General features: G+C 38.5%; 1 protein-coding gene across 2 annotated transcripts; it reads right to left on the bottom strand.

Moving 5' to 3' along the window:
* Nucleotides 1-24,221: 24,221 nt before the first annotated feature.
* TFEC (transcription factor EC) lies at nucleotides 24,222-59,296 on the bottom strand. Of its 2 annotated transcripts, none has more exons than XM_060777679.2 (8): nucleotides 59,174-59,296; nucleotides 58,162-58,407; nucleotides 56,691-56,786; nucleotides 44,127-44,241; nucleotides 39,069-39,125; nucleotides 36,823-36,898; nucleotides 31,861-32,008; nucleotides 24,222-27,433 (listed from the first exon to the last, which is right to left on the bottom strand). In XM_060777679.2, exons 1-8 carry the CDS (start codon nucleotides 59,234-59,236, stop codon nucleotides 27,056-27,058), a joined length of 1,179 nt encoding a protein of 392 aa, XP_060633662.2. In that variant the 5' UTR covers nucleotides 59,237-59,296; the 3' UTR covers nucleotides 24,222-27,055. The 2 variants fall into 2 exon arrangements, with proteins under 2 accessions (XP_060633662.2, XP_060633663.2); XM_060777680.2 differs by having other exon boundaries at nucleotides 39,069-39,119.
* Nucleotides 59,297-72,089: the final 12,793 nt, after the last annotated feature.

Genomic DNA, 72,089 nt, shown 5'->3' with positions numbered 1-72,089 from the left:
GCACTTTCTGGAGTGGGTGTCCAGATGTTCTGCTGGGACCGTCCCAGCACAACATCTGGAGACCCTCCCCCCTCCCTTTTAAAAGTAAAATAAACTTACCTGGTCTCCATTATAGTCTTGCCAGAGCTCTCCCAGTGTGTAGAAATGATGCACTACAAAGGCAGGGGGGGGGGGGTTCGGGGTCATTTCAGTCCAGACACTGGAAGTAGTGGGTTTACTCCAAGAAGGCGTGGAATAAATCCACTATCTAATTAATTCACCACAAACCAGGGTTTTCCTGGTATGTGGAGAATTAATTGCAGGTTGGCCAGAACGTCATCTGGACAGCCTCTTTTTTATTGTGAAAGTTTCTGCAATAAAGGGGCTACTGGATGGGCCCCCAGACTGCAACTCCTAAACTAAGGCCCCTTCTACATTGTCATATAATCCATATTATCAAAGCAAATAATCCACATTATCTGCTTTGAACAGGATTATATGAGTCTACAATGCCATATAATCCAGTTCAAAGCAGATAATCTGGATTTTTATGGCAGTGTAGAAGGTGCTAAAAAGGTATTCCTTAGAGATAATGAAGACTGGGGCATATTGGAAGTTCAAAACAAGTTTCTGGGTTTTGCCCTTTTTAATGCCCTGATTGGGGACAGAAAGCGTTGTTTCCGCACAGTAAACTTCAACACAAACCATCCACGTCTCACAACAAATTGTTCGTCCTTTTTCATGTTTTTTTAAAAAATATTTTAAAGTACTTTGACAATTCTTTTAAAGAAGCACAAAGGAAAAGGGGAAAAATCATAAGAATTTGGATTTTAAAGGAATCATTCCTATTGGTGATTTCATAAGCATGGAAATATTTATGAAGTTTATCTGTCTCTGGTGACTTGTAGACCAGGACAAGGCCATCACTGTGAAATGGTAAGGAATTAGTCTTCCATGCTTTTTCTTTACTCTTTATTCCTTTAGTTTGTGGCCCTTAAAACATCCCCTTTCCTTATTTGCCATGTCTTTGAATTGTAAAACAAAAAGTAGTGAGTCTTCAGATATACTGTATTTTAAGCCTTATCTTTGCCTGAAAACATTCGAGAATCAGATTGCAATACCAGTACCATTCCAGAAAGAGAAAACAAACCGCCATAATAAAAGACCATAACTGGGATTTGTGTTCTGAGCCTCTGAATTCTATGAATGCTTAACATTTGATTACTGTGATTTTAAATCAGAGTGGTAGGAAAACATGATGGTTGGATTAATTGGTTTATATGTTTCTAATACGCTGACTAATGAATGTTTTACTGAGCAACCAGTAAGCCACAATATCTATTTCACAGAATACCACAAACATACATCCTATAAACAATGCTTTCCCCAGGATTTGTTGTGAATGTTTCCTCAAATAAGTGGCTGTCTAAATGGGCCAACAGATGTTTGCTCCTAATTGTTCAGTTCCTTAAAAAAAGATGACACTTGAGTAGAAGGCAAAAACTTTTTGTGGCAGATACTTCATGAAATGTCTGGAGGGCACAGTTTCTCGGGCCAGGACAAAGAACTGAACGTTTGCAGTGATCCACTGCTGTGATTCTCTGCATATCCAAATCTTGAGGGTTTTTAAAGAAAAAATGCTGAGGTTTCCAGAGGAAGTCCCACAGCAGCCATCTTGGGAGCCTCTAAATCTCACAAAAAAGCATCAAGTCTGGATAATGGAGGTGGAAATCCCAGGACCAACAGGTCTGTATGTGGACCTCTTCTAAAGTCCTGTGATTTTTGCCACTTTTTAAAACCCATGATTTAGTGCTATCTGGAAGTGCCCTGAATGACCAGGAGCACCTCTGTCTTGTCTGGATTAAATTTCACTTTGTTTGCCCTCATCCAGTCCATTACTGATGACAAGGACTGGTTGAGGACTAGGACAATTTTCTTGGCTTTAGATGGAAAGGAGTAATAGAGTTGGATGTTATCTGTATGCAGATGGCACCAAACTCCAAAACTCCAGATGATCTCTCCTAGTGGTTTCATGTACATTTTAAATAGCATAATGGACAAAATGGAGCCCTGAAGGACTCCATAGGTCAACAACCAGGGCTTCAAACAGAAATTGTCCAGGAAGGAACAGAGCCATTGTAAAATAATGCCTCCAAGTCCCATCTGAGCAAAGCAACTCATAAAGATACCATGGTTGATAGTATCTGAAGCCTTCAAGAGATCCAGGAGAACCAACAGGCAAACATTCCCCCTGTCCAGTTCTCTTTGTAGATTATCCCTCAAAGTGGCTAAAGTTCCATAACAACACCTAAAACCAGATTGAAATGGATCTTGAAGTTAAAATGGTATCAAAGTGCTATAATTGTGCAGAGGAGGCCCTCATCTCTTACTTTTACTGTAGTGGTTGCCTTATAAGATTTTAAGCTATCTAGCATCTAGGTGACATTGTACACAGGCTAATAGAGCAAAGGCACAGTGAAAAGGCATAAAATAGGTGGAACTAAATATTACAGAGGTGTAGGTGAAATGTGACAAAGTTCTACCATTTTAACAGAATTTTATTTTATTTGTAAGATGTAGTTTGACTCTTGGGCCCAAAACATTCACTCCTCTTGTGAAGGTTTCAACAATCACTGTGGGGATCAAGAGGGAGCCAATATTGTTATTTACAGCTTCTGTTGTATTAATCCTATCATTGTAGTTTTCCTCTTTTACATTAATTAAATGCTTCTCTGGCCCAGTGCCACTGTGCAATTCACAAGGTCCTTTCAGTTGGAAAGGTTTTCACAGTCATTATCACTGCAGATACTAGTGAAGAAGAATTTTCTGATTCATCCCAGGTCAGATGTTATGATTTCAAAGACGAACCATCACACATTTCTACTATCAGCAAATTATTTGTTAAATAACCACTGTGGAGTACAGCTTATTGCAGCATGAAGCCATTTTTTTCTGTCTTTGGGTAGTAATGGGACATATTGGTTACAGCTAATTGTGGCTGGATAAATTTTGGGTAACTGTCTCCTTTCCAAGATCTAAATGTTTTTTTTACCATTTCTGTTTGAGTTTGCAATTTTTTTAAAAAGTCCAGATAAAATTTTGTCCAGATTTTCTTGTACCTGATACAACTTTTTGCCTAATATAAGTTTTTTTGAAAAATAGTTTTTATAACAAAATGTTACAATTGAAATATGCTGTTGTCTCTCATATACAGCTTTTTGCCATATTTTATGAATTTTGTATATCTCTTTAATTATACACATTCATTGCAGTAGTCAGAATGTATGCATATAAAATGTAACTATATTTCTATGCATGTTGGTTCAAGAGGTATGAAAGAGGTAAATTCTCATTAACATGCAAATTGTCTGATTTTTCTCTCATCTGTAATCCTGACTTTGGAATTCCAGGAACGATCAGTTGGCAGTCAGTGTCATGTCTTTGCAGTACAAGGTGAAGAGCTTTTTAAATTCCCTTGGTCATTTTTCATACTTTTTAGTAATTTTGTCAATTTCAGTTCGTATGTTGTTTCATCTGCTATTACTGTGATGTGATTCTTCTGGGCTCCTCTCTTAAGGTTTCTGTTTGCTTCATGTTTGTTTATGAGATGCTCTATGAAACATTTGGATAGAATAATCAGAATACAAATAAAGTAGAAAAAGAGGGTTTTTTTTATCGGAAATAGAAATTGTATTTAAAATGATTCGCAAATGGTCAAAATGCATGTTTCACAAGTGTTAGGAACCCAAGATGAGGAGAACTCTGGACTAAGAAGAATGTGTGCAGTTTTAGATTTGTTCTGTGCAAAAATCACACATTATATTTTTTACACAGAAAATAGCATTTTGTATGCCAAAAAAGTACTGCACATGAATTTTGTCCCAATTTGCAAAAAAAAAAAAACAACTTCAAAAATAAGTCCCAAATTGCAAATTAGTTTTGAAAACTGAAGTATTCAAATACTATTCTACTGAAAACTGCTAAAATTACTCATTGTTTGCTTTGAGGACAAATTATGAAAGGGCTGCATCCCTTACTGCTGTGCCAAATATCAGTTAAATTCTATATCCAACTGGGAAATTTAGCAGCTGGATCCCAAAGAGCAATCTTTTCTATCATTTTAATTTTATGTACAGAGAATGTTTTTGGATTGTAAGTGCACCCTGAATCAACAGCTACTTTGATTTGTTTGGGAAGGGGTGTTGTTTTTTTCATGGTTCCAAGACATTTTAATTTTTTAACAATTATAATGCAGAAATTGCCATTTTAATCAAGATCAAATACAAATCATTGATATGATTGCTTCCTTCTCTCCCCGCTCCAAAAATCTACACATGCATGTATACATAAAACACATATACTTCAGAGCAGTGTCTACAATAATTGTTCCCCTTCATCTCTCCCGTTGCAGTGACCTCCAGTCCTTTGTGTTGAAGACATTCATATAATTATTATTATTAATAATAATAATAATAATAATAATAATAATAATAATAATCTTTATTTATACCCCTCCACCATCTCCCCAGTGGGGACTCAGAGCAGCTTACATGGGGCCAAGCCCGGACAACATATTACAGCAAAAATAAAACCAAAACAATAAACAACAAGCAACATCATCAAAGTTGCATAGGAACATTTCAATAAACACAGTCACGATAACAATGGGCGAGCCACATGTACAGGATAAAATGATTAAAAAACTCTAATTATATAAAAATAGGAGCAGGGTTATATGCAGGGAGCTCATAAAAACAAACAAAATTGTGAAACTAAACTTCCCATTTGGAGTATATACAACCTTATCCTTGCTTCCCAGTAAATCATTCACCCATTCTTCCTTCTAACACAAGAAACATCATCTAAAAATTACAAGCAAAAATTCTAAAAAAGACCAAGTTATGGAGTCTATTCTAAAATGACTTCCCTTCTCTTCACAAAGTTCAAAGATAGTTCCCCATTCCTGAACCAACAGTTACACTGAAGACACATTTCACAAATAAGAGAAATGCCTAGTGCATGTGTGGTATTCCAATATTGCCACTTAGTTCTCATTAGCATTGCAGTTTGATAACATATGGTCTAGAAATCTAGGTCAATAAATTTCACATACTAGAACAATGTAGTGTTACTGGGAGTAACTGGGTGGAAGTGCACTTTAAATGGGGATTTGCATTCAATTGGTAGTCCAACAGTTGGCCCACTGAGTACTCTGATCTTCCTGCTATGAATTCACCACATTGGGTCAAGCCACTGAGAATCTAAATTTCCAAGTTTTGGTTGCCCATGCTCTGACTATGGAAGAATAAGAAAAGCATCCATGCACAATTCCCTCATGCAAGACTCAAAACCTTATCACACACACCATGAAAAATAGCTTTTAAATAGACAACCCATGGTTTAATAAGGTTCGATGAGGACTGGATATATATACTCAAACTGTTAGACTCTGGTTCCCTCTTTTACATATCTAATAAAATATTGTGCATCTGATTTATCACACGGCTAATAGATAATGTCCTCCTATGTTACTGTTGTCCCTTTTAAAAAAAATGTTTTGACCGATCATGCACAACTTCATTCTTTTGGGCCAATGGAGAAATGTTACAACATTTTTGTTTCTACGGAACTGCAGAATTTGTGTCACCAATTTTGGCACAGGAAAATCAAAGGGGAGGAAAAGACCACCTCTCAAAATATACCCCAAAAGATACATCGCTGACACAGACAATGACCTGCAGATGATCCGCATATGGGAGTATAATCACACACAAAAACGGCCTTTGGTGAATGTGGAGAAAACAGAGACAAGTGAAGTAGACTTCCACCCATTTTACAAAGGGTACATGCAGCAGAGACTTTGCCTATGGATCATGTGATAACTTTATGCACTGTTATACTTATGTCATTGTATTTATACTTATGTATTGTTGTCTGCATGTGCACTTGGAGTGCTTCTGTGAACCACCCCGAGTCCCTTTGGGGAGATGGTGGTGGGGTACAAATAAAGATTATTATTATTATTATTATTATTATTATTATTATTATTATTTTCAGACGGAGTTTTGGAGCACAATACTCCTGACCTCACAATCATGTTAAAAAACAAAGTATGAATTGTCGATGTTGCAATCCCAGATGACAGCAGGATTGAAGAGAAACAACTGGAAAAGCTGGCACGATATGAGGATTTAAAGATCAAACTGCAAAGATTATTATTATTATTATTATTATTATTATTATTATATAATACACAAGTAGAAACAGGATGTATGACTGTGTGATAAAGTCCTCAGCTTCTGTCACACATAATTCTTCCCTACTCCCTTCCTATCCCTTTGTTAATATGCATTGTTGCTTAATTGTAAGCTTGAGGACAGAGACAATCAAATTATTTCAGAGGAAGGAACTGGCAAAAGCAGCTCTGCTCTTTGCCTAAGCCAATCCTATGAAATTGGCCATCTGTCAGGGGTACTTTGATTGTGTTTTTCCTGCATGGTAGATGTTGGACTAGATGGCCAATGTGGTCTCTTCCAACTCTATTTTTCTGTGGTTCTATGATTCTATAAAATTCATGGGGTTACAATAATTCAGCAGGCAGCTTGAAGGCACATACACCTGGAAGCATTTGGAGAGATATCATTGCTGAGGAGAGGTTTACACACACACACATCCTATGGATGCAAATTCTTCATTTTTTTATTCTCACATGTAAGAGCAAATCATTACTGTACTTTTCTCACACTGTGAGAGAAAATGAATTTCTCTCTGCAGTTTTCCCCCTATATTTGAACATCCTGAAATATAATTCTAAGGTGAATTTTTGCACACACATAAAAGGTGTCCTGCGAGAAACCATTTTTTAAAACAAAGAAATCAATTGTTGTGTAATTCTACCCCAACTATGTGTATTTTTCTGCACAATAACTCCTCTACAATTTCTTGAGACATTTGAATACAAAGGAAAACTACCTCAAAGTCTGGCTGCTTTATTATGCTCCTTGGTAAAATTTTGTGACTGTCAAGAGTCCTTTTGTCTCAGCCTCATTCTTCAAATCATTTTTATATCTCAAACAGAAAAAAACTTGTGTGCAGAGTTCATCCATTGGTGCATGTTTTGATGAGTAAGAAGCACGAAAGAAATAACAATAATCCATTGAAAATAGAAAAAACAAATCAGTGGTATTAGCTTCAAAAGAAATAGCTCTCTCCACATCAAATCCTGTGAATTCTATCATCTTAACACAGTCATCTTAAAGGTTTATGAGGCAAGTTAATCCAGAATGAGTTTCTGAGGATGCTATTTTCTGACTTTTAGGGGTTATTAATAATCATTATTTTTAAGTGACAGAAAATTGAAGATCCACAGTTCGTTGTTAGTGCTTTTCACTTGAACTGACCTTCTCATATGTTTGGACAGTAGATAGAAACTCTATTTATTATACAATCAGGTTGCTTTTGATGGCTTTTTATATATTTTAAACTATAAGCAGAGTTCCATACAAGTGGAGAGTCTGAGTAAACACTCATTGACTTGCGTTTTGCCCATCAGCATATTCAGCAACTAATCATGTCTTTGCTCATTTTCAGATATATATATATATATATATATATATATATATATATATATATACACACACACACACACACACACACACACACATTCCAATCTCTTTTTGGCACAGCAACATTTTTCTCCATTATCTTATAGATCTTACAATTTACTGACACCATATTATCCTCACTAAATGCAAAGGCACAGAAAAGTTTAGCTTTATGGATTTCTTATTCAAAAAGTTGGGGAGTCTGTGAATAGCATGTTGGATATGTTTGTTTCTTGCAATCTTTATATATATGGGGAGAGACGACCTTTACCCAAGATTTAGGTTGGCTTTTATGGTTGGATAGGTTTGCTAGGGTGGCATAATTTGGAAAAAAATGGATGTTTTTGCCTTCTGAAGGGACTTCCACCACATTTCCATGAAGCTGGAGTCCCCTATAGTTTCAGCTTGCCTTGCACCTTTGATTTCAATGATGTGGAAGTGAGTTGGAACTATGATGAAGAGTTTTTAATGCAACTAAGCCTGCTTGGAGGTGAAGCCTAAGATGCTTGCCTCCCAGCCAATCAGGGGTTACATTTTGGGGAATTGAGGGGCTTGCAACATCCAGCAGCCATTGCTGTATATAAACCCAAGCACATGATTCATTCCAGCCAGGGAAGGAAGAGGGGAGGTTTGGACCATTGTTACTGCTTGCTGCTGTTGGGTGTGGGATGAAAGAAAAAGTTTGAAGCAAGAGGAAAGGAGGTTTGGAAAATGGAGGAAAGCAAAGCAGAAGGGATAAGGGAAGTTGTAGAGAGAGGAAGGATTTGGAGCCAGAGAAAAGAGAGAAAGCAGAAGGAAAGGTTTGGGAGGGAAGGAGAGGGCGAAATTTACAAGGTCATTTGTGGAAACTTCTTTTTTGCTCACTAAAGTTTTGCTATTTTTATTGGTGTCTCTCCCTTTTTTCTGGGGTCTATATTTTGAATATGTCCTAACAGTCCTGTTCCAAAGAAGGTTTTGTCTAAAAATGAGGGAGGGAGAAGGTCCAAGAGTTTCCCCAGAGCCAGTGCTGTTTTCCACATATTGTGCAATCGTATTAACCATTAATGAATCAATTCAGAAGTTTCAGAAGTTTTGGAAACTTCTTTTTTTAATAAAAAAAAATAGGAAGTGACTTTGGAATTGAACTACCAGCACCCCCTACATCTGAAATGAGTTTTGAACTTTTTATCAACCAAGCTGATTGCATTTAAAGGAGCTATCCAAAATGGTGGACCTATGTTGAGTTCAGTATCTTAGCTTTTTAAGGTTTTCTGCATTTATTTAATATCTTCATTCTAAGGCTGCTGATTTCCCACTTCAGTAGTACAGGAAACCCCATTTTTCTCCATAGGCATCTTATCTGCTCACATATTGTGATGCAGCTCCCTAAATTAGTCAGAATCTGAACTCTATTCAAAGGGAAATGTTGGGGATGGACTGATGAAGTTAATTCAATCTAGTGAGCTCCTACTCTTATCCAGATAAATACACAGAAACAGTAGATTCATGGAACACTTTAAAATCTGCCTTTGGGAATTATTACTTGTTTCCCAATTCTTAAACCATAAGTGAATAATTTGATCATGTGCCTCTAAGGCTCTCAAAATGCGTATCTGGAAACTGGGACCACTCCATTCCCCTAACATGGCAGGTAGAATAAACTTATTGGCAATGCAATTCTCAGAATGTCTATTCAGAAGGAAGTCCTATTAAAAGTGTGTATCAGAATACTACATTTGTTATCGTGGAAGTTTACGCAACATTTCCATTTTTAAAAAATCCAAGGTAGGAGACATAATGATATATTTTTTTTAAAATCCCAAACTGGTATTTTCAGATTTTACCCTGACCTTCAATATGTTAGTCAGTGGAAGTATAAAAGGAACAGTCAGGGGAAATGAGCAAAGCATCTCAAATAATGGTTTCTATTTTTGTTATGTAAAATGTCATGTAAAACATAACAAAAATGGTGAAATCCACCGCAGACTAAGAAAAGGTAGTTTCAAAAGGATAGAACGGATAAACAAGGGTTCATGCAAACTTTTTTTAAAAGTGGATTTTATGTCACTATGGTGCTGAATACCTCCTAGGGTTTAATCCATTGAAAGGAGCTGCCCAAAGTCTTGAACTCCACCTAAAAAAAATAACTTCAGCACCTTAGATAACATTCATTTTAAAACAGAAAAAAAAATATTATCTATGTATTGTCACTAGTAGTTACCATTACCTGGATAATTTTAGAAGAGGATAGAATTATGATAAACCAGATATCACAATTGAAAATACTTTTTCATGTGGTGTTAAGTAGATCATTTCCTGCAATTATCAATAGATGGATGAGAGCAGCATTTCTCTGGTGATCCCTCTGAAACCTCCTTACAACCCAACTAAGAGTCCCAATCCCCAGTGTTCACATTTGGGCATATTGAGTATTTGTGCCAAGTTTGGTCCCAATTCATCATTGTTTGAGTCTACAGTGCTCTCTGGATTTAGGTGAGCTACAACTCCAAAATTCAAGATCAATGCCCACCAAACCCTTCAAGTATTTTCTGTTGGTCATGGGAGTTCTGTGTGCCAAGTTTGGTTCAATTCCATCATTGGTGGAGTTCAGAATGCTCTTTGATTGTAGATGAACAACAAATCCCAACAACTACAACTCCCAAATGACAAAATCAATTCCCCCCCACCTCCAACTCCATCAGTTTTCAAATTTGGGCATATTAGGTATTTGTGCCAAATTTGGTGCAGTGAGTGAAAATACATCCTGCATATCAGATATTTACATTACGATTTATAACAGTAGCAAAATTACAGTTATGAAATTGCAACAAAAATAATTTTATGGTTGGGAATCACCACAACATGAGGAACTGTATTAAGGGGTCACAGCATTAGGAAGGTTGGGAAACACTGGACAAGGGTGTACAACAAAGGATGGTCCTTATTGTTTCCCAACCCCTAGGCCTTAATATGTCAGATGCATGTAATTCTCATGATGGGGAGAGACAGAACCCTATTGACTGCATGCAAACTAAGAACATTTTCCTTTCAGACTCAATCAAGAATATTTAAAGTAGGGGTCCCCAAACTACGGCCCGCGGGCCACATGCGGCCCACCAAGGGCCTTTCTCCGGCCCGCGCGGCCTGTCCTGGCCGCGCACAAAGCCCCTCGCCACTTGCGTCAGCGGCGTTTCTCTCTCCCTCCCTCCGGAGCGGCAGAGCAGACCCCATTGCTCTGCAACAGAAGATCCCTGATGGCGAGGAAGGGGTCTGCGAATGTTGGAGGCGGCGCCGGGTGGGAAGCAAGCATCTCTTGGCCACGCCCACCCGCCGCCGCCGCCACCATTCATAGACACCTTCCTCGCCGTCAGCAATCTTCTGTTGCAGAGCAATGGCATCCGCTCTGCTGCGCTTCTCCCTCCACAGGCTTCTCCCTCCGGAGAAGCCTGTGAAGGGAGAAACACTCTCTGCTCTCCCACGGAAGAGCCGAAGGCAAGGGAGGCGGGGATCCAGGCGCACGCAGCGTGAGAGGGAGGGGGTAGGAAGGGAGGGGGAGGAGGAGGCACGCGCGGCGGCGGCGGCACTGACGGGACTCAGGCTGCGGAAGCCAGATATTTCCTCCCCTCCCCTTCTTCTCTCTCTCTCTCTCTCTTACCCTCTTTCTCTTCCTGGCTGTCAGTCAGGAGGGAAACAGGCCAAGGAAGGAAGAGAAAGAGGGTAAGAGAAAGAGAGAAAGAGAGAGAGAGAGAAGAAGGTGAGGGGAGGAAACTTCTGGCTTCTGCAGCCTGGGTCCCGTCAGTGCCGCCGCCGCGTGGGCCTCCTCCTCCCCCTCCCTTTCTACCCCCTCCCTCTCACGCTGCGTGCGCCTGGATCCCCACCTCCCTCGCCTTCGGCTGTTGCTGCTGCTGCTCGGAGGGGGGGAGGCGCCGTTGAGAGCGCACGGGAGGGGCCACCCCACTCCACAGTTTCCCCCTCCCCTCCCAGAGGTCCCGCGCGCACTCACTCCCTCTCTTGCTGCGGGCGCAAGGAAGGAGGGCAGCAGCCAGGACGCCGTGGGGTCCTTCTGGAGAGACACCTTCCTCGCCTTCCAGTATTTTCTATTGTTCATGTGAGTTTTGTGTACCAAGACTGGTTCAATTCCATCATTGGTGGAGCTTAGAATGCTCTTTGATTGCAGGTGAACTATAAATCCCAGCAAACACAACCTCCAAACACCACCAGTGTTCACATTTGGGCATATTGAGTATCAGTGTCAAGTTTGGTCCAGATCCATCATTGTTTGAGTCCACAGTGATCTCTGGATGTAGGTGAACTACAACTCTAAAACCAAAGGACACTGCCCACCAAACCCTTCCAGTATTTTCTGTTGGTCATGGGAGAACTCTATGTCAAGTTTGGTTCAATTCCATTGTTGATGGGGTTCAGAATGTTCTTTGATTATAGGAAAACTATAAATCCCAGCAACTACAACTCCCAAATGACAAAATCAATTTTTTTTTGAGTGAAGGACATACATTGTTAGGTGTCCAGTGGTTTTTGAGTTCTGTTAATCCCACAAACAAACATTACATTTTTATTTATATACATTTATTTCCTATATTTATCCCCTGCCCTTCTCCCCCTGAAAGGGGACTCATGCTTACATATTCCAAAAACCACTTTCAAAAAGACAGAAAATAGAATGTTTTCATCATTTTAATTGGAACTATTTTATCTTAAAAAATGCTAAAACTATGCTTTATGTTCAGATTGTAACAATAAAAATACATCCTGCATATCAGATATTTACATTACGATTCATAACAGTAGTAAAATAGGACATGTGCAGTGTGCATAGGAATTTGGTCATTGTTTTTTTTTAAAAAAAAAAAAACTATAGTCCGGCCCTCCAATGGTCTGGGGGACAGTAATCCGGCCCCCCGTTTAAAAGGTTTGAGGACCCCTGGTTTAAAGGGTTATTGTTGATAGTAAGTTGTAAAACACAGCGATCTCTCACATACTAACATTTTAAATGACTTCTATATTTCATGTTTTAAATGTAGTTACCTGGCTATGACTAAATGTTGAAAGTTTAATATACTTACTGCCAGTTAGTTTCAGCTTTACCATGGTAAACATATGAAGCTGTCTTGTATTGGCCCATTGCTCTGTTTAGCCCATTATTGTATTTATTATGTGTTCTTTCCTTTCTGGCTTTGTTACCCCAGCTTCTTTAAAAAGCTGATATGGTGAATTGGGCCTGGAATATTTTATATATAAAGTTGCTGCCCTGTTGTAGAGCAACAGTTCTTCCCATGCTACTCATGAATGGATGAGGTTCTGCGCCCAAATTAAAAAAAATAGTCTAGCCCACTGCCTACTTGTCTGAGGTAATAGAGTGAGTTCATTATATCCTGCTGCCTGAGAGAGATGTCAAAATCACATTTTCTCCCCTTTAAATATGCTGACAGTTTAAGAAATGGCTTAACTGAGGAAGCAGACCTATTTGGGAACTCAGCACAGGTAATGTGAACAGACCACAAAGTAACAGTTTAGTTACCTTGTTTAGATGCTGTATGACAGCTTCACGTAAACAGAAGAACAAAGTTCAGGAAAACAGTTCCTACCTTAAATGCTTGCTTCGCTCTGCCCAAAAGCTCTTGAGCTGCCATCAACTGTCATCACAGTGACTACTACTGCTCCCCCCAGGGCCAAGAGTTGTCCTTTGCTACTATCACTGCTGGGACCTGCTCCCATTTGCCACCAACACTTTGGCCACTATTCATCATTCTGATAAATTAGCCAGCATTTACCAACATTGCTGTCTACCCCAGGGGTCACTCTACATCTTTGGCTGGTTTGGGGCTTAATTTTTGACATTCTGAGAGATGCTTTTATCTTATTGAATCCATTGATTATAAGACCTAACGGTCACGGGCCAGGAGCCATTGTGCTGCCATTGTTATTGAAATTACACTGATAAGGCTTTATGAAAAACTCTCTGGCGTCCTGACATCGGCACCGGTGACTCCAGGGGTTTTATTCCATCCCATAGGCTGCCACATCATTGCTGCCGCCACCTTGGAGATCGCCACCACCGCCGCTGATATTAGAGGCTTCATTATTACCGGAGGCTTCCCGCATGCCTCAGTTAACATGGTCAGTTAACGTCTGCTATTGCTGTTTATGCTCTTGGCTGTGATTATGCCTGTCTGCTCCATCACCCCAGTGCTTGATTGCTCAGATGCCCTCTTGCCACTCTTGTGAATTTCTATCATGGTGTGTGGAGGGTGATTCTTTCAGAGGCTTATCGACATCTACCATTGTTGCCAGGTTCCCTATAGCCACTTTACACCTACCTCTTGGCCATACTATCACCACTGGCTGTATTCGGAACTGTCTCCTTTGCGGCTCCCTCAACACCCGCCATCTTTGATCACAACTTTGGAAGACTTGTCATGTCCTGGGCTACTTTGGGAGTGGGAGGGGTGCCTTCACCTTGCACTTATTTATATTTACTACCAATCTAATAAATTGTGCAAATAACTTGTAAGCCACCCTGAGACCTCTTCGCAGTGAGAAGGATGGCATATAAATGTCGTAAATAAATAAATAAAAGTAAGACCAGCTCCAAAAGAAGGTAATTTTAATGTATACATTGAGTCTCCCTGATCCAAAAATCCAAAATATTCCAAAAACTTATTTTTTTTTCCTGTCAGTTACCATGACTTTCATTGCGGAAAGGGGGCTAGTCACATGCCATTCCCCACTGAGTTTTTTCTCAAGGAGCCCTGATGGGAAACAGAGAAGAGGAGGAGGACTCTACTTACACAATACTCCTTTTAAAAAAAAAAAAAAAAGGCAGACACTCCAGATGCTTCCTTACATGCCTTCTGCCTGGCCAGTGTCAGCAAGCGGTGGGGTAGGGGTCCTAGAAACGGCTGCAAGAGCAAGTACAGAGCAATCCCATTGGCTACCACCTATATACAACCCAGATAAATACTCACACTGGTGCAGGGGGAGATTTTTCCTTTCCCTCCCAGCTCTTTTCATAAATGGGCATAAAGTATGAAAGCTGGGAAAGGATCTCAGACATCTGCTATTTACAGGAGCGTTGTATTATACTATGTCCTGAGCATGATAATTCAAGAAGGATACTGACAAGCCAGAACAAGGCCAGAGAAAGCACACCAAAATGAATACAATTTTGGAAGCAAGTCATATAAGGAGTATATTAGGGAAGCTGGATATGTTTAGCTTGGAGAAAAGAAGTTTGAGAGGGAACACTGAAAAAATGTCACATTGAGGAGGGCAACAATATTTTTTTCTGCTGCTCTAGGGCATGGAGAAATGGATTTAAATTGCAGGAAAAGAGATTCCACCTAAACATTAGGAAGACATTCTTGATGGTAAAAGCTATTTGACTATGGAATATGTTGCCTTGGAGAGTGATGGGGTTTCCTTCTCTGGAAGTTTTTAAGCAGAGGCTGGACAGCCATATGTTGGGAATGCTTTGATTGTATTTTTCTTCACAGTGTGCCTCCCCAGAATAAGGAAAACTCTTAGCAATATGTCCTCAAATGCACTTTAATATTGATTTAGGATTGTCTGTGTGCCCTCATCTTTCCTTAAAAACCCTATCCTAGTTTACCCTACTTTGTTCTTGCCCAGCATTTTAAATTTTAAATTTTAATTATTACATTTGGCCTGGCCATAGGTTTTTAAATGCTGGATGTTATTGTTATTGTTTATTGCTTATTGTGTTTTTTTTTGTTTTGAGTTTTATTTTAACTGTTCTGTATTGATTATTGTTATTGCTTTTGTTTATTGATGTGCTGTGGGCTTGGCCTCATGTAAGCCACACCGAGTCCCTTGGGGAGATGGTAGTGGGGTACAAATAAAGTATTAGTATTATTATTATTATTATTATTATTATTATTATGGCAGAAGTTTGGATTGGATGGCCCTTGGGATCTCTTCCAATTCTATGATTCTCTTATTTTCTTTCCCCCATTAAGATTCCTTAAGGAAAAAAATTCAGTGGGTGCTGGATTTGTTACTAGTCATCCCCCCACCTTCTCTCTCTCTTTTTCTACACACACACACATGCGCGCACACACATACAATGTTTTAAAAAGTCCAAAATCTGAAATTTAAAAAATTTGGCCCCAAGCATTTCAGACTCAATCAGTATCTGAAATAGAAAACTGTATAACCAAAGATGTATTTTTTTAAAAAAAAACCTCTTTATCAACAGCATCTAAAATAAATTTTGTGATATATAAATATTAAACACGTAATCTGTCTTAAAATATTTTAAAAGAACTTCTACAACACAAGTTAACATCTATAAATGCTCAGCAAGAGAGCTTCCAGTTCTGCCCCAGGATATTGATACTGCTTGTTAAACTGCAGAAAACTACTTCCAATCTTCCACTTTTTTTCTTCATGCCCCAGCCCACAACAGCAGTTATTAAACATATTTAAGATACTCATGAACTGTTTTGGCAGATACTTATTGATGCATTTTAAACCTTTTGTTAGCTATAGTCTTCAGTCATTTCAGTAGGCTGCAAAGTAATCTTCAAGTCTGCCAGTCCCATTTTGCATTACAAATCATTTGTAGTTTTATAACTGTCATTCCAAGGACATCTGGAAAAGATGGATTTATGAAAGGTTATCGTGCATTCTAAGGAGGCCGGGAATTAGCATGACTTTGTAAAGGTTCTTGTAAATTGAGCAGCAGCCATAACTGGCAATAAGCTGTTTTCTGCTCTAGTCAAGTATCTTTATTTAAATATTAAGGGAGAGGTGTGACCCTTGACCTCAAAGATCACTGGGATACAGCAATAGTGCAATCTATTAACTGTCAATGAAGCACCATGGCCCCGGATCTCTCAAGATACCTATTTGTGGACACTGCTATAATAATCCTTCCATTAGGCATCCCCAAGGCAAATAACCTTGGCTTTAACAGAGTCAGTTTAAAATTCCTTGGAGTAAAATTAAGAGAATATCTGGGTTTTGTCAGTTTAGGATGGACTGCCCGCATTAGCGTCATTCTGTAAATTATAAGTAGCTGCCATTTTAACAGAAATATTTCACACATGCCCACAGGTAAATATTAAATGCAAAGGGTGTCAAAGAGCCATTGAAATGATTTTCTGTTTCCTAATCCGAATATTTATAGGTTGACACATTTCCTTCTGTATACATTTTGTTTCATTTGTCAAAGGAAGACAATAAAAGCAAGGTAAGAAAACCTGTGAAAGAAAAAAAATGTCCAGAGAATATAATAAAAGACAGCTGTTTAAAAAACCTATACACCGTGAGATATATTGTTTTTACCCACATAGAGGCTACAGAATTACCACATAGAAGCTACAGAATTGGCTTTTTTAATTCAAAATACTAGTGACCAGAAGTATTTTGGATTTTGGGGGAATTGTTTACCTGTATGTGATCCATAATGAGATACTCTGGAGAGAGAATCCAAGTCTAAATATGAGATCATTTATGTTTTATATACATCTTATACAATAGCATATTTGTATAAATATTTGGAATTATTTCCTGCATGAAACAAAGTTTGCACACCATCAGAAAGCAAAAGTGACACTATTTTAGTCACCTGTGTGGACAATTTTAGAGTATTTTGGATTATAGATAAGATATATTTGCCCAAAGTTTGTCCAAAGTTTGTAACATCCTAAGGGATGTTAAATCCTCCTGATGAGTATAGTCAAGGGACAGTTATCACTTCACTTACTACCTCCATGAACCACTTTGGAACAGTACTTCAACCCTGGAATGTTTTTTTTTTTACATTGTAATAGTATCTCTTTAACTTAAGCAAACCTGTATTTAGTTTGCTTAAGTTAAAGAGATATTATTACAAAGTAATTTTTCCCAATTTTGCTAATGTTTGTGTCAATTCTTTTAGGTATTTATTAGGCCTGTCGGTTTTGTTTCGTTAATTCGTTATTTCATATTTAAATCGTTGTTTTTTTGCATATCCGACGCGATATCAAAACATATTTTCAAACCCGGAAGGGTTTGAAAATATCGAAACAGCAGCCCCATTTTTTTTACGAGCTTCAGCTCGTCTCGTAAATGGAATGGCGGCTGCTGTGCTGACTTCAGTGCTGTGGTCATGTGCTGGTGCCTGGGAGCCAATCCGGCGCTCCCAAGCACCCCAGCAGTGAGTGCACCGTGGCAGGAGCCGATTGGATGGCGCGCGCGCGCGCTCACCCGCACGCCATCCAATCGGCTCGGGCTCCTGCGCCCCCTCCTCCTCCTCCTCCTCCCAGCTGTGTTGCAGGAAGTGCTAGGAGGAGGAGGAGGAGGGTGCAGGAGCCCGAGCCGGATGGCGCACGGGGCTAACAGCAGGAGCGGAGGCCGGTTGTAAAGGTGAGCGGAGCGCGCGCGCGCGCCATCCGGCTGGGGCTCCTGCGCCCTCCTCCTCCTCCTCCTAGCACTTCCTGCAACACAGCTGGGAGGAGGAGGAGGAGGGCGCAGGAGCCCGAGCCGGATGGCGCGCGCGCGCGCTCCGCTCACCTTTACAACCGGCCTCCGCTCCTGCTGTTAGCCCCGCGCGCCATCCGGCTCGGGCTCCTGCGCCCTCCTCCTCCTCCTACCAGCTGTGTTGCAGGAAGTGCTAGGAGGAGGAGGAGGAGGAGGAGGAGGAGGAGGAGGGCGCAGGAGCCTGAGCCGGATGGCGCGCGGGGCTAACAGCAGGAGCAGAGGCCGGTTGTAAAGGTGAGCGGAGCGCGCGCGCGCGCCATCCGGCTCAGGCTCCTGCGCCCTCCTCCTCCTCCTCCTCCTAGCACTTCCTGCAACACAGCTGGTAGGAGGAGGAGGAGGAGGGCGCAGGAGCCCGAGCCGGATGGCGCGGGAGGCCGGTTGTGTGAGTTTACTTTTCAGGGCTGTATGTATGACCAATCCAGAAGCATTCTCTCCTGACATTTTGCCCACATCTATGGCAGGCATCCTCAGAGGTCTGTTGGAAACTAGGCCTGTTTGATCAAGAAAAAATTTCGATATTTAAAATACTAGGCAAATGGAGTTTAAAAAATGTTTTGTAAATATTTACGAAATTTCGTAAATAACAAAACATTTTTTTGGAAAGTTTTGTAAATATTTTAAATATCGAAACAAAAAAACACCCCAATTACAAAACGATTTTAGAAACAAATTTTTTCTTGATCAAACAGGCCTAGATTTATTGCATCAAAAGCTAACCAAGGGTACAGTTGTAACGTATTTAAAAAAACAAAAAAAACCCAACCCAATTTTTTTAAAAACTTGGCATTATACTAAATGTCCTTTGACCAGTAGCTGGTCACTTGGAGTGCCTCTGGTGTTGCTGTAAGAAGGTCCTCCACTGCGCATGTGGCAGGACTCAGACTGCATTGTAATAGGTGATCAAAGGTTTGCTCTTCTCCACACTTGCATGTCATGGACTCCACTTTGTGGCCCCATCTCTTCAGGTTGGCTCTGCATCTCGTGGTGCCAGAGTGCAGTCTGTTCAGTATTTTCCAAGTCACCCAGTCTTCTGTGTGCCCAGGGGGAGTCTCCCAATTGGTATCAGCCATGGCTTGAGGTTCCTGGTTTTAGCCTGCCACTTTTGGTCTCTCACTTGCTGAGGTGTTCCTGCGAGTATCTCTGTAGGTCTTAAAAAACTATTTATTGATTTAAGGCATTGGCATGCTTGCTGACATCTGAACAAGGGATGGCAGTGACTTATAATTTACAGAATGACGCTAATGGAAGTAGTACATCCTAAACTGATACGTGACCAGAAGTGATTTTTTTTAGGTACCTACACATTTATTTATTTATTTGTTTGTTTATTTATTTTAAAATGATGCTTGCATAAGAGTTTTTGTGCTGCATTATATTTTCATGGTTTTCTCTATGAGCATGGGTGTCTTTTTAGTGTAATTTGGTTTTTAGCATAAATGGTAAAACTTCCTTTTCATCTCTATATTTTCTCCATATTTAATACTTTGCCTATTTTAATATTTTAACAAATTGACTTAAGGAAATTAATTTGTAACCACTAAAATTGTTAAGCATAGGTTGTACTAACTAGTCCTCCTAGTCAAAAGTTTTGGAACCACATTTTGAATTTTCATCAGCCAAAGGAATCAGAATAGGAAGAATATTAAATAATTTTAACAAACCAATGATATAACAAAATAGAAGCAACAAAATAAACAAATAATATGAAACATCCTCTAGACAATGAAATAGTAAAACTCAAAAGCAGAAATAATCAATAACTCAAGTCTTACTGAGATTTTTTTATAGTTCCCAAAGTTCTTGTTTCTTGGAATGAAAGGGTGGTAACCAAAATGAAGATGTCCAAAATGAAGACAAAATGTATACATGTATTTATATGTGTAAGGGTAGGGGTGATTCTGTTTCTCATATTCTCATCTCATCTTTTTAAAGTAATTTTTGAAAGGAGTCTTTTGAAGGCCCAAATAAAGGAAGCCAGACAGTGCTTTGGTGGGATTGACTGATTTAAGTCCATCCCCCACGTGTGACAAAGGGTGGAGAAACTTATAAATAGTGCCTGCCCTCACAATGTCCTCCTTTTTCAACTTGCATGGGTGAGTTTCTGGAATGGTCACTCTAGCTTGGCAGGTTGGGAAAGCCTCCCCCCCCCCACCAGGTTAGAATGGGGGTTTCTCACTCTGGTAATACCTGTGATCTGGGAAGGAGCACCAACAGAATTGCATTCCAGCTGGGGCAAACAATCAAAATAGTTTGGATTACCCTCAAGTTTGAGGTGCTGGTCTAAAGTGGTCTGTGAAAGTAGTAAGTGAAGACACTTGTCCCTTGACTATACCTATCAGGTGGATTTAACATCCCTTTTTCCTGCAGGAAAATAAATAAATAAATAAATAAATAAATAGGTCAAATAATGGCCCCTTTATACCATTTGTTTGTTGTCTGGCCTTTAATTTTGTGGTGGGGGTTCAAAAATGCCAATGCAACACATCACAGTGATATTCCTATGCAGAAAACTAGCAAAACTTGAGATTACGTTGCATAGGATAGAGTTGTAGTGACTAAAACAGTTTACATCTTACACCCAAATCAGCACCCAAATCACAGAAAATGAAATAGGAAAGGGATGATTTATGGAATATGCAGAAGCAGAAAGACTTGAACATTCTGCTCTTCCTAGGCCCGCACCTTCTGCTACCTGTATGGCCTCCTAAGTCTGACAGATTCCACCAAACATCTTATAAAGGTGCTGTTTTTGTGAGGATGAAGCAAACACTCTTAAATAATGGATGAGTCTCAAAGAGAGTCATGATTTGAGATGGCAGATGAGGCAGGTGTGAAATAATTTTAAAATATGAACAAATGTTTCAAAAATATTCCCAACAACTCTAGGAAAGCTTTGGTAAAACCAGACATTATGCCTAGAAGTTAGAGCTGTAAACAACAAAACGGTAATTCCTTTCTCCCAATAGTATATGGATATCCAGTAAGGGTGGGGTGGGGGGGGAGGGTCCCAATTTTTTTCTCCTTCATGTTGTGACCTTGACAAAATTCAGATACAGCTCTCTCCCATGGCAACTATTATCAACAAAAATGAGGACATAGCAGTTCCACTTTCTCATGTATTTCGTCCTAGGACCAAATATTACAGTAGTGTACATCACACTTAAAGATTAGTGGAATGCTACCTACAGGCTCTATGCCCATTCGGAATTAGGCTAACCTAGACATGGGCAAACTTTGGCCTTCCAGGTGTTTTGGACTTCAACTCCCACAATTTCTAACAGTCGGTAAGCTGGCTGGATTTCTGGGAGTTGAAGTCTAAAACACCTGGAGGTCCAAAGTTTACTCATGCTAGGAATAATCTTATGAAAAGCCCTGTGCAAGTACTGCATATATGAACTGTAGATTCTGTCTCTGTAATCACAAACAAATTTTATTCTCAGTTGTTTTGGTACAAACCGGGCCAACTGTTTGTATTCGTGTTGATCCTCACAAACATTATGCTGAACATCCATGAAGACCATTTATATGATCTCATTTCTAGGTACAGTCAGCCCCCCCCCCCCAAAAAAAATCATGGTTAGGGCATAGGATTCCTATGAAAGCAGAAAGAAACATTAATATCTCTAAGTTCCCCAAACCTTAGCTCTTCATACTATTGACCACATTTAACAAAAAAAAGTACAGCACATATCATTTTATGTATGTATGACTTCCCAAACATTTTAGTTTTCTTTATATTTTCTAGTATACACATGTCATCTGCAATTTTCTATAGGACACTGCAAAATCCCCATATAATTATTGGTGGTAAATTCAAAAATAACCCACAAAAGTGAAACCTATGAAATTTGAGGTGCATCTAGTGAGAGTATGTCTCGTGAGAGAATTTTAATGTAACATATGTAACCTAACCTACCTTTTATGTACAGTCATCTCCCCCTATATGTGAGATATGGAAATCTCGAATTAGACTAAGCATGATATTAAGTAAGCCATAGCTATGGTCCCACAGTAACAGCATGCTTAGTTTTGTTGCAATGTATAATTTAAAGAAAGTGAGCTTAATCTGTACACAGTTTGGACGTGGTCACAGATGAAGTGGTCAATGGCTCACTCACAGAGTTCCCTGGAGTCAGCTTCTGCCACTCTTATCATTAAGAACCTCTGAAAAAAAAGGCAATTTTTAAGTGAGAGCCTTATGAAGAAATTGACCCACAACCATTAGCCCATCTGTAATATCCAGTATAGTCCCTGAGCCACAGTAACTGATAACATAAGAGGAGATATTCATATTATCCCTCTCCAGCTTCTGAAATTTATTCATCCCCAGCTATATGGACAGGTGTGATGTGAATTTAGGAAGATTTGCAGTGGGTGCTAAGAATAACATTGCAGGACATTCTGTACTTGAATTAATAATGCTCATTGGGTAAAAAATTCTCCTTAAATTTCAGACATAAATTAATATCTTTATATTATCTTAATAATGACACACCAGTGTCACATATGACCTCAATAAGAGCAATTGTCATTTTTAATGAAATCTGGAGGAAAAATCGAGTTCTTGTGCAATATGAAGTATGTCCCTATCTCCTACTGTATATGCCTTCCCCATGAATCCTTAATGTTCACTATACAATTGTTTTTCAGCACTCTTTTCCTCTGTAACCTAGCCTCTTATTCAATTATAATGCTTGGATGAGTCACATGCAATATTTCCAGTCCACTTTTCCTAGCTCATGAAACTTTTTAACGAAATGTTAGCATTTGCAGACACCAGATGTTTTGACATAAGGAGAAGCAATATGCAAATTTTAATCCATGCTGGGAACAATAGCCTGCAGGCACCTTTTTCTTATTACATGAATCATATACTTAACCACAATGTGGTGGATTTTATCAGAATCATCACCATCCTGAGCATTCTACACTTGTCGTGTAGTTGCCAATTAATGAAACTGATATAGATTTAAGTTGATAGGTATCCGTGATTTAACCAATACCAGTTGGCAGACTTCACTACTAGAGCATTCTTGATTAGATTCATAGCCATGACACTAATTAGCCTCTAAACTTCCCAGGTTTGTCTCTAATCAGCATTTCCTGTCAATACAAACTTCGTTGACGTCAGATCTGATTGCCAGGGTTTTTTTTATTAATGTCATTGTTTCTAATCAGATAGGCAGCAAATAATGTTTTCTTAATGTGTACATTGCCATTTTATTGCTTCATGCTGTTTAACATTTAAGGCCCCAGTTCTCCTATGTGATGATCATTCATTGCATTCAAACACACTAAAAGACTTTGCAGATTCTACTCCCAAGTGTGTTGCCATGTGCCAGAGCCCAATTTTGTTTTCTAGTTCATCAGACTCCAAATTAACTGCAAAAGTGCTAATTAACCTCCACTGTTTGCAACACAATAATTAAAAGAGTTATAATGAAATAATTCTAAAGCAAATAAAGCTGATGTATAACTCTCTGATGTCTTCTTAAAAATTTAGTCTTTTAAAATATGCAGAGAGACTACAAAGCTAAATTGCTAAATTGTATTCCTATTTAATTACTGCTCAGCATTCCATCGTAGACACAAGGAAGTAAACATATTCTCTAAAAAGGCATCACTTAGGATTAGGAACTTTAAACACTGACGCTCAAATCCTTGCTTAAATTCATTAAACATGGGTATCTCTCTGAGTGCCAAAGTGTTGTCTAATTATCCACTTTCTCAAATGTTTTACATCCTAAAGTACAATATTCTGTTTATCCTAGATTGTCTGGGGGAAAATCTCGTACATTGAAACAGTTTTGTAGAGTTTCTTCTTGAATTAACTGATAGCATCTGCCTCCTAGCAATTTTGGAACGCTTTGAAAACATTTCCTATAAATCAAAGCCTTTACAGCAGAAATAAACAGCAAGGGGGAGACAGTGTTAAATATATGATGGGAGACTACTGGATCAGGAAGTCTTATAATGGATTCAATGTCTAGCAGTTGTTCAGAGTTGTCTCTGCTATGTATTCTGTCAAATGTGCTTACCTGGTGTTACTATATTGTCTCACTGGATCAGTGTCAGCTTGAATAAAACAACTTCATGCTAACCATATCAAGATTTACTTTACTTCACAGTGGATAATTGTATTCCTATTATAATAAACATAAATATGAGCCCATATTAAAAGTGGTTTAATAAAAGATTGCATAAAGATTTGTAATAAAGCATACTTTGTTGCGTACAGTTACTTAGAAAACAAGCAATTGTATTAACAGTGAAAAATAGCAATTACTATAAAAATGACTCTACAGCCTCACAACAGCAATGTAAATGTCTTCACTGATCTAAAAGGCATAACATAATTTTAAATTACAATAATTTTACATTCCCTGTTTTATATACAGCCCTGTAACAGTCAAATGCATCATAATAACAGTGTTCTTGTTAAGATTAAGTGACTGAATTAGTCTCAGTCCTTTGCAATATAAAGCAACGGCATTCTTCTTTTTTCAGTGTTTTCACTTATTTGAACATTTCATATCTACACTGCAGACCATAAACTACTTGAAGGTTTGGGTCTTTTTTATGTGTCCAAGGAGCATCTATATTCATTTCATAAATTAAATTGCAATATTTCAATTCCTCTTCTTTTTATATAATGATGAGTTTACTGCTTCAGGTATATGGGAGGAAGACGGTGAGTCCTGAACTATTAGAGGAAAAGGGGGGGGGGTATCTATCCTTCCTGCTCCAATGAATATTATAGTGATAAGTTCCTATGGCCTTGCCATATGAAGAGCACATGCCTATTATAAGACTTGATTAAAGCTGCATTGGAAGCCTTTTGGACATATTTCCTATAAATGACACTTGTAGCATACACTCAAATATTAATCCAGTCTACCTTCTTTTCCCATTCATGGAAATGTTCCATGAACTAAGATGGAAAACTCCATCTCTGCTATAAAAAGCTCAATATGAGATCTCCCAGGGCTTGATCATGTGAGGTGCTGATTGTCAGTGAAATAACAAAATCCTGTAGCCAAAGGCACTATACAGATACTTAACGCAATTTGCACTGCAATTATTTTTGAGATTGGTGTCAAACATGAGTATGACCAAACATTATTAGGGTTTTCCATCTGCATTGGATAGCTGCCCTGCCAAATGGTTACCACATAATTCCAAAGTCAGTAGGATAGCATTTCATAATGGAAGTCCTTTACAAAAAATGCAAATGAGCATTCAAAACATTGACGAAAGCACACTGTACTGTCTTGTTTCAGAAATGCAAGCAAATTTGAGTTTTTCTTGAAAAAGTCAAGAGCATTCAAAGTAATAATCAAGCACCTCCACAGAAATGGAAAGAGAAAAACATGTAACTGGTTCATATTTAATTTATATCTCTCCATTAAGAACTTGTCCACTGGTGTTTAAAAATAGATTTCCATGCAAAGTTAGTTTAAAGCTGTCTGGGTCTAACTCTGTATCTTTATTTCTATCTCTGCCATGCACTCTCTTTCTCTGTTCTTTTTAAACATCACTTAACTTTTCTTTGAGGAAAGTTGGGGGAAATGTGTGCCAGCACCTTCCCTGACATATGATAGTATTTGAAGTACAATTATTCTATTTGTTCACTCCAGGAACCCACAATACTTTCCAGAACCTTATGAGATACAAAAAATGATGTGAGTAACCCATGCCCTCTTACTGCTAAATCTCAATTACTTCATCAATCTATATGTTTTGTGAACCTCCATTACAAGTGTATTACCCCCATAAAGCATATAGTTACCCTAATAATCCACTGCAATTCCAAGGTCAACTGACTTTACCTTTCAGATAGTAAATCTAGATTAATAAAATATCAAAAGAAAGATTCTCTTTTATACACTGGAATTGTCCCTCATCCTTGCTGCTGGTATATTGTCAGTACAGCATAAAGTTTTAGCAACGGTGACAGATTTTGTACCATTCCAAATACTCAGGCAGTATATAAGAAAGTATAAGATAGCAAAGTTTACAAACTATATTTCTAACATACTATTTCCCTGAAATTATCATCATGGAAAGGAAAGGGTTTTGTAATCCCATTTTTTCTGCCACTAATGATTAGAAGAAGGGCTTCTGCATTAAATTTACTGCTTTTTGCACCCTTAAAAGATGTAGAACACATAATCTTGAAACTGCAGGGATTCATTATTGCATACTTTCTTCTGGTCTCTTTAATCCTTATAACTACCTCTCTTTGATTTTCTTTATATCTAATCCCATCTGAAATTATGAAAGAAGGATTTTTTTTCCTATACTGAAAAACAGAGTTTTTAGCATTGTAATTTGATCAGAAATTCCACAAAATTCCTGCTGGCAAACACCACACCTGATAGAAGGATAATTTGTCTATGTCCCAATATGCATGCCTATAAACCCTTCAGCATTGAAGTAAGCCAATAGTGAACTCCTCTTAAAATGGGAAAGCTATTTGTAGATGCCAGTAGGACAGCAGTGCTCTTTCCAAGATAGTAATAACTGGTTTATTCCCTTGGCACCACTGGAATAATGTTTATATAAACACTTTATATGTTTATATAACTAATTCATCAAGAATGGCAATTATAAAATGTTTATTTAAAAAAACACTGCTTCGGAAGAACACCATATACTAAAAAGATGTTGTTTTTTGGGCTATATAAAGTAATAAGTTGAATATTTTCCTCCACATTTTAAGTAACGATTTCACAGCTCTATATGAAAAACCCTATTTCAGTCTGCTAAGTAAGGAATTTCTCCAAGCTCAGTTTTGTATTCCAGCTTTCCTTTTCCTATGATGTATGCACCACTTTAAAGTGCACATTACAGAACTGGTTCTATTGACAATCTCTTACTGTTTCTTTAATTGAACTGAGCAGCAACACTATTCCAGCACCAAGGAAGTAAAAGCAAAAAACGATAAACAATGGCAACAACAACAATGTAACTATGGAGTCTTTCCTGTGTTATACATCATCTCCATCATCTGAACTAAAGCTGCTCCTTCGGCTGCTCCCCTTAGACACTGCAGGAGATACAGAAGATAAGAGTGGATCTGTCCCAAAAGGCGATATGGTGTCATCTAGCAATATTTTGTCCAATCTTTGTTCTTTCAAAGCTGCACTAAAAGACAAATCTGTGAAGTGTGAGAGTGGGTCAGAAAAGGCGGCAGCAGTGTCACCGAGGTCAGAGTGCAGCTCGTGGGCCACGGGAAGATGTTGAGAGTAGTCAACTGAATTCTCTTCTGGATATGCTGGCTGTTTCATAACATGAGATGTCAAGTCTACAGTGCTGATAGAAGACATGATCGGCAGGCCATGGGCTCGGGCTTGTATTTCTAGCTCCTGTGATGTGAGAGAAGAACAATCAAAAATCACCCTCAAATATTAGTTCTACAATGCACAAGATTAGGGCAGAAGTAAAACCAAGACCGTGGAAGGAATGGGTTACAAATAACACATCACTTCTGACAATTTCAAATACAATTGTAATTTAACAAGGAGCAACAAGGGGTAACATTTAAACTTTTGAAGTTGCTTGTGTAATTACAGTCGTGTGGTTTCTTCAAGTTATCAGTAAGACATAGCCTATAGTTCAAGCCCTATTTATTGCTGTATATTGCTCTGTTTTTCTTTTAAATTATGATTTGAGTTGCTTTTACAAACAGGAAATGAACGTTGTCATTTTTGTTTAAAATAACTATACCTTAACTTGGAGGCTTTGAAATTTTAACTGTAACAAATACTTATTAAACTTACTTTTCACGTTCTACACCTGATACAGTTTTGAGATATATTTTGGCTGTCTAATTTATCTTTAATGTATCTATATGTGAGGAAGTGCTTTGTATTTTTTTAACAAGAGGAAATACACTAGCTGCCCTCAGATGTAATTGATAAAATATGCTTCATTGTTATTAATATTTCTAGGTCACCTAGTTGGGTTGCAAGGAGAAGATCAGACAGTTCTATTTTAATTGATTACTAGGCATGTGCAAAAAAATTGGAAGTTTTGGAAATAGTAAGAAAATTGTAAACCGGAAGCAATATTTGAAGGGTTTGCATGGCCCACACCAAATATGTTAGAATTAAAACTTACCCCATATTGTTTTGTTATAGTTTTATAAATCTCGGAAGGCTCCCAAAGTCAGTTTCATATTCAATACAAGGCAAGGAAGTAAAGCCAAAGGTTGCCCTAGTGCCTTGCCATTCCTCTGTGAAATAAATAAATGCTGTCTCTCAGCATTAGCAGTGGGCACAGCTCTCCGGGAAATGTAGTTTGGGAAGGGAAGAGCCCTACACCAGAGAATTCAAAAGGCCCTGCCCTAAACTGCATATCCAAGACTGCATCAGCATCAGAAAGCACCAATCAGTTCATTACTTTCAAGGTAAAGACCACAGAATTAAACAGGAAATAACACTTTCAAAGTAGGAACCTATTTTCTTTATTATTAAAGATGTGTTTATAAAAACTGAAAATTTGCCAAAAATCTATGGATAGGTGAAATGTTCTGAAATTTGGTGGTCTAACAGTGGTAAATGTATTCTATTATTGCAGCATGTTTCACCTCAATAGCTTTAAAAATGAGAGAGATGGGAGCTACTGAACTTTCCCCAATTATAGTCATTTAATTATGCACAGTGACTGCAATGAAATAGTGATGAAATTTCATTATTTTCATTATGGAAACACTTTACTTTAGAAACACTTTCATAATGAAGGAACAGTGCCCCACATTTTTATAATGACTTTTGAACCATTGTTTATGGATCACATATCTCTATTTACTAGACCATAATGTTGAGTTCTAAGCTGAACAAAATGTTAGTTTAAAGGAAGATGACTTCAAATGTTTGTATATGATTCCAACTTGTTTCCATAAACTGTAGTTAGACTAATCTCAATCAGAGTTTAGACATGCAACTAGACAGCAACTAAATTTTAAGTGTCTGGCATAGTTTCAATTGTCTAAGTCAGGGGTCCTCAAACTTTTTAAACGGGGGGCCGGATTACTGTCCCCCAGACCGTTGGAGGGCCGGACTATAGTTTTTTTTTAAAAAAATGACCAAATTCCTATGCACGCTGCACATGTCATATTTTACTACTGTTATGAATCGTAATGTAAATATCTGATATGCAGGATGTATTTTTATTGTTACAATCTGAACATAAAGCATAGTTTTAGCATTTCTGGAGATAAAATAGTTCCAATTAAAATGAGGAAAACATTCTATTTTCTGTCTTTTTGAAAGTGGTTTTTGGAATATGTAAGCATGAATCCCCTTTCAGGGGGAGAAGGGCAGGGTATAAGTATAGGAAATAAATCTATATAAATAAAAATGTAATGTTTGTTTGTGGGATTAACAGAAATCAAAAACCACTGGACACCTAACAATGTATGTCCTTCACTCAAAAAAAAAAGATTTTGTCATTTGGGAGTTGTAGTTGCTGAGATTTATAGTTTACCTATAATCAAAGAACATTCTGAACCCCATCAACGATGGAATTGAACCAAACTTGACATAGAGTTCTCCCATGACCAACAGAAAATACTGGAAGGGTTTGGTGGGCAGTGTCCTTTGGTTTTAGAGTTGTAGTTCACCTACATCCAGAGATCACTGTGGACTCAAACAATGATGGATCTGGATCAAACTTGGCACTGATACTCAATATGCCCAAATGTGAACACTGGTGGCTTTTGGGGGGTTGTTTTTGCTGGGATTTATAGTTCACCTGCAATCAAAGAGCATTCTAAGCTCCACCAATGATGGAATTGAACCAGTCTTGGTACACAAAACTCACATGAACAATAGAAAATACTGGAAGGTGCCTCTCCAGAAGGGCCCCACGGCGTCCTGGCTGCTGCCCTCCCTCCTTGCGCGCGGGAGTGAGTGAGGGAGTGAGTGCGCGCGGGACCTCTGGGAGGGGAGGGGGGAAACTGTGGAGTGGGGTGGCCCCTCCCGCGCGCTCTCAGCGGCGCCTCCCCCCCTCCCTCCGAGCAGCAGCAACAACAGCCGAAGGCGAGGGAGGTGGGGAGCCAGGCGCATGCAGCATGAGAGGGAGGGGGTAGGAAGGGAGGGGGGGAGGAGGCACGCGCGGCAGCGGCACAGACGGGACCCAGGCTGCGGAAGCCAGAAGTTTCCTCCCCTCCCCTTCTTCTCTCTCTCTCTCTCTCTCCACCCTCTTTCTCTTCCTTCCCTGGCCCGTTTCCCTCCTGACTGACAGCCAGGAAGAGAAAGAGGGTAAGAGAGAGAGAGAGAGAGAGAAGAAGGGGAGGGGAGGAAAGCCTGGGTCCCGTCTGTGCCACTGCCGCCGCGCATGCCTCCTCCTCCCCCTCCCTTCCTACCCCCTCCCTCTCACGCTGTGTGCGCCTGGATCCCCGCCTCCCTTGCCTTCGGCTCTTCCGCGGAGAGCAGAGAGTGCTTCTCCCTCCACAGGCCTCTCCGGAGGGAGAAGCCTGTGGAGGGAGAAGCGCAGCAGAGCGGAAGATTGCTGATGGCGAGGAAGGTGTCCGTGAATGGTGGCGGCGGCGCCGGGTGGGCGTGGCCAAGCGATGCTTGCTTCCCACCCGGCGCCGCCTCCAACATTCGCAGACCCCTTTCCTCACCATCAGGGATCTTCTGTTGCAGAGCAATGGGGTCTGCTCTGCCGCTCCGGAGGGAGGGAGGGAGAAACGCCGCTGACGCAAGTGGAGAGAGGCTTTGTGCGCGGCCAGGAGAGGCCACGCGGGCCGTACAAAGGCCCTTGGCGGGCCGCATGTGGCCCGCGGGCCGTAGTTTGGGGACCCCTGGTCTAAGTGTTTCTGCATGAACTTCTGCCGCTATTTACAATAGGCATTTCTGTATACATTAGCATGTGATCAAACCAAAATTGAACACCCTCAAAGCATATTTCATATATATGGTATCATGCTATACATATGTACAAGAGAATAAATTCTATTGAATTCAATGGACTGCATAGACATGAACCTAATTATAGCACACTCCTATGCTAGATTATACAAAACTAAGCCTATTCCAAGTAAATAAGTATAACATTGTGGGCTTAGTCCCGTATTTAAATAGGTTATGCACATGAGTCAGCCAAAATTATGCCATTTGGAGTCACATTGATTTTAATGAGAGAGTTAAGCACATGCTTAATATCTTCCATTGTAATAAGCAACACTCCAAAATTCTTAAATTTAGATGGATTGTGCTTTGCATTAAGTCCTTAGAAGTGATGAGAAAATCCTGCTGGCATTTCCACTTGCTAATTATCTACCCAAATTCAAGAATGCTATCTAGAAGCCAGCCAGATACCTTCGCCAATTAAATATGTTGTAAATCATGTGCTCAGCAATAGAAAGCCACAGGAAGATGATGTGAGACTTAATTTAATGTGGCTCAACATACCCCAAGGTAACACAATGTCATGGACATTTTTCAAATTATAAAGCACTATATTGGAGTCTTGAGTACTTAAAAATGATTTTAAATAAACAAGCTATGTTCTCCCCCCCCCCCCCCACTAATATAAGTGAAAAATGTACACAATGACAATATATTATCATGCTATTATTATTTTCTTGTTACAGAAAGTATTGCTGGCAAAACTAGTCTTCTAAAATTAAGAATCGTAGTCTGAAATGCTTGTGACTATGTAACACTATTCTGGATGAAGTATTTAGACTAAGAGGAAAGATGATGCTAGAAGAAATTTGAAGCAGAAGAGGTACATGAGAGGATAAAAAATTCTTAGCTGTGAATAAGTGCATTCTAATACAAACCTGAATTCGAAGCAAAAGTCGCCTGTTAGCCTGTTCTAATTTCTTCTGTCTATGTTCTAATTCTCTGGCTCTTTGTTGTTCTTTTTGTAACCACTTGATATACTCCACTGATGCTTTTAAAATAGTTCCTTTGTTCCAGCGCATATCACTGTAGAAAGTAGAGATAACCTTTTCACAATTGTGCATGTCAGCAAAATTCATAAGAACGTACAAAATCTTTTACATTAATATGAAATAATGATTTACATGACCATTATTCACTCTTAGATATTATTGCTTCTGAATGGAAATTTTAATAGAATAGTTAAGAAGCCTTATATAGTAAAATTAATCCCAGAATGAAAATAAGTGTCAAAAGGAAGTAATAAAGTGACTTTTTTGTGGGAGAGCTAAATGCAATATCATGATTCTACCATTACAGTTTTTATATTTTTAGTGAAAATTGCTTTTAATATTAACTTTAAGATGAAAATCTATGTGAAATATTTCTGTATTCATGAGGTGGGAAATGTACATTACTGAGAATTTAAGCAAAAATTTTGGAAGATCCTTTCAAATATACTATTCTTTTTGCTTCATTTTCTAATTATGTTGCTTTTATGCATACTTAAATAAAAACTCTCATCTAATTTTGGTTCTCACCACTGACAATACATAGTGCACATATTATATGATATGCATAAATAATGCAACCCAGATCTATTGGTAATATACACTTGTGTGCATTGTACATTGCTCCTTAAAAAGTTCTTGAGTATGCTTCTCTTAAGTTATATCACCATTTGTACAATACTAGTGTTATAAGAATCTATGAAATAACATTTGCTCACATTGTAATATACTGTCGCAAACAAGGCTGAGCATATGTACCTAGATAATATTAAAGGGACAACAGGAACAGGCTAGGAAAATATTATGGATTTTCACATATGCTGTGTTCATGTGTGCTATTCTGCATACTTACATAACAGTGTAGATATTTGGGATAAAAATCCTGATAGCATAGTGAATTATCAAATTATAAATATCTGCTTCTTGTAAGAAAACTGGTAAAACAGGATAAAAAGTGGGAGTTGGTGAGAACATCTGAATCTTCTACACTCTAGGAGATTTAATCAAGAAGTTTGGAAGATTTAAATTTGAAGTGAAATTCGTTTACTTAGGACCAGTTCAAATCCTAGCTTATGCTGTGAAGGATTTTCCATTGACATGGTTCAATCAGAATCTGATATTCTGGAAGGATGTATTTTTATTATTCCCTTATACCACTTTCCCACTCCAGTGCGCAAAATACAAATCTAGGTATTGTTAAATCTGGAAAAGGGCTTAAAAGTGTAATTTTTGCGTGACAGCTACCAGCATCTTCCAGATGGCAGAGAGATTCTGAAGGCTATAGTCCAAAAAACTACACTCCTATATTTTGATCTGGACTAAATTAACAACAATAAAGTAATCCCAGTGTATCGTACACATAAACTTGCATTGCTTTCCAGACTGTATCATAGGGGTGTGCAAAGCTTCAAAAATTTTCCCCATTGCTGCTAATGGAACAAATCTTAACAAAGCAGTTATGAAGCTTTGGAGATTCAGGTTACGAATCAAAACTGGACCTCTCCAAATTTCTACTAATCAAAGCAGGGGCTATCAGGCTCTCCTAAATGGGTTACTAATTTGTTTTCTACTATATAATATAACAAAACAAACCTTCAAGATTTAAATATGATTCTCATGTTACATGAAGAGACAACTGAGGAAATATAACATTTACCTTCTCTCTGCCTAAGGGCTTGTCTACACTGACTTTATATCCTAGCTTTGACAAGAAATTACGCATGGATGTCAAGATGACATCCAGGGACCTTTCATCAGTAATACAGGATGAAACCAGTTAATCCAGTTTTATCCTGCATTAGAAGAATCTGATTAATGTTCTGGGAGTTTTGGCAAAACTCCAAGCCAGCCTTGCAAACAAGGGTTAGTGTGGACATCTGGACCATCGCTTATTTGAACTGGCCTGACATTATGTAACTCCACACAGCCTGACATTATATAGTACAAGGAAAAGCAGACATCTTGGAGCCATATCATTTCTCGTGCTGCAGAAACTGGCCACATATCTCTGGAGTGCTCCCAGCCATTGCGTGTGACCAGGGAAAAAGAGGGGGCAGTCCCTTCTCCTTGGTCACGTGGATGCCTTTGCGGATGTCATAGGTGCCAGCAATGGCTAGGAGTTCTCTGGAGATCTCTGCGAGTTGTGGTGACAGTGCAGGTAAGAGTGAGGGTGACTTCCCTGAAAAGTTGAACTGTGTCCTGCCCAGCCGATTGGTCTGGGCTTGACTCCCATGTAGATTAGCCCTAAGAAAGGAACTGGTGGCTTTACAAAAACACAGTGGCATTATGGATACAAAAATGAGTTGGTTTATTGCTGCTAAAGGGGTGAATTTTTACTTCCCTTTGTCTCAAACCCAACATAGCCCAAAAGGTGTTAGTGGCCTTTGTTTACATAAAATCAATCATAAAATCAATCCTAGAACAGAAATAAAATTTAAGACAAAATGTAAGCCTGTGATTCCAACAATGTAATTTTTCTTATTTTTAACATCTTTGGTGGATTGTGGTTTTCTTTTGTTCTGTTGAATAGCCAATAGACAACACTGCTGTTATTGTTGTATGCCTTCAAGTCATTTCCAGTTTAGGGTAATCTTAAGGCAAATGTCACTCTATTGGTGAGACCACATGACTTACACAAACTACTATATTTTCTCGAGTCTAAAGCACACCTTTTTTGGCTAAAACATATGGCCAAAAGTAGGATGCACATTAATATTGAGTATTAGGATAATTTAAGAGCTGAGGCAATGCAGAAGGGATAGTTCCTTTAGAAAAGGGGGGAAAGACACAAGATAAGGAAGCTACTTGCTTTAAAAAGATTTTCTGCCTCCTTTTTCCAAGATTAGACCACTTCTGAAACCAAACCGAGGCAGCTACAGGATTGAAAGAGGGTGAAATCTACAAATCCTATTGGGGTATTTTCAATTTCTGGGAAAACTTTATGTCCTAACATTTTGGTTTTCAAAGAAGCAGTTCTAAGCACGTAACAATGGTAATGCACATATTTTTGACTAAATTTCAAAGAGTGCTTTTTGTAGTTGTGCATTACATTTGCCAACAGATATGTTTCTTGGTTTCTGTGTTTTGAAAATTGAGGTGCACATTACATTTGATGGCACTGTAGATTCGACTAAATACGGTAACACAGTGAGTTTCCATGGCCAAACCCTGGTCTCTAGAGTTGCAGTAGAACACTCAAATCACTGCCCCACATCACCTCTGGCAAAAGCAACCTCCCTCTGAATAACTGTTGTCAAGACACCACTGTAATAGGGTTGCTTAGCTCTGCATAAGTCTGAAATGACTTGAAGGCACAAAACAACATCACTAACACTCTGTCATTTTGCTCAATTTAGGCTGGTAGAAAGGCAAAGTTTAGGGGGAGGGATCCTTAGGAGGCCTATAATTGTATTAAGTTTGTCACTAGTGAGTACGTTCAAAATAGCTTGTCATGCCAAGCTTGTACTTATGTTAGCCTCATACAGCTTTATATTGTTATCAAAATCCATAATTTAATCAAATGTTTCTCAGCTTGGAGGGGAGAAAAGGCTTAAGTGTCAACAGACATTACATTCAACATATCATGCAGGATTGTACAGAGGAGGAAATGAAAGGCATAATGTTTGTGTGTGTAACCACATGGGCATCACAATCATTTAGGCTCAGTTAAGCAGCTTTAGAAATCTGCAGATGAAAGCAGAGGCAGTAAATAATAAACTGAGTAGTTAATGTGAAAGCTGCTTTAGGCATTTAAGCCACACTATTTACAACTCTATTTCCCAGTTCTATTGCAAGAGATACAAATATATCATTCACTTAAGTTTAATTGTATTGGTACCTTAAAAGATTTGCATGGTAGAAGTGGATAGAGGTGCCCATTTCACTTTCTGACTGTTTTCACCCCAACCCCTTTTTTAAGATTAAGTTTATTCCATCTTGTTTCCACATTTTTTTGCATTTTTTAAAAGTCTGCCTGTAAATCCATTTGCAATTACATCTACCTATTTCTACATACAAACATATACTTAAAACAATTTAAAGAAATGTGAAATCAAAACTTAATTTAATTCTTGTTTTTGCATTAACTGAGAAAGAGAGTTGCTTCATATTCATAAGTAAACCAACAGAATTCCACTGCAATGTTGTAAGATTATATAAGATGGCTTTTGTAAGTGCATACACATAGAAAAACAGCCATACATAATTGAAAAAGGGTCGGAATGTGTTTCTCAAGTGATAATAAATGTTAAGGAAAATTCTGGACTGATGAGAAACTGGTTTTGGGGCTTATCCTGTAAAAAATTGCACATGGACTTTTGTACAGAAAACAGAATTTTCTGCACAGGCAGCAGCATTTTCTGTGCAGAAAATAAAATAATTTAAAATATGGCATTCATTATTCTGTGATCACGATCCAGCATATTCTTAGCTCATAACTCATGAGTACTGGTTACCTTGTACAAAAGTAGACCAATAAAGACCACCAGTTGTTCTGATGTTTGCCAAAGATTCTTATTCCATCATACATTTCCTGGTGATGCAATACTGAGCAATGCTGGAATTAGGTCAAGTGGCTACAGCTCTAAATGGCATTAACAATATAGTAAGTTCTCCACCTTTCACCTACAATGTTAAGCTGTCTTACCCAGTAGATTGTGAATAGATCACCAATAGAGTTTTCAAAAGACACAAACTCACAGACAATAGTCTCCCGATGCCTGGCAGGAGAAAAATAGTAGGGAAGCTAACTATCCAGGTTAACTCTGACATCTAGCAACTCTATTTTACTCTTTGCTCCATTTTTTGCATTTAAGATGTAGAAACAATGACAGAAATGACAGCTGAACTCACGGATCATTAGACTTTGGGATAAGTGTGCCAAGCTCCTTGATCCGGTAATTAATGTTGTACCTTCTTCTTCTTTCAACTAGGAAAACAAGAGATGTAATGATAGCAGAATATAACAAAATGGATATATTTTATTAGTAGACTGTGAAATAGTTATGTTCGTATTCAATGCTGTACGTTTCAAAATATCACAGTCACAACAAACACACCCACAACCTCTTGCACTTCTTGAAAATACTTGACTACATGCTTACAACAAAATGACTATTGTGCATTGGACAGGCCCAACCAAGTAGGTCTTCAGAATTTTTTTCCAGCATCTCTTGAATTAGGTCTTGGATCATAGCAAGATAAAAGCAAATAACAGGATTTACTTAAAGGAAATGAATGATTAAAATTGATAAAGTTATATAGTGAATAAGAGACATACTGAAGACTTATAAAACACAAAGTATTTCTAACACTGAGAAATACTAAAACCATATTAATGACAAAATGACTAGTACTAGAAAAAATAGACCCAATCAAGAAGTTTTCAGAACTTTTTTCAGGCAGAATATATTCTTGTGTTCGCTCTTATAAATTAAAAATACTCTCCCATAAATAAACCTTAGCAAAGACACAGGTAGGACATAAACTAAACTTGCAGTGTTTGGCACACTGTGGAAAAATGCTTGGAATTTATAGCTGTGCTCAATTTTGTTTTAAGAAACTCATACACCATGAACTCATGTATAAACCAAGACTTAATCCCATTAAAACCAGTGGGAGTAATGCACAACCCAATTAAATTAATATCATAAGATCAATCCATGCATCATCTCAGTACACTAGCCTCAAATAAAGCAAGAAGCATTTAGAGACATAGAATTTAGCAGATGGAACACACTACAAGCCAAGCCAGTTTGAGTTCAACCCTTGGATATTTTTCAGATGCACTGTTGTCAAGCCATGTGTTTACATTTCATTTTCCTACCTAAATAATGAATGTTAAAAATCATTATATTAGTTTGGACTAGCTCTCCAATCTGTCAATCTATTGGAAAATGATTTTAACAGGACAACACTGGTGATTATATGTTTTTAATGGTTTTCTATATGTTTTTATATTGTTATGCTGATTGTTTTTAATTGTATTTTTTATGAATATATGGCATCGAATTGTTGCCAATCTGTGGCCACTTTGAGTTGCCTTAGGGCTGAGAAAGGCGAACTAGAAATACTGTAAATAAATAAATAAATTTTGAATCCTAATTCTCTCCTCTAAGCTATGAGTTCCCTGACCCCTAGTTGGTGTCATCCGCAAATTCAGTAAGGCTGTTCTCTACTTCATCATACAGGCCCAGACAGAACATTCTGTCATCCACTGGTCACATCTCTTCAATATTGAATGGTCCCTCAATCAATTACAAACCAACCTAACATCAGGACAGTTTAGTTCATATTTTACCAGTTTATTGGAGGAACACATACCTTAGAGCAGTGATTCTCAACCTGTGGGTCCCCAGATGTTTTGGCCTTCAACTCCCAGAAACCTAACAGCTGCTAAACTGGCTGGGATTTCTGGGAGATGTAGGCCAAAACACCTGGGGACCCACAGGTTGAGAACCACTGCCTTAGAGGAAAGAATCAGAATTGAATATGATTGTGACAGATTGAAGAGCCAGTGTTTAGCAATGAAATCAAGATAAACCACATCTATGGCTTAAATCCATTGCTGTGTATACTAGACTCTGGAGCAGCATAAAACAAATTTCACCATGTCACATCTCGGCCTTTTTTTCTCCAAGCTAAACATACCCAGCTCCCTTAACCTTTCCTCATAGGACTTGGCTTCCTAACCTTTGGTCATTTTAGTCTCCCTTCTCTGGGCATGTTCCAGCTTGTCAATATCCTTCTTGAAATGTGGTACTCAGAACTGGACACAGTATTCCAGGTAAGGTCTGACCAAAGCAGAACAGAGAGGCACCATTACTTCCGTCATTCGAAACACTATACTCCCTATTGATGCAGCATAGAATCGCAAATAGAATATATTTTATTTCAGTGGGTCTATACTAAACCTGATAAACTCCATATCCAATCCAATGTATTACTGTTGGTGTCAAGGCAAGAACTGTGGATTCTTATGTATTGTGCTTTATCACCAAATAGTCTTTTAACTATTCTCTTTGCCTCTATAAAAACCAAATTTTATGCATTGATCATAAATTAACAATTAATGTTTGGAAAGTATGATGCATACTCACTGAGATTGTGGTTATCCTTTTTTTGTCTCTCCTTTGCCATTGCTCGTGTATCTGTTTCTGACAGAAAGCAAAAACCATTTAGTCTTACAGCGTTAACCCCAGAGATGTCTCCAGGTTAGAATGGGCCTTTTTCATTGCACAATGTCTCAAACAAATTTTCAGTCAATTTATGAATTTTTCAATTTACAAAACATGATTTTGCCACATCCTGCATTTCCCTATTTGCTGTTTACAGCTTGTCCTTCCAAGCCATGTGCCCTTTAAAAATGGCATCATTCAGTTTTAATTTTCAGAAACTAAAAAGGAGAACATCATATTTAGCAATTTTCTAATTTGCTGTTCTTTACATTGGGAATGAGGAAAACTTTAGACAACAGTCTAAAGTGAAATTGAGTTCTCCTTCCCATCATGCAAGAGATAATCAGATTTCAAAATACGCATGTAGGGGGCAGGGAGGAGAGAAAACTCTTTCTTTGTTCCTTTTGCATAGCATTGATAAATGGTACATGGTTGTTAGCATTCTTTGGATTAATTGAATGTAACTTTTAAAGTTGTTAATCCATTAATACGGATTTTCAATGAATAGATGCATTGTGAACCTTTGAGAGAGTCATTTGTGGCAACCTGGAACAAATTTAATGGATGATAATTTATTTATGTCATTGGTCAGAAGCCAAAATGTGTGCAAATCTGCTATGTTTCCTACAGTAATTAGGTTTGTTAGCAGCATAATGTCCAGAAAAACTGCCAGTTATAAGATGTCCAGTTACATAGTACTTCCTCATCATTTACAGCATCACTCACTGCAAGAAGGCAGGGCAAGACCCTGAAAATACAAGTGAGAAAACTATATGTTTGGGGACATCTCTGAAAAACAATAAGATAACAATAAGATGTAAAATATTTACAGTAGAGTCTTGCCTATCCAACCTTCACTCATCCAACATACTATATTATCCAATGCAGTCTGCCTCCTGCCCAGATCCACAGCTGTTTCAATATATTGCGATGTTTTGGTGCTAAATTTGTAAATACAGTAATTACTACATAACATTACCGTGTATTAAACTGCTTTTTCTGTCGATTTGTTATAAAACATTATGTGTGGCTGCTTAATTTGTAAAATCATAAAGTAATTTGTCATTTAAAAGGCTTTTCTTTAATACCTCCTTATTATCCAACATTTTCGCTTATCCAACGTTCTGCTAGCCCGTTTATGTTACATAAGCTAGACTCTACTGAATTTGTTTTCTCCTCTGCCTTTCTCTTCAAAATCAAAATGATTTTATAGGGACCTGAGAACAGATGGATAACATTCTTTCATCTTCTTAGCCAGATATTATATGCTGTTTTATCTCCAATGAACTGAAAGCAATGTACATGGTTCTCCTGCCCCCCCCCCCACCTTCCTCCTCCCAACACCCCTGCAAGGGAGAGAGAATAGAATTGGCCCAAGATCTTCCTGTGGATTTCATGGGCCAGTCCCAATTGTACACCCTAACTGACACTGTAGGCTTCCAATATCCTTCCTTCCTTCCTTCCTTCCTTCCTTCCTCTAAATTGCTTTCACACAGTACAGGGAGAACCAGCATCAGATTTAACTGTTTTCTGGTACTACTTCACATTTCAATACTCTTGCACTGGATAATGCAAGATGCTTTCTTTTTCTATAAAGTAAAAGACAATGCCATTTATACTTGACAGGACTCAATCTCAATGTGAACCAAATAGCTCAGATTATGTATATATCTCCATAGGACAGTGGAGATGAATATTAGATACTGTATATTTTGGCAAATAATGTAATAATTATACCAGGGGCAGAGAAGCACTGGCATTCTTAGGAAGGAGTCCTTCTTGCATTATTGTAATTCCAGAGCTTAATGACCAAAAGTGGTTGTATCACAGTAAAACAAGTATTTTTTCCTTGTGCTGTAATGGGGTGCATAGGGAATCCATGCCTTGTTTCAGAGTAGAATAATAACAGGAGCTAAATTATAAGAAATTAGAAATTAAGTTTTATTTTTCCACTTCCAGTTCCAATACACTGCAATAGCAGAAGTGGGGGTGGCTTATTCTGGGGAATCAAGAGGCAAATTTTCTCCCTATTTCATTCCTGAAATGGGCCATGCTCCCAGGTGAATCAGGGCCCTTCTATACTGCCCCTATATCCCAGTATCTGATCCCAGTTTTTCTGTTTATCCCAGGTTATCTGGCAGTTGGTATTCATATATTCCAGCTTAAAGCAGATAATCTGGGATCAGATCATGGGATAAAGGGCAGCATGGAAAGGCCCTACAGTTGTCTCTTTCTCTTAGGCCGAAAACAAAATTGAAAGGGATCTAGAGAATTGGTCTCATCCAGAGGCCCCGGGCCTGGTTGGCCAGTTTGCCCCCAAAAAATCAGTAATGGGAACTGGCAGTAGTTATTCAATTATTGCTGTTGTGACGTGTCTTGTGTTGTTTCTGATGCATTTTCTGGAGCTGAGGGTATGTGATTCACCCAAAGTCCCTCTGTGGTGAAGTGTGAGTTTTAATCTGCAGTTATGTATAATAATAGACAGGTGTTTAAAAGGATAAGTATTTAAACTAGCATAACTGGGGGGATGGTAGCCAGCTCAACTCACTTTGAGCTGGGTTGCCATCGAAAAAGGGGTGGAGCCAACTGTCACTTGGCAGGGCAGCCATTTTAAAACAGTTAGTCTGTAGTCTGTGAACCGCAGGAAAGGCTGGCTCTCCTGTGTTGAGAACCAGGAAAGCAATCTGTAGTCTGTGAACTGCAGGAAAGGCTGGTTCTCCTGTGTTGAGGACCAGGAAAGCAGTCTGTAGTCAGCGAACTACAGGGAAGGCTGGTTCTGTTGTGTGTTGAGAACCAGTAAGGTAGCCTGTAGTCTAAGAACTACAGGGAAAGGCTGATTCTACTGTGTTGAGAATCAGGAAGGTTTTGGCTTTTAGCCTGTGCAGTTTAGATAGGTCGAGTTGACTTATTTATATTATTAGTCAGTGTATGAGCAAAAGAGGGAGAGAACCCTAATAAGAATATTTACTGCAACAGAAATAACATAAGGAAAGAACAAGCTTGTACCTGGAGTAATCTGTTAAAGAAAGAAACACATTTTGAAGGAAAATAAGTTCAAAACCTGTTTAGTGAAAGGAATAGTCCTCTTAAGAGTTGTTTTATGAAATGTATTAAATGTAACCTCTGAAGAAATGTGCATCTAAGAGTTAAGAAACATTGAAACCATCAAGCTTCTTCTATACTTCAATAAACTTGTTACAGTTTCTTCTAAAGCCAAGTCTCTGTTGCAAATACTTTCAAGTTAAGCCACGCTACACATTGAAGAAAGAGCAAATCAATATCACAAGCTATACAAATCAATATCACAATCTATACACAATCAGCAAAAGACTTGTGAAGCTGACTTTTTGCTTTGGTTTTCATTTCGTTTGGTCTCTCTCATCTCCTCCTCCAATTAGATCTGTTTAGTAAGTCCTTTACAAATGTTTACAAACTGGTGGCATCGTTACAAATTGATGGCCTCTTTACACCCTCAATGGGTTGCCATGGCTGAGTGGCAAATAAAATTCCGGTCTCCAAAGCTGTAGACCAATGCTCAAACTACAACACCATTCTGGACCTCACTTATCCAATATAATGGACTTTTTCAACAATTATCTTCCTCCTTTAGGTATGATAGAAAAACACTGAACAATCCCACTACAGACCCTGTACTGTCTCCTTATTTATTGCTACATTCTACCTACAGCTTACTTACTATTTTTTTTAATTGGCACCCGGGTCTGCTACCTATAGTGACTCTTTGAAGCCCTTTTCACAGCTACCTTCCTTTTGTCTTTGTTCACCATAACCCTGACATTCTAAAGTTCTCTCTTTTCAGCTCCCATAGATGTTGATTGTCTGATCCCTGATTTATTATTTTCCAATTGTTTTCTTTATTAGTTGATTGGTAATAGAAAGGGGGGGGGGTCATCTTACCTTCCACCTCATGTGGCAAAAGGGCTTGGATCAGCCTTTGTCAGAAGTTGATTTCTAAAGTTCAAGATGCTATATATTGGAATGTTTGTCTTGGTTCACATTAACCACAACTCATTATGCATTATATAGAAGACCAGGACAAATCAGTTGGTTTAGAGATTATGAGTTGGAAGATCTAGATTATAGTCTTCACAGCAGTTCACATATTAATCTTAGTTCTCTCACACTATCTAATAAGGTTATTGTGGGGATAAAGTAGAGGGAACTGTCTACACCATCCTGATTTCTTTGGGATAAAAAACAGAAAGAAGTCAAACAGGCTATAAATTAGCCTACTAAAATAAAGAAATCAATAACATATAGAAATTAAATACTGGAAGATTTATGGAGAAACATGGCAAGTGAGCTCTGGTTTTCATGGTCACAGAAATTACTTTAGTGTTGACAAATTCTATAGAACAGTATAAGCTTTGATGATTTGATCCATGACTTTGCAGAAGCAAAAGGAAGGATGGCTAATTCCTAAGGTAAGAAACTCTACTACAGCATTTCTTTAGGTAGCAACAGTAGATATGTCAAAACATATCCATCTTTTCCACATTAGGGCACACAGAATATTTATATGTGTGTGGGTGGTGAGAGGCAGTGACAAAGTAAGATTTTTGTATTTTATGTTTTACTCTATCATCTAGTCATTTTTTATTTTCTATACCACTACTCCTCCAATAGCTCACACATATGTGCAAAGAAGGGTTCATTTTTAATTGCTCCCACCTCCCTAATCACTTAGTTGGACTTTCTCTGTGTGTATGTGTGTTTCCAGAAATGCAGATTGCTGATCAAATGCAACTTAAAGCAGATACTTTCACCATTGCCACCGGTGTACTGGCTGGATTTCCCCCAAAATTCCCCTCTGCAAGGCGAGGCATGCAAAAGGGACTTTGGGTGTATGTGAAAGGTTAGCTGGTCTTCACCCTTACATCACAAATAGTAATTTCCAAAGAGAAATACTGTTGTTTTCAAAATTAAAAAAATGGTGCCAACATCTCAGAATTAGATTACCTGTAAGTTCTCTTTTAACTGGCAAACTAGATGAGCAGGAAGTATTGGTAAGACCCATATTAGCAGCTGGCATTCCTTGGTCACTGTTGTATATGTCCAGAAGGCTACTTGAAAGCTTCAAGGAAAAGAGAGAGAGAAAAAGAAAGTTGGGGTAAAAGACACAGAATAAATTCATGATTTGTAAGGTGAAAGGCATATGTAGACACTTAAGAACAAAACTCCTTTTCAGATGCGTATTCATGTCTTAATCGCAGCGGGAGCTACAAATATGCATCTAAAGGCAGACTTCACCCTTATCTTGTATAAAATAAAATTAAATGTTAAGGGTCAAAGACTGCCATTGTTCCATATGCAGAAACTTGAGTGAGGCTGATGTGAGTTTTATATGCAGAATGATGCCTGGTTGCGGCCCCCAATGTCTGGTTTTGAATTAATGCCATAGCATATTTTCCAATAACAGGATTACCGCAACTACACTTCAAATATGAGTTAAGTTGAAAGGGAAAATAACCTTGCTGATCTTACCTGGGACCCAAGTGGATTCTTAACTATATCCCTGAACTCAAAAATGCATTTCTCAAATTGTTTATGCTTCATGCAGCATTCAAAGGAAGAGACTTGGCAATGCAAAACATCTGAAAACAAAACTGGACAGAGCACTGGAGACCATGCTGTGGGCAACTGCCTTACAAGGGCACAGGGATAAATTAGAAAATTTGTTCTACATCTGCTATGCATGCCTAGATTTTGTAACAGGCCCTGTACTGATTCATTCATTTCTAATTTGTAATATGAAAAATCTCAAAACAGCTGAATTCAGGCTACACAGGCTACACAGAGAAGTCAGGCTACACAGAGAAGCCATTGAAATCCACAAACATGTGGACAATTTCAACAGAAAGGAAGAAACCATGAAAATGAACAAAATTTGGCTACCAGTTTTAAAAAATTCTAAAATTAAAACAACAGAGAGAAAAACAGGCAGGGACATCTAATCACCTTTCATTAAGAGTTTGCTCCAGGCACAGTCAGCCCATTGTATGCTAATCAAGGTGGTCAATTGAAAAGATTCACACCTAGCCCATCTTACAAAAGCCTTTTGTCTCACCCTGGTCTTTCCACAGATATATAAACCCCCTTTTTTCCCAGCCCAGCAGACCTCACCCTCTGAGGATGCCTGCCATAGATGCAGGCGAAACGTCAGGAGAAATGCCTCTAGAACATGGCCATATAGCCCGAAAAAACCCACAAGAACTGAGTGATTCCGGCCATGAAAGCCTTCGACAATACATTGAACATCTCTACGGGGAGAAACTGTTCCAAGACACACGGAAATTGGAGAAACTAAGGACCAGGAAAGCACATCTACTGTGCTCCCTGACTTTCCTTCTACGCTGCAGAGACACAGATACCATCCCACAATTCCTCGCAGCCAAAAGGACTTTCAAAACACCACAGGCTCACCGGATCTATGACCGCCTGGAACGCAACCTCTTAAGAGAGAGAATCCACACCATCCGCAAAGAACTCGCAAACACAGACAAGGAACTGCTGCATCTGCATATCAATATCAGCCAGAAGATGAATTCCCAGGATTGGGACAAAATAGACAATCTCACTTACAGGAAAATGGAGAAGAATATGGTTGTCCACACCAACAGACAAAAACAAAAATTCCACAAACGACAAAAGCAACAGCCGAAACCAGAACTGGATATATCACGGACCATCATCAACCTGACAGACAGACAACTCTCTGAAGACCAAGTATCCATACTAGCGAAAGGAGGAAACTTTGCTGTAACCTCCACCAGGATCCCAGTAGAAAACATCATTGCCAATGTCGAATCAGCAATTTACCGCCTACCAGAGGAAGAAGCAGAAGAAGTACGAGCGGAAGCAGCAAGGATCCTGAAAAAGGCAAAACTCCCCTCCAGTAACATTACTAGGAAGGAAAGAGAAGCCATTCGAGACCTAAATTCAGATCCTGATATCCTCATCCTGCCAGCAGACAAGGGGAATGCCACAGTCATCATGCATACAGAGCAATACAAGGAGAAGATCAGAAAACTCCTGGACCCTACTATATACAGAAAACTTAAGCAAGACCCAACTTCCAAAATAACCAGAAAAACCAACACTCTAATTAAAAACTCCTCAATCAACTTCGACATACGACAGCAGCTATGTAAATCGGAAGCCCTTCCACCCAGGCTTTATGGACTCCCCAAAATCCATAAGGACTCCACCCCACTCAGACCAATCGTGAGTGCCATTGGGTCCCCCACATATGACTTAGCCAAATTTCTTGCTGCACAGTTACAAAGCCACATTGGGCTCACAACACACTACATCAAGGACTCAGCCCACTTCATTGAAAAAATCAGCAATCTCAGGCTTAGTACAAATGACAAACTGATCAGCTTCGATGTGGTGTCTCTATTTACCATGGTCCCAGTTGCAGACACCATGGCACTCATCAACCAGAGGTTCCCAGAAGACATCACGGCGCTGTTTCACCATTGCCTCACCACCAGCTATTTTCAGTGGGACAATGAATTCTACGAACAGAAAGATGGAGTAGCTATGGGGAGCCCTCTCAGCCCAGTCATAGCTAACTTCTACATGGAACAATTCGAAAAACAAGCTCTTGAAACAGCAACCAAAAAGCCCACTATATGGTTCAGATATGTGGATGACACTTTCACCATTTGGAGCCATGGAGAAGAAGAACTCAACAGGTTCCTGGAACATCTTAACAGCATCCACCCTAACATCCAGTTCACTATGGAAAAAGAAAAGGAAGGAAGACTGCCTTTTCTAGATGTCCTAGTCATCCGCAAACCAGATCAACAATTGGGTCACACCGTTTACAGAAAACCCACACACACAGATAGATATCTACATAAAAACTCCAACCATCACCCAAGTCAAAAAAGAAGCACCATCAAAGCCTTGGCAGACCGTGCAAAAAGAATCTGTGAACCCCACCTCCTCCAAGATGAACTGAACCACCTCAACTGGGCTCTACAGGCCAATGGATACTCCACCTCAGACATCAGAAGAGCTGCAAGACCAAGAACAAGCCACAAGAGTAAAGATGAAGATCCACCCAGAGGAAAAGTATCCCTGCCATACATCAAGGGAACCACTGATCGCATAGGGAAGCTGATGAGGAAACACAACATACAAACAATCTACAAACCCACCAAGAAAATCCAACAAATGCTACGTTCAGCAAAGGACAAGAGGGATCCTCTCACCTCTGCAGGAGTCTACCGTGTACCATGCAGCTGTGGACAAGTCTACATAGGGACCACCAAACGCAGCGCCCAAACAAGAATCCAGGAACATGAAAGGCACTGCAGACTACTCCAACCAGAGAAATCAGCCATAGCAGAGCACCTGATGAACCAACCTGGACACAGCATTTTATTTGAGAACACAAAAATGCTGGACCACTCTCACAACCACCATGTCAGGCTACACAGAGAAGCCATTGAAATCCACAAACATGTGGACAATTTCAACAGAAAGGAAGAAACCATGAAAATGAACAAAATTTGGCTACCAGTTTTAAAAAATTCTAAAATTAAAACAACAGAGAGAAAAACAGGCAGGGACATCTAATCACCTTTCATTAAGAGTTTGCTCCAGGCACAGTCAGCCCATTGTATGCTAATCAAGGTGGTCAATTGAAAAGATTCACACCTAGCCCATCTTACAAAAGCCTTTTGTCTCACCCTGGTCTTTCCACAGATATATAAACCCCCTTTTTCCCCAGCCCAGCAGACCTCACCCTCTGAGGATGCCTGCCATAGATGCAGGCGAAACGTCAGGAGAAATGCCTCTAGAACATGGCCATATAGCCCGAAAAAACCCACAAGAACTCAGCTGAATTCAGTTTTTAGATATCGCTCTGGGTTTTCTAAATAATTTTTGAATGTACAGTGTCTTTGGTTTTATATAACCCAACACAATATGAAAACATGGCTCATCAGGAAATTCTAGACATAAAACAGTTTTAGTCTCTGAATTTTCTCTTTCCAGACATTCAAAATCCATCCAAAATTTTGAACTTACTACAATATATCCTATAGTTGGCTGACAGATGTCATAGATAACTTATCAACCGTCCCTTGTCCTGCAGTCACATTTTAGTTTTGTCACTGTTCTTGGGTAAAGATGGAAAGGGCATGAGACTGGACATTGATCATTTCCAAGTATGTGTACAATATGTTGTCCACCTCAAATAATGTACATAAGTTTCCTATTACCTCCTAGTCTTGTGTTCTTTTCTGTCAAATTGTTTTCTAAACAACTGGAAGTTTTGTTCAACTACTCATAATAATGGGAACTGGCTTCTACTAAATTGTAACAATGATCACTATCTGAACTCTGAGAATCTTGAGCCATTTGGAAAACTTGTGTATTATGTATGTCCAGACAGAATCAGAATACTTTCGATTTTTTAATTAATGGAGATAGATTGTAAAGCATGTTCAGAATTTGGTCCAGTATTACTCAAGAACAAGCTATAATTAATATTTAGGATTTTAAAATGAAGCACATTTCCCACATAATCAACTTGATTTGCTTCCTAAGTGGTCAAACAAAACATTTTCTTGTTATCATATTTTTCTTCTAAAAAGTAATTCCTTAACTGAATGATGATAATTAAATTTACATGGATAATAGAAACTGCTCTTGCTTGATATCTGGAAAAAATAAAAGGAGATACAAATCCCTAACAGTACAGAAGATTGATGTCCTTAGGTTTTTAGATGGTTCGCAAAATGTCCTCTGAGACAAATAAGAATTGCATAGAAATCCTTTTACAAACACATTCTATTATTTTAGTCATGGTGGAAGAGGAAATTGTTGCTTTAAAAAGTCTTTTGTATACAAGTCAAGAATATAATAAGACATTTGTTGATGCAGATAAAAAAGAGGGTGTTTAGTATCATTTGTGGCTCAAATAAAAGTTGGAATTCCTAACCTCCAACAGTTGCCAACCACTGAAGCAGACACTGTGTCATTCATTCATTCATTCATTCATTCCCCTCCATATTATAAAAGGGAGTGCATGACCACCTGTGCCAGTTCCAGCCCTGATGTCTGTGCATCCATCCAGTTACTTGCAAGAGGAGCATAAGTATGCATACGATTGTATAATACAACATAATATTTTACATGTTACACATAACGTCAGCACCAGAAAAACCTGTTTGACACTGTAAAAGCAAACTAAAATGAATGCAAATCCATGAATGCACTAAGACTTACTTGACCACTGCACCACCCAATAGCCTACTCCAAAGAGTTTTCCAAGATTCCAGAGTAATTTTAAAGGCCTATGGAGGCTGCAGATAAGACAGATTATTACCTCCTGTCTGGTTCTTCAGATGTATATTCCTAAACTGTCAAGTCTATAAAGGCTGAGCATCCTTCATCTGGAATTCTGAAATCCAAAATACTCCAAAATCCTGAAGTTGTCCGTGTGGGTGCCGAAGACCCTTGTTTTTTATGGTTAAATGTGCACAAACTTCTTTTCATGCACAAATTATTTAAAATGTTGTGTATAGAATTACCATCAGAATGTGCATATAAGGTATATATGAAACATAAACGAATTTTGTGTTTAGATTTGGGTGCCATCTCCAATATATTTCATTATGAGGTACTAATACAAATATCAGTATCCCAAAATTAAAAAAAAAACAAAATCCAAAACATTTCTGTATCCACAAACAAAAGGCGGACAATTAAATCAAAATAAAATAGTTACAAAGACTATTAATAATGCAGACTGGAGAAGAGATAAACCGGCATTGCTAAAAATGTTTGTGAGTAGGCTCTGTAAACAAAATTGTTTCTGTACTTTTGCATTTTATTTCCTTTGATCTCACTGCTGTTTCCACTCTCTACTCCAACCATGTATCCTATTCTACCAAATTAGGATTATATCTCAGAATTAAATGGGCTGGAGCACCATGTCTTCTAAAGCAGTAAACAATAAAACTTCGCTAAAGTAGAATAGCAGATTCCACATCTGTTATAGCACAATTAGAGCAAAACCATCTCTTTCTCTGAGCTGGAGCCTACTTTCCCAGGAGAATCAGATGGCATAATATCTATGCTAAAAAAATTAAAAAGACAACCAAATCAAGATCTGTGTTACACACCGAATGTCCACTATTATCTTTGTTTTCAGGATCAAATAATTTTGCTTTAAGGATCAAGGGAAATCAGTTCCTTCACATTCCTCAAAACAGACCATGGCTCACTAATGGAAACAAGCAAGTCTCCATTGAACACATAAATAAAAGAAGGTCTTCAAACCACTGGCGATCCAAATATACTAATCTAAATATAAATGCAAATGACTATATATAGAAGTTATACCTTTCCATTCAGTGTATTTTGTTGTTTTCGGTGTCAGTGACCACAGATTTGCAGTCAGTTAACTCACTCTTCCCCCTCACAAAGGATAAATCATTGTGCTTAATGCTGAGAACTACACTAAATGATTAACACAGCAAATGATTACCAGGACCATAGAGTGGAACTTATAATACATGTTCCACAGGAAAACAGAATGTAACTTAACATTTGTGGGAAAGTTGGGTTTTTTTTTTAAAAAAACTTAACTATTGCAAAACAGCACTCTTTTAGTGGATTGCTGTGAGTTTTCTGGACTGTATGGCCATGTTCCAGAAGCCTTTGACAACACACTATTTTAATATTCATTTGAATTAAATGTAGTAGTGCTTCTCTCCATGTGAAGCTTGGCTTGTCCATTTATGTGCCAATTAAATTAAAATACATAGGGATGGCAAAAAACCTATGCTAATAATAATGCCCTTTTTACATAACACTTTTCACCATCCACATCATCCCACTATTTTTTTAATGATAGAGTTGATTACACTTTATTTTTATATCTCAACCTATATCTGTGAGGTAGATTAGGCTGTAGACTAATGGCTGGACTATATTTGTCCAGCTAACTTCATGGAATAATCTCAATGAATTAATTTATTTTACTGTCAACAGTGAGGTTAGCAGCAAAATCAGACTCATCCATGCCAATATCTGGAAGCCATTTATCTATCAAGTCAAACTCTGGTTTCATCCAGCTCTGTAAATCTTTCCCATCCACAACTAGTTAAGTGATGAGATGTCAACTAGTGGCATATAGGTGTGAAATCAACCTTAAATCTTGAACTTTCCTGCATCATCAATGCAGAAGTGGGAACTATTAAAAGGTTTTTGTTTAACAACAACGTCCAGAATTCCTCCCCACTGGCTATGCTGGCTATAGCTACTGGAACGTGCAGTGTGACAACTTCTGAAGGACCTTGTGATTCTCAGCCCTACTTTAGTGAGGCAGGACTTATGTGCAGCCATAATTGAGGTTGACTTAATAAAGTTTAAGACTTGAGCTATTTTCAACTTTCAAGTGGATGGCTGAAATTAAAAGCATGTTCTCATTCATTTCGTACATTAACTAAAATACAATTTGTTCAATGTTTGTTTCATTTTTCTTATCATTTATTTTTGGTTTATTCAGTATAACTAGCCAACATAGATTGGTTTAATCTTGGAAGCTTGCAGATAAACTAGAAAATATGCATTGACTTTTGCCTTTTTAATACAAACCAATCTATTGCCACTCGTGCAGATACTTCCACGATGAAATCAGAGCTATCCAAAAGTATTTCCTCTTCTAATTTTTTTAAAATGTGCTGTTTCCCTTGTACCTTGCAATTCAACCTAGCATATAAAAACTGCTGACAAACAAAAAGGCTGGGAGAATATGTCTAATCACTAGCTGTGAGTGCTTGCCAATGACCTTGAAGAAAACTTACTTGTTGATTCACTTTTCAATAACTTAACTCTTCATCTATAGAATCTCTTATCTTCAGAATAATACCAAGAAAGCAAAACTACTGAGACTAGTGACACAATAAGCAGATGGATGAGACAGGAAATCTCTGAACTTTTAGGACCCTGCTATTGAAGCTACATGGAATATTACCACATTTCCTGGGGTGGAGCGTTTGATGGTAAAAAGGTAAGCAGCTTCTTCATAACTACCAAGTGGTTTGTTTCTCTGTGCACAACCCAGAATGGGGTGAACGAACTTGTAGGGTATCTCAGTGTTAGGTTGATTATTATGTGCACACACGTCTCACTTCCAGCAGACCACATCTGCCTTGTAGGTCAGTCTAGCTACACATATTTTTTTAAACAAAACATCTACCCATACATTGACCCTTTAGGATGCCTGCTCAGACAGGTGGATTTTGATTGCTTTGGGTCTTTGTTAATTCCTTGATATGGTGTTCAACAAGTGATAGATCCTTCCAAGAAGAAGAACTGCCTTCTGTCTACATGTTTGTAAAGGTCAACTATTTTAACCCATGCCCCCAACAAATAGGTTGTGATAGAACAAAGCTTGGAAAGTTACATTTTTTTCTGTTACAACTCTCTAAATCCCCTAGCCTGCATGTTATCTAGCTCTTCTTGATGGGAGAAGCTGAAATTTGTAGTCAAAAACAGTTCAAAACTCAGAGTTCCTCTGAGACAGCAGTCTGTGTTAGGAAAATTGTTATTTCCAAATTTGTTCATGAAGACAAGCTTTTAACAGGGCAGTACTGGAACTCTGAACCTTAAACATGGCAAAATATTGTCATGTTATGCCATAACTCTCAAGTAGGTGGTTAGCTATTTGAGAGATATGGCACAACTTGATGGTAAATTAACACTACATACCAAATGTGTGGAATATTTTATGAAAATGCAATCTCTTCTTCTGAAAGATTAACTAACTCCATCCCTCTCTTCTTTATCTACTGTCACTGTCTATTTTAATATACAGAGTGAATTGGTTAGTCCCATCACTTTTCTATTTATAAGTGACTGGCAGCTCCAGAATAAAACCTGAACACTTTAGCAAGGAATGTTTCCTTTCTCAGCTTTCACCTGCCTTTCAAAGACAGAAAGCTCAACAGGAAGGAAAGGAACAGCCTTCCGTCAGTTCCTTCTAAATTACCATGGAAAATACTTCAGCTGTATATATTCACTAGTCTCTTCAGATGCCGTTTACAGAGAAGCTCAGGAAATGGACCAACCCAAAGACAGCTATGTAATGTACAGTCTCCAGATATATCTACGGATGTTATTGAATTATCCTCAGACAAAAGGGGTGTTTAGGACAAATTAGAATAAATGAATAATAGCTCACCAATTCTGATTCATGAGTAGTTCATTTACTTAAATACCACATAATATCATGGACTGGGAAGGCATACTACTTGGTTAACATAAACTGGAGTTTTATAAGGTTTAACTAAAAAGATTTGGGTCTGTTTGATTGTTGCAGTGCATTATATCTTCATGTCTATATGTGTCTTGTTAGTCTCTCTTCTGGACCAACTCATCATATCAACACTGTCAAAGCCCGCACTCTTTCCCAACTGCCACTGCCTTAGCCTCATATTGAGAGAAGAATTGTATTTATTTCACATAGTAGTATCCCCTCCTACTCATCCCCGAGGGCGGGGACTCATAATGGCTTACAACAGGCAACCATTTGATGCCATCAAATAGATTCATAAATAACACTTGCAATTAAAATAGTAATTAAAACATAAAATTATTAAAATATTCATTTAAAATCATGCAAATTCAAATCACAGTCCAGGTCAAACCAATTGTCAGTAACATAGGGTCAGAAGAAGCAGGCACAGCTCTATCATAACTAGCCCAGAAGCAGATGAAAGCCTCTTTCTTCATCTCAACTGCCACTGTCCTATCTTCAGAGGGAGAGAGGGAGAGATAGTTTCTCTCCCACACCAATACCCACTTTTCCATTTGTGTTATGTCTAAAGTAAATTCTAATGATCTTGTCACAAACACCACCCAAATTGATGTGAATCGCCACATCTTGGTGTTGGTAGCACAGGGGGTGTGGGAACCTGTTGCCCCATGCCCTGTTCCATCCCAGCTTTCCCCCTGCCTCATCATATGGGGTGGGGGCGTGACCTGTTTTCAGTGGCTCAACCCATCTTTCCTTATGGAAAGACGGGGAGCCTTCCATTGTCTACCACCATTTTTTCAGTATGGCAGCTCTCCAGCCACAGAGCTGCCCTGGACGTAGTTCTCTGGAGTGTGATGGGAGCTATCAAGCTCTGTGGCCGAAGAGAAAAAAATACCATAACTGATGCCAAAATCAGGTATATGTGAAAAGGCCCATTGACTGAGTCAGGGGTCCTAAAGGCCACATGTGGCCTATTCCCATCTTAAATAGTATACTGGCATGTTTAAATAGGACAACCATATATTATTCTAATGCATATAACTCTTGTTGAATAAAAATAAAACATAGAGACCTTTGGAAAAACCTTGGCAAACTGTTTCCAAGCAGAATATTTTTGTTTGTTTTAGCTTGTGCGAGTGAGGGCAGCCAGGGCAGCAGTGGCGGCAGAAGCAGGAGCCTGGCCACCTCTTCCAGGCTCCTGCTTCTGCCGCTGCTTCTGCCTTTGCGCTTCTCCCTCCCTTGCTTGCTCACCCACCCTCCCTCACTCATTCGCTACTCACTGGGCCATGTTCTGGTGGCAGAACCAGTGAGTAGCGTGTGAGAGAGGGAGGATGGGTGGGTAAGCGAGAGAGGGAAGGCGGAGGGCCTTAAAGGCGGAAGCAGAGGCAGAAGCAAGAGCCTGGAAGAGGCGGCCAGGCTCCTGCTCCTGCCACTGCTTCTGCCTTTGTGGCCCTCACTCACTCACTTGCCCACCCTCCCATGCTCGCTCGCTACTCACCAGGCCATGTCCCGGTGGCAGAACCAGGACTTGGCCCAGTGAGTAGCAAGGAAGGAAAATGGTGAAACAGCAGGTCCGCAAAAAGCAAATCATGAAGTAGTGAGGGAACTCTGTATAATGCATTGAACTGGATTATATGAGTCTACACTGCTATATAATGCAGTTTAATGTCATTCAACTGCATTCTGAAACTACATTAAATGGCAGTGTAGATGGAGCCTGATAGCATATACTACTCAATTTAGCCTTGCTTATATGTAGGGATACCATAATTTCTTGTAGTTGATGTTTGCCAACCATGTCTTATTTCAAGGCTAAGGAACCTGAGGCCATCCAGATCTTTAAAAACTATAAAGTATCATTGTTATACACCACTGGCCAGGCTGACACAGCTTGAGAATGAATGAAATCCAATCATATCGACAGCCAGTTTCTCCAGCCCTGCCTTATACTGATTTTGGTTGCAGTCTCTACACATTTCTGGACTTTAGCCCATTGAATTCAATATACTGCATAGATATTGTATAGATTATGGAACATTTGTAGCAAACACTTTTTAGATGGGTCTACTTTTAATAGTGTTTGCCTTTTTGGTTTCTTTCTCCTTTGAAAAACAGAATCTATTAATGCAATAGTGAACAATGACCTTTGAGATTTCTTTGAACTTCAAGCGTAGCTTAGCATAAAATGTGTCTGACAAAGACTTTGCCTTGATGCAGCACTTTCCAGTTACCACAGATAAGCAAAAGGTTGTTAATATTTAGTTGGGTCTTTTTTCCAACAAAGATGTACCAAACTTTGATGATCATGGAATTATTGACTAGAAATTGCATCTGCAAACAACACTAGCTAAAGTGTATAAAAACTTCAGCAAATTTTATTTATACATTTATTTAATCATCCATTTGTTCATTCATGCATGCTTTTAGTGAATCCCTTTCAGTGCCCACGTGGAGGGGTAAAATGCTAATCATACAGTAATGAATTAATATTCTACCTTAAAAGTATTCCAACATGTGCTCCATCATTTAAATATTTGTCAAAAATGAACTTTAAAAACAAGTACTGTCAAGTGTACACATAAAACCTATTATATCTGACTTTCCAACATTTTTCAATGCTTATTGCAAATCTGATAATCTGATTATAAGGATTGTAAGGTATTTATTATTTTGTCAAGTTCTATTAAATGATTTAGATTCTTGGAATAAGTCTATCCCACTATGCACACAAGGAAAAAACAAAAGGGATTCTGGACCACCAACATCAATGTAGATTTGAGTCATTCTGCTGACAAGAGTGGGATGTGAATTTTCTGAGCCTCCTGACCTACTCATTACAAGCAATATTACAATCTCTAATACTGCAAAAATGTGTGCTATAATATTCAAGATTTCAGAGCTGATTGTAGGCAACTTTGAAATTGTGTCATTTTCTGTCATCTATACCATCAACCTCCAATTCACCTGTGCAAAGGGCATTTTAGATAGCCCCACACAGCAGCAGAAAATAGAAAATAATGGGTTGTTATGGGGTTTTTTGGATGCGTGCCATAGATGCAGGCAAAACATCAGGAGAGAATACTTCTAGAACATGGACACATAGCCTGAAAAACCTACAACAACCCAGTGATTCTGGCCATGAAAGCCTTCGATAATACATAGGAAATAATGTTTATAATAATTATCATTATCAGTTGAATTCTGTTCCAGTGATAGAAGACAATGTCAAAATTACTTACAGTTCTTTGCATAAGCAATGGTGCTTCAGAGCAACTTATCCCTTCATCATTAAAATTTGATTCCATGTTGATTATGTCATCAATAACATCTTCCATCTAATAAAACAAGAATTATCAGTGTGCAGTTAAAAGAGGAGCTCACTGTTTAATCCTGTACGTATCCACCCAGAAATAAATCCCACTGAGTTCAACAGGGAATTACTCCCAAATAACAAGGTCTGTAATGGCTGAATGAACCAACCATTTTATCAGCATTCACAACAAAATTACAATGCATTTCCTTTTGTAAACACAGGTCGAAACTACTTGGAAGCAGGATTATATAGGAACTGTAAATTCTTTGAAAAAAAACAGGATATCTGAAAATGTGTGTGCATTTGTTTTTTTAAAACAACTTACGAATTTGGGGAAATATTTTCATAAATGTCCACTTTTTCTATTTACTTTGTGGAATGATTACAAAAATATTAAAATTGTATTTTGTTGATCTTTCTCTGAGTCAATAATTTTCATGTTAAGCTGTAGCTGAGTGATTTGATAGTATAGTGATTTTTAAAATACCATTCTTTAATGATCCCTGACTAGCTGAAAGTACACACACAATTAATCCAGGAAATATTTTTCTCCATATGAATTTATGGTTTTGGCCCTCATAGACATCATACTGCCAAAAGTGTTGGTCACATAATATCACATACTATCCATTTATTATTTGATCCCTCGCCAGCTAGGATCATCCACATATTGAATTCCAGAATGAGGAAATGCAATAACAAGAAACCAAAATAGTGCAAGAGTAGAAGAAAAATAATTAATGCAAGAACTGAAAAACCAAATATCCTTATAATCAACACATGTTGGGGAAACAGTTCTATCCTTCCAAAATTATTATTTTCAGCCTACAAACTGAGACGAGAATATTGACCATTGTGTTATAACTGAAACATCTTCAAACAGTGGCAAGGGATATTTTCAATGGCAGATAGAACTATAATAAGCCTAAAAATGCAGGTGACCAAACATACCTCGGATATTTTTCTTCACATTCTGAAATTACTTCCTGATTGGAATAGGAAATATTTCTAGTGACAGTCAGAAATATGTTTATTTTTTGCATAATATGATTATGTACTATGCACAGAAGCTAAGTTATATATCAACACTTCATCTCTTATTCTTTAAAGAAAGAGGGACCTACGAGTTTCAGTTAATAAAGTTTTCCCCAAAAAGTCTTTCATCCAACAAAAAAGTCTATGTATAAGTGTATAAATTGAAGATGATTGTTTTGTTGCCATTAGAGTAGACAACGGTGGAATAACCTGAAGCTTCATACTCTCCCTCAACAGGTATCATTTAGCTAACATTATATGTATTTAGCTGCATGCTGAAAACTCCCTCCCCCCCCCCCCATCTCCATCTTATTAGACAACACTCATAAGGTCTTAGTTTATCTTACAACTACATTCCATACCGCATTTTCATGTTCTCCTCCAAGAGTTAGTAACTTCATCACTGGGCTTCCAGGAGTGCTGATATCGCTGGTAGGAGGCATATGCCCACTTCTTAATATAGGTGTTGCCCCTGAAGAATGGATTGAATGGGATAGAGACAAAGTTTGGCTAGACAGCTTCGTATCCAGGGTAAGGTACTGCTTCACTTGATGTCTCTGAGTTTGTTGAATGTGATACCTTGTTGGGTTCTCCAAATGAGTCTGGACCTATAAAGGCAAGGAAGTCACAAATTGCTTGTTCGCTTATAGTATGCATTTCCTTCAAGGGGTTCAAGACAGTGTATATGGTCCTTCTTCACATTTTTATATTCATAATCCCTTGAGATAGGTTAGGCTAATGTGACTGGATCAGTGCTATCCAGTAAAATTAGCCAAACAAAGCTCTAACCCATTCCATGTCTCCTTCACTACATCATATTCTTTCTCTTATGCTTATTTCAGCTTTTGATATGCATGTTTAACTCTCAGATCATATATTCTAACTGATACGATCCATAGGACATCTTTTCAGTCAGAATCTATACTTACTCGGGGCCGTAATTTAAGTACAGGCATACTGGCTTGACTGAATAGTAATATCATTGTCATCCCAATTTAAATTAACAGAACTATCCTTATAACCAGATAATTTTAGCATTTCAAATCATTCAGTTCTCCCTGGCTTATAAATTGATTATTTCTCTCACATCATCATTTTTCTACCAATGCAAATATATATTTAGGAAGGAATACTATTCATATGCATGATACTATCCAGAAAATACAGGAATTTCTGTGCATCCTTTTTCAAAGCCATGCTTAAGCCAAACTTTCCTTTCCTTTGTGGGTTCACATATATATGGATGCTAACAATTAAAACATTACAACATAAATATGTTCAGTACATAAAAACTACCTTATCACTTTTGTACAGAAAACCATTTGAAACCAATGGCTAGTCAGCACCAGGAAAGCAGTATTTTTCATAGCTTACCTGATAGTAAGAACAATCAGTCAAATGAGGCATTTTAGGATCAGTACTATCAAATAATCCCATAAAATCGTGTTAGATTATCACTGAGCAATCTCAAGCAATGCAAAATTCTGTGTCCCTGGTATGGACTGACAACATTTTCATGCAGCCTGGGAGTCTTTATAACTTAAGTGGTCATGCCCACAACAGCTAATTGTGTAAAACTAGAGCACACTAACTGCCACAACTTCAAACAACTCTCATCTCTGATCTTTGCCACATTCCTACAATTTATCCACTACAGGGATACTGAGTACACAAATATGTACTGTCACATTCACCCTCTGGCTTTCTTGCAATATCGTACTATGACTAATGACTAATTTCTTCTAATAGGTTTCCGTCAAATGGATTTTAAGATTTAAATAATAGTGAAGCTTTTGTTCAGCACTTGCTATGTTGCTGTTGTTTTAATCCTGCTTCTCTCTTATAAATCAAAACAAATGGACTTCTATTATCCACTTTTTGATATATAAACAGTACAACCTGTACCTGCAAGGGATACATTTCAAGACACCAGAGAGAGAGAGAGAGAGAGAGAGAGAGAGAGAGTAGGGAGAGAGGGATACCTGAATTTCTGAATAAAAGCAAATGCTATATTTCAACTATAATTGGGCTGGAAGTATCACATTGGATGACCCACAGAGGCCACAAAAATGTCCAGGGAGGGGACTATTTTTGGGAGGGGTGAAGCCGTGGATATCAAATCCATGGAAAAGGGGGTCATATTGTAAACTATTTTAAAATTACATATAATATATAATTCTATTCCCATTCTAAATTACTATAAATTATTCTAACTGGTAAATTTTCCAGAATAATTGATTAATAGGATTAGTTTTGTATTGAGCCCTTCAGATACTAAAATTGCAATAGAACTGCTGTCATCACAGTACATCCAGTACGTAGTTCATTTTATTCTTCTTTTTACAAGCTAGCTTTTTATAAAACAAATATTGTTGTTTTAATGTCCCTCCAAGTCATTTCCAATTTATGGCAACCCTAAGGCATATCTATCACATGTTTTATTTGTTTTTGGCAAGATTTCTTCAGAGGAGGTTTACCTTTGCCTTCCTCTGAAGTTGACAGTGTGAGTTCCATGGATTAAACCCTGGTCCCCATCCTACAAGTGTTTCACCTCAGTTCAGGGACAAATGTAGATCAACTTCTGGCAGGGCTCAGTTCAAAGATGATGTAGATCAACTTCCGGCAGGGCTCCATCTCTGAATTGTGATACTCTCATAAGAAGGAGCAAAAAAAAAAAAAACACAGGAGGCTTCCTCACGCCTGATGCCAGATTTGTCACAATCCATGGCAAATTCCCCACTATTGCCCAGCTTACTGACCTCAATGTGATGAGGTCCATAGTCCAATACTTAAACCACCACACTATGCTATGTTGTTAAACGAATAACACTGCAATAAACTCAGTGACAGCTGAAGTAGCTTTAAGATGTTACACAGATTAATCGTCCTCAAAGTTACCTTCAATTCTGTTTCCGGATGCTTTCCTGAATGGAACTTAAATGGGCTTAGCTTTGGAAGGATCATGGCCCTACAATGACTGTTAAACAAACAATTTTAGTGTTCAAGCACAACAGCCCAAGTACCAGGATTATTTAATTGAATGTAAGTATTTAAACTGAGAGGAGGGGAAGATCATATCCTATAAGGGGAAATGTAATATTAAACTCTGATTAAATTTTTGGCACTGGTCATGCCTGCATGTCCGATTTAGAGAATGAACATGGGTTTTCCACCACCAAAGCTTTCAGGGAGGAGGAGGCACAAGGTGGTAAGCAGAATTCTGGGAAATGTAATTTTGGAAGGTGAGGACCCCTGTGGCAGAGAATTCAAAAGGTCCCACCCTAAACTACATTTCCCATAATTTTGTTCACTTCCTTCATTAAAGCCTCAATGTGCGTGTGATCTCTGCCTGTCTCTATCTGGTCCATGTTCTGGAGGGGCTTCTTCTTTGCACAGTCAACCAGCCAAGTATCCCTCCCTCCCTCACTGCCCCATTTGGGGAAAGAGTGGGGTTTCTCCCTCCACTCTGGCTTCCCCAATTTTCCTCAGGCTCCTTTGAGGAAACTAAACCCAGCCCTTTTGGTGGAGAAGCAGTGCCCACAATGGAGACCTGGAGGCATTTACAAGACTTACATAACTCTTCTGAAAGTCATAGGCTAGTGTTTTGAATCTTTGTGTGTGTGTGTGGCCACCCCTCAAATTTCTTAATATCTTTTCATATGTATGAATGCGATAAAGAATTACAAACAAAGCTTTACACAGCCTAATACACACAGAGAGAGCTGGAGCTACACTTAAAAATTTACCTGTTCCAACTTACATAAAAAATCAGTTTAAGAACAAACCTACAGAACCTATTGTGTTCATAACTTAGGGACTGCCTGTACTTCATTGTATTGCTATGAAGATGCAACAGAAGCCAATTACAAATTCAAATGAAAGAAACTTTTAATGCAATCGTTTTTACTGCTTGTCCAGAAAGAGTTCAGCAATAAATTGGATGCAGTTGAGATATATGGTCAGTGTTCTTTTGGTTAATGTATTAATTCCTAGAAAGCAGGGAAAGACAGGAAATGAGAATAGTGAATTCTGTAGGTCTGACTGAAAAATTCAGAGCAGCTATACATGGCTCATCTGTACTTAGAGAGACAAGGAGCTATTTCGCTTTTTAAAAATGCTGACTTAATAAGTTCTGAAAACAAATGGAAGCTAAAAGAGTGGGAAAACATGGAGAAGAGGATGTAATGGCCATTAATTCCATTGTTCATATTTGGATATCGAAAGTCGACTGTAAGAATTTTTGAACCATTTAGCCAGAACATCTACACCTCCTTATTCTGGGCACTGTAGTCCACAAAAGTAGCTATTTCCAAGCTTTTCACTTACCAGTGCATGATCAAGCATTTTCTTTTCTTACTTTGTTGTGGCAATGTGGGACCTGCTGTGATAGCTGTTTAGATCCTAATGGAGAAGATATTGGCACTTTAAACTTTGCATATGTCGCACTTCAAGCCCCAAAGAAATAAATTGTTCTGCCCTTTATGTGAGAATTAAATTAAATGTTGTCACCACATCATTTCGCATGACCAGATTGTAAATATTGTAGCTGATCTTTAAATGCTTGGTAGCTTTTTCCCCCCCTTGAATCTTCATTCTCAAGATAGAAACCCCTTTATGCTCCAGTATGGAGACCCATTACAAAAGAATATGTATTGCCCAGAAGAAATGTTACTGTGTCAGGATGCTTTGATGTTAAAACAAAACACTCATGTGACATTAAATTTAGTCTTTTGCATTAACCTTTTGACATTGTACTCTTCAACATCATTTGAACAAAGGGGAGCAAACTGAAGAAACAACTATTTTCATGGCCCCACTCTATTTTTTACTGCATGGGCCATTCAAAACTTATCATTCAGCTGTCTGTTTTAGAGCCAACATGTTAAAAATAGTTCTCGCATCTGTATGTGTGTGTGTGCATGTGTGTGTGTAAAATTCCTTCTGTATCATAGCTGTCAAGCATTATTAAACCTTCTTGTATCGTAGCTGAAGAGGAGCTATCTTTAGACCTTGAAATCTTTATAATGCTGCACAGAAAACCATTAAGCCAGTACAAAAACCAGGGTGCTGTTATGAATAAAATCTTGGATCTGGGGTTCAGGTCTCTAATTAAGTATTGGAGCTCACTGCATTGCCATGGGTAGCCATATCTCCTTCACTAATTCGTTCATTCCAAGTATTTGACATGGGCCCCTCAAACCTTGAGCCTTATTAATTATGTAAAAAAGAATAAAGCATTTAAAATATAAAGAAAAAAATGTAAACAGAAACATAAACAAACAACTATATTTTCTATAAATCAGCTGTTGGGGCAAACATTTGCCTTACACCAAAAAGACAACCATCAAGGTCTTGTCTACACAAGCCAATGTTAGGGAACACTCTGGAGAAACCTGTGGCTACATGATAGTCTGAAGTCCTAGATCTGGGTCGATTCAGCCCAATCTATTGCCCAGATGGGACACCGGCTCCATGATCCCCATCAGTATAGGCTAAAGGGATGGATTGCCACTATTAACTGCCATGCAGTTCCAAGAGTTTTTTATGTTTTTATGGCTTTGTGTGGCTTTATATTATATGCTAAATGTTTTAATTGTATTTATATCTGTTTTAATTGTATTTTATAATTGTGGAGGCATCAAATTGTTGCCGACTGTGGACGGTCCTGAGTTGCCTCCAGGCTGAGAAGGGTGGTATATAAATGTGGTAAATAAATAAATACATAAATAAAAGAGCTCCTGGCCATTATGCTTATATCAGAATTGGACACTGGCATGACCAGGAGAAAGATTTTTCAACTGCTCCATTCTGACATTGGCAAAGTCACCCACAATCCTACCAATCTCCTCTTCCTTCTTCCAGGTTGAGCACCCCCCTCTGCAAATGTGAGAACAGATCATAGGTGTGTTCAGAAAGAAGGAGGATCATGGACAACTTGGAACAGCAGTGGCAACACAGAGAAGATAAGGTACACCTCAACCCAGAGGAGCAACTGAATTTCCCAGACATGTAAACAACAGCCCTTGATTCTACATGTAAACGTATACACAAGGCTAAACTGAAAATGCCATGTGAGGTGATTGCTCACAGTGGTTGAAAGGGGAATTAATTTCATTTGGTCCATGTAGACATGCAGACCTGTTGCCCCATGCCCTGCACTGCCCTGGTCTCCTCCTACCTCCTCACACAAGGGACTTGTCAAGCAACTGATTTGACCAGTAGATTTCTATGGAAAGACAATATGCCTCCAATCTTTCTATGGTGTCAGGAGGGTTTTGTTTGTTTTGTTGTCGGTTTTTTTTTTTTTTTTTTTTGCAGTTTTGCAGTTTTGCCATGTAGCTGCCCTGGATGGGAGCCAGTGATCTCCATGGCAAAACTGCTAAAATCCCTCACTGCTACCAGAAATTCTCTGGACGTGTAAGCAACAGCCCTGGATTCTGCATGAGCACATATACACCAAGCTAAACTGAGAGTACCATACAATTGCTCACAGTGGTTGAAAAGTGAATTCATGTTATTTGGCCCATGTAGACATGGCCTTCAAAGCTAATTCAGTTTACTCTCTACAGGACTGGAGGACATCCTCATTCAGATATTTCAATCCAGACATAATTTCTCAGCCAAACACTGGGTGTTATGTGAGGATGAAATGGATAAGAGAGAGCTATGTATGTCATCTTCAATCTGCAAATACATAGTATTTCAAAGAGTGATACATTGAAAACCACTCATTCCTAAAACTCCTATATTTGTCATGTTTGCATTCCATTGTTGTGTGTGGCTGAACCTTTTCTCAAGATGCCTGAAAACTTACAGTTAGAACTTTGGGAACTGAAGGAAATTTTCAGGAGGGGAGGAATACTCCATATTGTTCCCATAGCTACACCGCTGCTAAGACAAAGGGGATATTATAATTGTAGCAGGCTGGGAAACTATAGATGTCTAGACATTGTCCTATCATCTTGAACCAGCAAAAGAAATGGTGAGAAATTATGAGAAGTTCAATCCAATAACATCTGGAGAGCCATGGTTCATATCTTGAGTTACAATCTAGATATTAGAAAAATGAAACAGCAGTTTTCTCACTGTAGCTTCTGTGAAGCTTGTAAACTCACACAACTTAACAGTGAAACACAAAAAAGAAATCTTGTTACTAAAAATATCAAAATGGGCTTCCTTCAGGTTCCCTTAGACAGCAAGTCAGCCAGCAGAAAAATTTGAAGAATCAGTTGGTTTGTTTTTAGTGAGGCATTTTTTTAAAAAAACACAACTATCTGAAGTTTCATTTCTGCTTCAAAGACTTTTGTTCTGCAAGCAGTTATGAAGAAATCACTTGAAATCAGAATAGACATAAAAACTGACACAAAGCCACTTGTTTTATCAAAATGTTTCTTTAACTTTAGAAATAACCTTAAAAATACTAAAACACTAGCTTCTTAAAGCCATTTGAAATTTTAGGAACAGAATTTGTCAACTACAGCCGTAAGTATAGGCCTATACTCAACAAAAAATGGTAGCATTTTCAATTGCTATGGTGTCGTCATACACACACACACACACACACACACACACACACACACACAAAAGTCTTGGGCATTACCATTTTGGACAATACTGTAAATTCTCTTTGAAACATCTACCTATCCTTCTCCAACATACATAACATGTGAACCATGAATATCAAACTAGTTTAGTATTTCTCTTCTAAGGTTGAACATTTGGTTGAAAGCTCTGAGGCCTCTACAAAGGTGCCTGTTTCCCCAATGATGAGAGGTTATGCCATAGGAAGAAATCTTACAGAGAAACCCAAGAGAGATAATGGTGACCCTCAATTCCCATTAAAAGCTTTTTATAACTAGTTAATTTCCCAAATCTTATTGGATGTGAACATCTTTGAATGTGAATGGAAGACCAAACTAAGCTTTCCCTGGAAAGAAATAGCAAAACATGGGAGCAGCTACCAAGAAAGCTCATTTGAGGTGTCGCTAAACAGAAAGACTATCCCCTGCAAAGACTTTAAGATTGAATATGCCCCTTCAGCTAGCCTTTGTTGTGCTGTGTGTCTTTGTGCCCTTTCTGACTTCTGGTTACCCTATCATAGGGTTTACTTGCCAAGATTTGTTCAAACACAGTTTGCCATCCCCTTCCTTTGAGACTGAGAGAGTGTGCTTGCACAAGATTAACCATCTGCTACCTTGTCAGATGTGCTGCCAAAATTGTTCTGAATCACTGCATCCTGGCAGCGGTCAAGCAGGGAATGTGAGCATGAACCAGTGGATTGTTTGAACCATGAGCTACAACTCAGGAGACACTCCATACATTGTTCTATCACAGCTTTCCCCTGTTCTATCACAGCTTTCCCCTGCCTCATAAAATGGGGGAAAATCTTTGTTCAGTGGCTTGACCCATCATTCCTTATGGAGAGAGAGCCTGCCATTGTCTGCTGTCACTATTTTGGCAGTGACAGCACTTCATCCACAAAGCCACCCTCGAAGTAGTCATCCAGGGTGTGATGGGAACCATTGGGCTCCATGGCTGAAGACTCAAAATACGGTCATGCTGAAGAAAAAAGTACATGTGAAAAGGTCCCAGGTTTCCATAGCCAAGCTGGGATTCAATCCCTGGTCTCCTGAGTTGTAGCTCATGGTTCAAACAATCCACTGGTTCATGCTTAAATACAATTGACCACATTTTAATCACATCCATGAACAATCAAACCCATAAATGTTGATGGTTGACAGTACAACAGTTTAAAATTAGCAGAACAATGCAAGTAGTTCCCAAGTTACAAACAAGATAGGTTCTATAGATTTAAGTTGAATTTGTTTATAAGTCAGAACAGGTACATTTTAGGCTAACTCCAGCCAGCCAGCCAGGCAGACAGACAGACAGATAAACTTTAGATAGCATGTGATGTGTGCCCAAGTTCACCTCACTTTCTTTCCCTGTGGTAATAGGATTTTGAAAATAATGGCTTGTTTAAATAAATGATTGGAGATAAAGCTTTAGTGGAGACACTTTTTCCCAATGATAACTCTTTCAGGAGTGATTTTCCCTTCATAGGGGGTAAATATCTTGCACTTTCTGTTGGCTCCCCCTCTACCGTTCTTAACAGTCAGATGTTTGTAACTCAGGGACTGTTTGAGTATCAGCAAAAGACTGATACTGAGTATCACTATCTGCAAAAAAACCTTCACATTTCAAGAAGCCAAATAGAAATGACATTTTAATGACATTTTAAAAAAACAGGTTTTCCTTACCTGTCACTAAAAAGGGAACACATTTGATCAAAGGCAAAATAATTGGGGAAAGCATTCCCAAGCCATAATGCCACAGCAAGGAAGGCCTTCTAATGATCACCAGTTGGCTTCCAAAATTACAAACCCAAAGTAGGTTTTCTCAGAATTATCCTAATATCTGTACAGTTTCATGGATTATAGTCAAGCTAATCAGGCCAAAATATAGATAGAAATAAATCCAGATCAACAGTATCTCACCACCACTATCCCCCAAGGATATATATACTGTAACATCATGACTTTTTCAAATCATTTCAACTGCTGTAACTTAACCCTATGGAATTTTGAAATTTCATGTCTGGGTGGGATTTCTCTGCTAGAGACCTGTAATCTTCTCCCTAGGATTCAATGTAACTGTTACATAATTGTTTAGTGTGGATAGGTACACTGCTGTTTGCACAGGTTTTAAAAAAAAGCCTGAATATGGAAACCTGATTTCTTCTGATGATACTCTTACAGAAGTAAAGCACATATACTACAGATAACGCTCCATAAATGTTTAGTACTGATTTCTTTCTGTTTGGGCAGTTTAATTTCAGAACCACAAGTGGCTAGTGGCTTACTATTAGAATATCTACAATCTTTCCCTTTAGTTCAAGACTGCAGATAATCCATTGGTAAGCCACTGGCCACTTGTGGTTCTGAAATTAAACTGCCCAATCAGAAAGTTTATTAGTTGTCAAGGGAGGAGTAAACTGGACGATAATTTGCCAATAATCTCAAGATTACAATAAGACCCTCCATTTCCATGGAACCCATATATGCAAATGGTCTCCCTAGGAATTTACTAGATCCTCCAGGCAATTGTATAGTATATTTGTCCAAAAAGTTACAATAGAACTGTAGGATCCAGCAAGGCCCTAGAGAGGATACCTCCATCACAATTCTATGGTATTCCTGGAAATAAAACATTATGTTGAATGGTGTCCGGTTATAGCCACAGTTTCAGATAAAAAAGATCTTGCTGGGAGCTTATCCCATTACTGTATATACTAAAACTTGTGTTTAATATTTTAGAGCATTTTTAAAAGTAACAATTAATTACTCTGCTGTGGAAAAAATCTTTGTATGTCAATTCAATATCATTAATTTGGCCAAAATATTGAACTCAATTAATCAAGTAACAAGAGAAACCTACTGCCTTTTGTTTGCATACAACAGCTTACATCACATAGTTGTGTATATGTGCACACATTGAGAAAACAGCCTATTAATAACATTTCCTTATACAAAAGCTGTCAGAAAATACCATATGTTGCAATGCAAAAATAATCCTCAACTAAATTTAGTATACTTTCACCAGGATTCATCTACCATGGTGAATTAGCATTTATTAAATACACAGCCCATATGTTATTTCTTTAAGAACAGAGTGACAGAATGAGATATCCTATGTTTTAAAAAATTGCATATATTCGGTTTGGTCACTTAGTTAGTCACTTCTCTTAATCAACAGCCAGTTTTGTACCTACCAGATTGATTGGATTTTGGAAATTTAAATAATCACACCTGTAAAATAGCACCATCTCATGGACCTCTGCTACTGGAGTGAAAGCAACTTGCTAATGATGAGAGAGCAAGGAACAGAGCATTAAATATTAGACAATGAATAATGTATGGTTAATTAGTTTGTGTAAATCAAGAGAAAGAGAGCAAGAGAAAGAAAAAGAGAAGTGAGTACTTCCTGAATTCTGGCTGGAATTTTGGGTAAAGAAGTGACACAGCACTTTCATGGGGCCGGGGGGGGGGGGGGGGGGAATTCATGTCACTAACTATAAGGAATCCAAAAGAAAAGAATAGAGGGCCTTTTTAAAATTTGTAATCTTCCCATATGTACTTTATCTGATTCCCGTCTTAACAACTGCAAAGTTCCCTACACTTTTTCCACATCAAAATCCTCTGTATTTTTAGTCTCTCCTGTCTACTCCTCCCTTCCATTCTGCCTATGCTGGGAAACAGTACAACATTTTCACATATAAAGATTACAGTATTCCTTCTAATTGCCATATGCATTCTCATCACAGATGTTATACAGGTGCATTCTAGGACCTCCTCATACATGCCATCAGAATAATCAAGGACTGTCAAAGATCGCAGTGCTTGTGGCAGTGCCCGTCCAGAGGGCATGGGGACCTGTTACCCCATATCCCGCACCCCGGCTTCCCCCCACCTCATCACATGGGGCAAAGCATCAGGCAGCGAGCTTGACTAGTACATTTTTATGCTGGCTGCTGGATATTTTTCAGCAACTGCAAGGATTTTTTGACAGTGCTTCTCCGGGCTGTGTTTGGAACCAGTCGGCTCCATGGCAAAACTGCTAAAAACCCATCACCGCCACCAAAAAATAGCCTGTGTTAAGAGGTTGAATTGAAGAATTCTTCTTCAAAATTACAGCATCCTTTCAATTCCCTTGGATCCACATCCTGTATATTAGAGTATAAATAGAAATCTAAACATCACCTATATTAGTCCACCAGAGAAAGGCCTGGAGTGAAGCTGAAACCGGTTGTGGACTACGGATTTAAGTTCAACTAGATGCAAGAACATACAGCGTTGATACTTTTTTGAGTGACTGTACCAAACGCATATAATATTGTTTTGTGAATGCTATGATTTGGAACTGTATAATAAGTTTCACCAGTCACATTATTGGCTGAATTGATTTATTTTTCTTTCTGTGTACAAATGGGCTATTGTGTTTGTGTTAACTCGGGAACCCATTCATATAAAACTGCTAAAAACCCATCACCGCCACCAAAAAAATAGCCTGTGTTAAGAGGTTGAATTGAAGAATTCTTCTTCAAAATTGCAGCATCCTTTCAATTCCCTTTGATCCATATTCTGTATATTAGGGTATAAATAGAAATCTAAACATAAACCTATAAAATTCAACAGATTTATTTATTGATGCTAGTAATGCTAGAATTTAATTTAACCCATATCTCTGGTTTACTCATTCCTGGGGGGGGGGGGGATGATATTTCTAAATATTTTTAGGTTCTCTGGGAAATTCTAAGGTATGCTTCCCTGGAATTGGGGAATCTAACAAATTCCTAGAGAGAATACTTCTCTAGGAATTGCTAGGTCCTCCAACACAACTCTATAGTATGCTAGTATTGGTAGTGAGGTAACTTAATTACCTTCAGTCATATCTATTTCTTTCACATAACTGCAATGTTGCCAGGAATGTATATTTCACAGATATGGGGGATACATTCCTGTATACAGATTGTATGCAGAGAACATTAGTCATTAGTTTCAACTATAAAAAAAAAAGCCGAGCAGATTCAGATCTATTGCAGAATGTGATATTGGCATTCTAATGACTTCTTCACATGTGCCACTAGAATCACCCCGCATCCTACATCACCCGACTCATGGATGTCCCCATCTCATGAAAGGAAGCATCTGCTGCCAAGCTTCCCCCATTGATCCCAGGAAACATGGGAAGCCTCCCGTGTTGCCACCATGGTGGCATGTACCTGTTCACCTTCTTCTTTACAATGGACACCCACCAGAAGTTGCAGTGCATTGTGTAATGAGATCCGGCAGGCTCCATCGTAAAGAAGAAGGCAAACCAGCACATGCCACCAATTTTGCCTTCATCTGATGAGGTTGTAAGAGACTTCCACCTCAAACAGCACATATATTCTTCCTCATGAAATAACCCAAATAACAAGGCTAAAAGGAGAGAATGCATAGTAGAAAGAAACATTCCTATATATTATTCCAAACTAGGACCAAAGAGATCTGGTCTTCAATGTAATTCACACTGGAGATTAGGAATTATCTGCAATTTGAAGTTCATGGCCTGCTATGGCCAAGTCATCAGGTCTCAGCATAAATCTAGGTGAGGGTAAAAGGCAAGTCTTTTTTTCATACTGGATATCTTGGAGGCAGGCTGAGAAATGAGATACAAAAGACAGATAAAGAATATATAGTGCACTGCTATAGTCACAATAGCTTGAAATATGATACAAAGCTATGCATGCCAAATGATGAAGAAATCTCACGAGTGTGAACTGTTACTTGCACATCTAGTTCTCCCGTGTTAGAAATTGAGATCTCCATATGTAGCACATTAACACTTCAGTCTCCAGGCCAGCTAAATTTAACCTACATTTTCAATTCCTGAAGCTCGACTTTCATGTTAACTACTGAAGTTTCATTTTCACTTCCAAAGGTTCTGCTCATATTACTGTAGATATTCTTACCCCCACCACACACTCCACAAAACCATTTTAGCGCTGCTGATCTGACATTTGTGTTTGACAAGAGAGTGAATAGATCAAGATGAACTCTCACACCAAAATACTTCACCTTCTGCCTGAAGAAAGCCTTCATAAACCTTGAACAAAATGAAGAGCAATGTAAATGGAAAATGCCTGTGCTACAATAGGTTTGTCGCTGTCATTTCCATATCTCCTACAATATCTTCTCTGTTCACTCATTTTTTTAAAAAAGGAATCCTAGCAAGGTTTCAGGAAAACCAATGCTATTTTGTTACCTGACATAGAGTTGAATAGTATGTGTGCATGGACACACATTCATATACAGAGAAGAACAGGCATACACATTCATACATTCAAACTGATCCAATGCAGGAAAACTGAATTAAGATGCTAGGGGCCTGGAAAATTTTCAAAATGGATCCTCCTTTGTATGTTTGCTGAGCTATTCTAGGAGTCACACAGCATTAAAAAGAGGAAATCAAAAAAGAATATTATAGATTGCGACACAATAAATCTTCATGTGTGAACTCACTTTCAGACCTGTAATTTCCATGGGTCTAACAACTTGACTTGTAAGGGCTCAGGGTGATGAAGGAAGCCAACTATTTGAGCTAGAGACAGATTGGGGGCCACAACTGTAGAAACACCATATCAAAAGCTATCCCTAAGAAAGAAGGAAAGCAGATAGTAACCAGAAGAAAGGTGGGACAAATCCCAGGATTGCTATCAGCCTTCACAGTAGGTAGCAAATGAGCAAGG

This window comes from Anolis sagrei, chromosome 5, assembly GCF_037176765.1.
Source record: "Anolis sagrei isolate rAnoSag1 chromosome 5, rAnoSag1.mat, whole genome shotgun sequence".
Lineage (NCBI taxonomy): Eukaryota > Metazoa > Chordata > Lepidosauria > Squamata > Dactyloidae > Anolis > Anolis sagrei.
Note: the sequence above shows the minus strand (reverse complement) of the source record. Positions and strands in the feature narration are given on the sequence as shown.

Bases quoted from the DNA above. Each gene is read 5' to 3' on its own strand.
- TFEC (XM_060777679.2), bottom strand. From the start codon at position 59,236: ATGGGATTATTTGATAGTACTGATCCTAAAATGCCTCATTTGACTGAT. The intron at 44,242-56,690 runs GTAAGTAATTTT...TTTTCCTTGAAG, and splicing joins CATTGCTTATGCAAAGAACT to CTTTCAAGTAGCCTTCTGGA. The intron at 36,899-39,068 runs GTGAGTATGCAT...TTGTTTTCCTAG, and splicing joins AAAGGATAACCACAATCTCA to TTGAAAGAAGAAGAAGGTAC.